This window comes from Pinus tabuliformis, chromosome Q (genome assembly GCF_031772625.1).
Source record: "Pinus tabuliformis cultivar Carrire ecotype Pingquan chromosome Q, CPIR1, whole genome shotgun sequence".
Classification (NCBI taxonomy): Eukaryota; Viridiplantae; Streptophyta; class Pinopsida; order Pinales; family Pinaceae; genus Pinus; species Pinus tabuliformis.
This window is the reverse complement of record NC_142296.1, coordinates 509,069,499-509,141,587: the sequence shown is the minus strand read 5'-3', so window position 1 is coordinate 509,141,587 and position 72,089 is coordinate 509,069,499. Positions and strand designations below refer to the sequence as shown.

General features: G+C 33.4%; 1 protein-coding gene across 1 annotated transcript; it reads right to left on the bottom strand.

Annotated features, from left to right (window-relative positions):
* Positions 1-36,738: 36,738 nt before the first annotated feature.
* On the bottom strand, positions 36,739-39,644 carry LOC149220399 (WAT1-related protein At5g07050-like). The gene is made up of 7 exons (XM_089382798.1): positions 39,368-39,644; positions 39,209-39,267; positions 39,006-39,122; positions 38,662-38,911; positions 38,360-38,521; positions 38,107-38,258; positions 36,739-37,590 (listed from the first exon to the last, which is right to left on the bottom strand). Exons 1-7 carry the CDS (start codon positions 39,587-39,589, stop codon positions 37,149-37,151), a joined length of 1,404 nt encoding a protein of 467 aa, XP_089238924.1. The 5' UTR covers positions 39,590-39,644; the 3' UTR covers positions 36,739-37,148.
* Between the last annotated feature and the right edge of the window lie 32,445 nt (positions 39,645-72,089).

Below are 72,089 nucleotides of genomic sequence, written 5' to 3'. Positions count from 1 at the left end.
AACTCCTCCTGGACCTTCTTGTTATATCAATAAAACTATTTGAGTTTCTCCTACATGCTTGTGTATCAATGATGTTTTGTTATATTTGCATGTTTAGCTTAAATCTGATCCTAAGCTATTTATGAATATAAATCCATGTATTTGTGTGGTTTTCTTCTTCTGTGATCTTGCAGGAACTTGGTGAAGCTGGGCAAGTAAGGGAGCAGGTAGCTGGAAGCTGTCAAAGAGGAGAGAGATTGGATCAAAGGACTAGCGCAAGACACAGGTTGGTTCATCCTATTCCTCTTCGTTTCTAAGGTACTATCAGACCTTAGTGGGATAGGAGCGTTCTGAGTAGACACTTTTCCCGTTAACACATATCCACTACCATGGGAGGATGTTAAAGGAGTTCTTTCTACATGTGATTGTGAACTTGGTTCAAAGAAACCCTTTGATTTTTTAGATTTATATGGGGCTTCCTCTTCTTCCCTTATGTATTTCGCTCTATCTTCTGCTGACACACCTGTACAAGTTTTGATTCCTATTTGTGTATCTCCAGCCCATGGCATTTTCCCACAAAGGTGCTTTCTGGCATGGGTGTATGAACCTCTGTAATTATTGTTGCAATGGGGATAATGAAACTTAGTGGTTCCACCCACTTTCCCTGCTTTAGGCCTATTAAAATATTTCCACAATGGGGTTTGGTCTTGTTTAGTTTTTTGAGCTGACTCATGTTCACTCTCCTCCATCTCCTCCTCACCAAGGTACTCCTCTCCGGGGTTTTCATAAAATCCACTATAACCCACTTCTTCATTTTCAACCCTCCTTTTTTTACTCTCCAACACCATAATAATCAAGAAAGGAACCAAGAAGAAGAAAATGCCAAGAAATATAACCATGATGTTTGAAATTTGAAGTTTTGAATCCGCAAAAAAATGGAATGGGAATGGGAAATAGAGAAAAAAAAATTATTTATTTAGGAATGAACATTAAAAAAAATAAAATCTAGAATAGAGTGTAGAGCCTACCTCTTTGGCTTCCAATCTCCCCTTGCAAGCTCTTCAATCTCCCCTTGCTCCTTGTTCTTTCTTGCTCTCTCACTCTCTTTCTCTCTTGCTCCTTGCTCCTTGCTCCTTTGTCTCTCTTGCTCTCACCTTGTTCCTTGCTCCTTGCTCCTTGCTCTCTCTTGCTCTCTCACTCCCTTACTCTCTTGCTCTCTCACTCTCTTGCTCTCTTGCTCTCTCACTCTCTTGCTCACTCTCTCACTCTCACTCTCTCAAATAATGAAATGAATATGAGGGAGAGGGTTTATTTATATTACCCCCCTCCCCTCCCTCCCTCCCTTTATTTTCCTCGTCGTCGTATTTTTTTTCCCTGCCTCGCTTCTTTTTTCCGCAGGCGTCACTCACCACCACCAGGAGAGATTTTTACAACTCAAGATCGGTTAGGAGTGATCACTCCCCGGCTGCTCCTGGGTTGGAAAAATCACTTCCCGAGCGACGGGAGCGACACTCCCTAGTTTGAATTGGAAAATGGCAGGGAGTGGAATTTCTTTTAGGGAGCGTGCTCCCGAAATCACTCCCTTTTCAAGAGCGTGCTCCCAACCTGCTCCTGAGTCACTCCTGCCCAGAGCGTGGATTGGGAGTGGGATCGAGGGGGGCGGGCTCCCCCCCTCCCCCACCACCCCCTGCAAAATGGTTTCCAACCAAGGCTTCAAGAACTAGTAACTCAACTCAAGTTGTTACATGACTTCCAAAGTGTTTGTCCAGCCAGGACTTACAAGACTAGTAACTTAACCCAAGATGTTACAGGGCTTCAAGAGAGTTTTCTAAACCACAGCTTCCAATACTAATAACTTAACTCAAGCTAAGGAAACATGAGAACCAACCAAAACAACGCAATGAAAGTAAACCCACAATCTCCATGGCTATCTAGGAAATGGCAAGGCTAGGCAATCCACTGTCAATATTAGCCATCCTCCATGCCAATGACAGATCAGAACCAAGAAACCACATGCGTGTGCCATGCTTGCCAAAACTAGTGAAGAAAATCATACATGCAACTCGATACCTGCAAGCAATCTGATGTAGTTGTTGATGTTGATGCCTTCTTGTGCTTTCCAGCCCTTCCTTTGCCTTCTTGCTCTAAGAATCCAAGTATGCCACACCCTCCAAGGTTGCTCTAAGAAAACTCTAAGTATCCAAGAGTATGAGAGAGACAGAGAATAAGCAGAAAACTCCCAAAACTAAACTAACGAAGGTTCTCACTGAAAATAAGAAGCTTGCCAACTAACCCTTAGAACCCTTTTTATTAATGAGGCCTCTATTTTCTTCATTCTCCATTATTTTCCTTCATTTTATTCCTCACATGCAACCTGTGACCTTTCACCTCCTTGTTCTCATATTTACCATTATTCTCATAATTAAATGTGCCAAAATAATTGTTTGCCTCTTTAATGCCTTAGCCATTTCCTTTGCTAATTTCCTTAACCATAAACAACCAAATGAAAACCCACTAGGATGTCTTGCCCACCATTCAGCTTGGAATATGTGTCCCATCATCCATGGTATTTATATATTTTTACATGGAATTTTCACAAGGGTTGTTACAGTCCATCATATGGACTTGACCACCACAACTTTATCTAAGCTAGAAAGAATTCTTCTACACTCTTCTACTCTTTCCTGAATATTTCCAAGCCATTTATTTATTAACTCAATAATACTAATATAATTACATCATGACACAAGTCCCATCATGGCTTCCCTCGCCATTAAATCCAATAATAGTTTAATGTCTAAAAATAGTAATTGTTTAAAAAGCAGAGTTATAGGGGTGTTACACGTTGAGAATATAGCTTAGGAAAGTTTGAGCCAGTCATTACTATCTTAAAGAAACATAAATATATATTGATTTCTAACCAATTTATGACACTTAGTTGTGCATATTTATGTATCCAAAGTAAAATTGAAATAACTTTACTAATATTCTTAAATTAAAGCATACATGAGTGTCAGATTGTGAGTTTCATCATAAGGGGTCTAGACCCAACAGAACTCTCTGGTAGGATTACAAAATATATATATATATATCTATAGATATAGTCATAAGTTATCGTTAACAAAAATTCTGATAGTCATAACTTATCGTTAACATAAATTCTAGTTTTTTCATATAGAGGCCTGCCACGATCATAGTAAATGGAGTTCCTATTAAGAGAAAATATAACAATGTAACTTGGAACCGATTTCAAAACCCTAACGGTCACCTACAAATGGGAAGAACCCTTTAAAAGTAAGAAAAACAAATTGTACAAGATCCCTCTCTTAGGGGTTTAGAAATCATCAGAAAACCTGGAGGACATCAAGTAAAACCACCATTAGGAGAAACAAAAATTATCCACCTAGAAAGAGGCTCTGAAGCAACATTGGTCCAAGGCCAACCCATGTACCCACACTCTATTGTTTCTATTGTGGATGAACTCCTTTTGAGATGGTGAGGGTTCGAGTGAGGAGCAAATAATTAAAAAAAAATATGAACTCTTCCAAACAATAAACCTTGGAAGGGTAATTACAACAACCTTTGGGAGAAGACAAATTATATTATAGAGAGGGGAAATTATACATATGAAGATCCCTTGGTAGTGGTTCACATTGCTTCCAAATCCTCCATGAGAAAAAAAAAAAAAAAACGATAATGAAAAGCTTAGATTAAGTATATAACGGAAAACCCATTTCATAATTGTGAAATAAATAAAAAAAGATCGAATGCATAATCACACCCAAAAAGAAAAGAAAAAAGGTGTTACCTTGTACTGGTTGTGTGTCATCTAGGTTTGCTCTTGCGACCAGAAAGAAGGGTTCCTTATCCAAAGTCTATACTAGTTCCACAATGGGAAAATAACCATTAGCTTAGGTGGAGTAGAACACCCTCAATTAATCCAATTGATAACTGAGAAAATATTTGAGTGGAGAATGAAAATACTTGGGCATTTGATTGATGGATTAAGGAGTTAAGTCAAGCCCTGGTAAGACTTCTGCCATGTATGGCTATGGTTTTCTCATATGTATCTATCAAACCCTACCTGTAGGAGCAAGCAACTCACACCTCACATGCAAAATGAAGAAAACCCTCATCAACCCCTAGAGTGGTTACGTAATGCCTAGATGAACGGTTGTAGTTTGTTGATCCTTTGCAAGTAATAGATGGAGGGTCAGATTGAGAACCATCACATCGATAAGAAAATTATTCCCTTGAAATTCCAAATGTTCACACCCCAAGGTTCCAGAGGCTTCACCAAGGTTTTCTGGGTAAATACATCAACATAAGGTTTTGAATAAAGTCCTTATAACCCTTAATTCATTAACCAAGACCAAAGGGTGTAGAACTACATATGGAATGCTTCTCCCACATGTATGGGCACCGTATGTATAACTCCAATTTAAAACAAACAAAATAACAATTCTTACTGGCAGTCGACAGAAGCACTTCAAGAGATATATGAGGTATGTAATACAATAACATTTGATGAGGAAATACATAAAATATGTCACTATTCAAAATTGAGTAAATGTTGCACACCTTACCTAGAGTATAATAGTTGTTTCTTTTTACACTTTGTTATGCTCTAATCTTGAGAAGAATATGGTTGACTTTTTTTAAAGGTAATTGTTACAGTAGTATAGTACATTACATGTGAACATAATTCTAGAATAAGCACACTTCTTGTTTGGAGCTCATAAGTCACAATAGATCTCGACATGCTAAAATTTAGAAACATACTTAAAGTGTTATGTATTTGTATTTTTATGTTTAAGGAAAAGTATGAGGAAACAAAAATGAAGTGTGAAATGTGAGACTAATATTGATATATGCTAGTAGATTCAAGTTGCCAAAAAAAAATCATGAAAATCATTATTAGATTACTTTTCAGGTAGAAACCTCATTTCACACCACTTTCTTTTTATATGCAGGGTCCCGGTCCTATGGTCAACCATTGAAAGTTTGATTTACTATATGCTCATTCTAGAGCATACTACAAATTTTATGATTCAACCCTTCTTACATGGTTTTGTTGGTTGATGGATATTTAGAGTATTCGTGCATATTTTAGTTTACATATAATTTTTACATACAAATACTTTGTATTCTCTATTTATAATTTAAATTCTTGCTCTTGTATTCTCAAATTATAGTTTGAATATACTCATGGACATGTCTCTTGCAAAGTGTCCAATTTACCATTAGTAAAGCATTCCTTCTTCTTCTTTTTAAACACATTTAATGTGATATAAAGTACTTTCTCTGCACCATACCTTGTATGGAAGAATGGTTATAGGGTTATTGTACCATTAAGTTGCCCAATGTCCCTTTTTGCATTATATTACTGGTCAATAAGGCTTATCCAAGCCTTTTTATCTGATTTATTTTTCTTGTATGAGATTATCTCCAAGGTTTCTTTCCCCTTCTTCCTACTTCTCCATAATAAAGTAATATTTTTCAAAATTTATATGTGATTTTGAATTTGAATTTTATACAATTATGACTATATACTAAGTTATTTATCCTTTATTTTGCAATTCCCCATATTTTGTTCGAAATTCCATCCCTGATTAGATAGAAATTTATTATGACTTGATTATTTTATTCATATTTATATATTTATTTTGTTATCAAAGAAACTACATATATTTCTAAGTATGCTTTAACATCAATTAATCCATGAATTCTGAACAGTTAGTTCCACAACCTTTATTGCATCCTCACTCTTTTAATACTGGGTTTTCTCTTCATCACCCAATATTTTAAGACTCATCTCCAAGCAAGGAGTGAAATATTGATCTTTATGCTTAACATTATGTACTTAATATATACTTGTTGTAAACATATACATGTCACTATTTACTTTGAATAAACATTATTAAGTAGGAATTTATAGGTTTACATTCCTATATAACCTTTTAACAATGTCCATACAATCCTTTGATGATAATTCTATACTATAAAAGGATATACATTTATGTTTTTCTTCTGGAAACAAATAGTTTATACAATTTCCCATGTAACACTTAATTCATGTTATCCATGAGTTTCATTCCACCTCTTCCTTGATCACCATAAACTAATTGATAACACCCTTTCTTTATACATATCTTGAGTTTAATGTCTAAGGGGTCATCTCCCTTAATTAATTTCTTGACTGTAAGGCATACCAATCTGGTAGGAAAAACTTAAAATAGTAGTAATAATTGGACAGGGCCTATATACTAGTTTATATTATTAGATTAGTCAAAAATAATTTCCCATCATATCCTTATCAAATAGAGAAACAATAATTTTATATATCCATTTCAAATTTAAAGCATTTCTAGCTTACATACCACTAGATATTTCAGGTTGTAAAGACAACTTTATACTATATTTATTTAAATGAAGTAATAAATCCCTTTTAGTTCTTCATTGAGTATTGTTCATTTTACCCTTCCTGATATTATATCTGTAATGGTTGTTTTTATCACTTATATTCTCATTGTTAGAGTTCAGATCTCATGCATTCAATATTCCATTTACTACCAATCAGTACTTATTTCCTTACACTTATAGCAAAAATCTTTATTCGATTACTCTTTTAACTATTATTACATACTTTATTTATTTTAGCCATCAACTCTAATTGGCCTAATGAGACTCTCTCTCTCTCTCTTATAGAAACTTTGTATATGGATGTAACCGTGTTGTTGCATTATTGGGGTCACACTATATTCATGTGGTTGAGTGTTCTTTACTATAGCTGATTTTATTGATATTGCACTAACGAAATCTATATGTATTATATATATGTTTTTGACAATATTTAGCACAAACATTCTCTTTCAATATGAAAATGTTTAAATACTTGTTTTGTATTTTCTTTATATAATTGTTAGATTTAAAAGCAGAGACTTTTCTCCTTTTGGCATAGTTATTACATGCACACACCTTCTACCCTTGTATCCCCGAATTCAACACAGCTAAACACCTACTAAAATCCCTATGGATGTTTATTTAATGGAAGAACATACTTTTGATCACCTACTCCTCGTTTATAACCATATTCTATCAATTTCATATATAATCAATTAGAACTATACCTTAGTATTTTTCTTCTTCAAATAATCGTGTTGTAGGAGATGAAAGTTTATCTCCTACCTACAGTTAGATCTGCTCTCCTTTATGAGGAGATCTAGTAGATATTTTATAATTAACTTTGTTAACTTTAGACTTAAGTTTGGCTCATAGGCCTTAAAGTTTTGTACATCATTATGAGAAAAGTAATTATAATTTTTAGAAAAAAATTGCTTTTGCAAAAATAATTCTTATTGTGGTTTGACCCTTAAGCCTCACCATAAACCTATAGCTTCGATACCATATGTAACATACCTCTCTTTCTATACCCAAATTTTTTTTCTTGGATGTTATATTAGCCAACATTCTTAAGAATTTCAATAAAGATAATGGCTTCCTATATAGTATTATGGACTTCTATCAATTTGTGTGTTCCATGTGCAACTACTTTGACTACAGTTCCCTTAGCGATGGACCTTATACTGTATTATTTTCTATACCAAAATATGGTCTTTCGTTTTCATCGTGCACACTTAATTTACGATCTCTAATCGTACTCGAATTAAGCTATCTAATTTCCATCGTTAACCCATGATTATATGGTCACGTATAATAATAATTGTATTAACCCGTTGCTAATGTTCATTGTACTAACATATGATAAGTATTACAATTACCTCAATGTTTGGCATACTTAATGATATTCTAAATAGTTAAAAATCTTATTCCTTACGAATTCTTCTGCATTACCAATATCAATCCTTACTATATAATGCATATGAAAACTATTATATTGCACATGACAGCATAGCATCCATTATCATACGAATAGGTAAAATTTTAACTCCCATGGAAATAATACAAATACGTAGCTTTCCAATCAATAGGAGACAAATTGAAATATGCATGTTTTTTACTCATGACAACATAAAACATCAAAAGAAGTTTCTTCATCAATAAATAGTTACCATGAGATAACGTCACTACGTTTATAGTCGTTGTAGTATTAATAGTGTCACTCTTATAAGGAATACAATTGTTGACCACTCTCTCTGGATATCTATGCTTTTGTCACCTTGCAATTCTCCACTCTTATTATTATTCTCCAAAGAATAATCACTAGGTTAAACAATGAGGCATAACCATAAGTTACATTAGGAATCGATGTTTTGGTTTGTTTGCATGACATTTATTTGTTGTAATTACCACTCTCCTACCTACGTTGTGCATTCATCATTCCTCCATGTGTGTTATGTGCATTTAGTTAATTTATCCGGCCATGCATATGCGTCATTTATAAAGGGTCATCCAATCGGGTCCCATGTGAACTCACATGTCCCATTAAACTGGTGCACTATCGAACGAAATTTTACGAGTTTAATCCAATGACATTACATCATTTAGAGTTTGAATAGACTGCAAAACCCATTTCCTATCTCAATTGAATCATTTGCGTTTTGGTCGTAGCGTCTAGAGTATTTCTCTTTCCAAAGAAAATTCTGAAACTAACTTACGATGTTTCATTTTTATTTTCCACATATGTCTTCCATTGTTAGGAGTTGGGTTCTCATTATTCATTGGTGATTCGGTCTTCTTTATTAATGCATAAAGTTAACTTATTGTATATAACTTGGAGTGTTCACGTCACCCTAAGAATCCCATTTGAGTTTTTGTAGTGTAGCTCTTAGCTCTAATGTTAGGTTTCTTTTGTGATTCACAAAGACCTAACAAATTTTGCATTGGTCGCTTATCTTTTATTTGGTTCGGAGACAATATTGTAGCAGGTTTATTTCTTATATCTTACTCTAGACGCTACGACCAAAACTATACGAGATCTGTTTCCAAGATTGGTGATATTCAGTGAGCACCTTTCCATCATCCCATGGTCATTCCCCCTTACCGTAGGTGGTGCTGAGACCCCATTCAGTCAAGACTACTATTTCATCTTCTCTTATTCATGGAATAACCACACATGTGGGATAAATGGATGCCATCATGCTCAAAACCTGTAATCAGAGGGTGCCAAAGGTGGGGAGCAAGCCAGCAACCAGCCAGCCAGCAAGCGAAGCAACAATGATTATGCCCCGAGGAACTGGCTAAGGCTATGGCCTCTGAGGAGCAATGGACAGGATAAGGTTTGGCATAATAAATACTTTTATTTCATCTCCTTCTTGTACTTCTTGCTCCCGAGCGAGATAGATCTATCATTACACTATCTATTACCAACAATGACATGAAAAAGGGGCATATGGTGCATCAATGGTAATCCAATACGGATTAGCCTCAAGCTGATGATTTTTCTATCTAGGGATGGCAGTGATATAGAAAGCATTAAAGAAATTATGGATGAGATCCCAGGCTTAATTTCTATAAGATCAATTAAAACAGAAAACTCACACAAATTTCATTAATTTCTTTACTCAATTACATCATGCTTATATAGGAATTCCTAACCACTCATAACTAACTCTGTTCAACTGCTCATAACTAATTCTGTTCAACTGCTCCATAACTAAATCTATTTCTGCATTATTCTCACATCCTCCCTTAATGGAGAAATGGATTTTCTACCATACCTAACTGACTTCTAGAACTTGTACTTTGAACATCTGTTGTATTCTCTAGAATTATCTAACTACTGCATTAACAGAGGGTAGTTGGAATTAATACCTTTCTACCACTCCCCCTTAATTCCAACTATATAACAAATATATACTATAGCACGATATACAAGAAACTATATTCTTAATCATGACGACTTAAACTTTAACTTGCCTGCTGGTCTAAGTCTCAGCTAGGCTTACAACAAAACATTTCATTTTTGCCTTCTTATTAAAAGGTCCATGCTTGTTCCTTTTCCATTGCTGATGCAGTTTCATCTTCACCTTTTTGGGTTTCCTTATGAAATTCCTTTGCTCCTTGCTTACATACTTAACGTCAACAACCTCTTTTGGATTGAGAGGCAATGCAAGATCTCGAACGAGGTAATTTAATTCATGTTCTCCCCACTTTCCATGAGGAACCAACGAAGGATTCACCAAAATGCAGTCATCTTTGAACATGAGCGGCCTTCGAAGAACATCCATGGTAGTATCCTCCAATGTAGGAGTCATCTTGAAATTAGATCCAATAAAACTTCTAACAACCGGGCAACTTTTAATCTCAGTGATTTCTTCAACAGGGTGATCCTCAACAACATGAGTGATTTCTTCAGGGACATGATCGTCAACAACATGAAACTCTTTGTCAATGGACTCAAAAACACTGCTAATCCCAAATGGGTTCATGAGAAAATGATCATTAAAAGGATCATTGTCAAAAAAATCTAAAATAATAGACATATCAGTTAGCTTTATCACACTTCAATCAGCTTTATCAGACTTCAAACAAAACGCCTTTTCTACTGCCTCTCTCTGCTCTCCTTGACCCTCCGGGCTCCTCCAATCAGATCCGCTGTCACAAACGGTGCTCACTAACAGCACTCTCTTGAACAAGACCCACTTACACGATTTTTGCAACAAAACAAAGAAAACCGGGTCGACTGAAAAAGAATATGACCACGGTAGTAGAAACAAAGTTCTCGACAGCGACGGTTCTCGACAGCTCCAGTGGGTTCTGGACACGACGGTCTCGCTTCTCGACGGAGGTCTGGTTATGGCCACACTGTAACACCAGCAACTCTTGCTTCTCAACAGACAGCACCAGCAACTCTTGCTCCTCAACAGGTCTCGACAGCACGTCAGCCACCAGCAACTCTTGCTTCTCGACAGCTTCTCGACAGTCTTCAAAATTCTGCGACAGTCTTCAAAATTCGAGCGAGCCAACGCCTCCTCTTCAAAATTCGGCGGCAGCGTTCCCCTCTTCAAAATTCTGTGGCAGTCTTCAAAATTCGAGCGAGCCAACGCCTCCTCTTCAAAATTCGGCGGCAGCGTTACCCTCTTCAAAATTCTGCGGCAGTCTTCCCCCTTCAAATTCGAGCGAGCTCCTCTAAATAAAAACTCAGCGGGCCAGCACCTCCTCGGCGAGGGTTTTCAACAACGGCTTTGGCTTCTCACGGCCCTTCAAACAGCAATTCAACAACGGCTTTGGCTTCTCACGGCCCTTCAAACAGCAAGACGGCTTCTCACCCGATGCACACACACGCACTCAAATTCACAGACTGTGACGCACCCACGGCTTATTCGACCTCATTCGACCACGGCTTATTCGACCTCATTCGACAATAATATGATTCGATCCACGTTTGCTGCTGACGGGGACTGCGTTCTCTCGGCCACAACAGAGTCTACGTTCGCTGCTGACGGGGACAGCGTTCTCCCGTCCACAACAAAGTTTCAATACGGGGACTGCGTTCTCTCAAGGACACGCAGATGCTATTCACGCCTCCTCCGACATATACAAAAACAATGCCACGGCGGTCTCACAAACTACAGCAGCTTCAGGGGGCTCGAAGGGGTTGTCGCCACAGTTCACAACAGAGGAAATCGGCTCAGTCCTCACGCGGCAATCCTTGTCCTCACGCGGCAATCGTCTCAGTCCTCACGCGGCAATCGTCTCAGTCCTCACGCGGCAATCGTCTGCACACTGCCCACTGCACCGGCTCTCAGGCACGTCTCCAAACTTCAAACCTCTTCAAACCTTCAAACACAGTCAAACAGTATACTGACTGCAACTGCAACTGCAAAGTTGCAAACCCAAAGTCGCAAACTGAAGACGCTCAAACAAATGCTCCAGTTTGGCTCTGATACCAAATTAAAACAGAAAACAGCGGTAGGTGGCTCCTTCACGCAACAAAAAACACGCCTCACGCATACAAACTCGGACTCACGCCTTCGCTTCAGGCCAGAAAGCGTAGGCTGGCTGTGGAGTAAACAGAACTTTCAACACTCACGGTGCCCGAATTTCACCTCACGGCTTCTCCTTCCAGCACACACAGTCTAACGGCAGATTCTGAACTCTGCGTCGTCCTTGGTCACTACGCCTCTCTCCTCTTCACGGGCGGTCTGAATTCTGCGTCGACTGCTTAAGAACGACACACTGCCCAATGGCACAGCCGCACAAAAACGCTCCAGTCAGGCTTTGTGACAAGCTCTGATACCAACTTAAAACAGAAAACTCACACAAATTTCATTAATTTCTTTACTCAATTACATCATGCTTATATAGGAATTCCTAACCACTCATAACTAACTCTGTTCAACTGCTCATAACTAATTCTGTTCAACTACTCATAACTAAACCTATTTCTGCATTATTCTCACATCCTCCCTTAATGGAGAAATGGATTTTCTACAATACAAATTAAAATAGAAAACTCACACAAATTTCATTAATTTCTTTACTCAATTACATCATGCTTATATAGGAATTCCTAACCACTCATAACTAACTCTGTTCAACTGCTCATAACTAATTCTTTTCAACTACTCATAACTAAATCTATTTCTGCATTATTCTCACATCCTCCCTTAATGGAGAAATGGATTTTCTACAATACCTAACTGACTTCTAGAACTTGTACTTTGAACATCTGCTGTATTCTCTAGAATTATCTAGCTACTGCATTAACAGAGGGTAGTTGGAATTAATACCCTTCTACCACTCCCCCTTAATTCCAACTATATAACAAATATATACTATAGCACGATATACAAGAAACTATATTCTTAATCATGACGACTTAAACTTTAACTTGCCTGCTGGTCTAAGTCTCAGCTAGGCTTACAACAAAACATTTCATTTTTGCCTTCTTATTAAAAGGTCCATGCTTGTTCCTTTTCCATTGCTGATGCAGTTTCATCTTCACCTTTTTGGGTTTCCTTATGAAATTCCTTTGCTCTTTGCTTACATACTTAACGTCAACAACCTCTTTTGGATTGAGAGGCAATGCAATATCTCGAACGAGGTAATTTAATTCATGTTCTCCCCACTTTCCATGAGGAACCAACGAAGGATTCACCAAAATGCAGTCATCTTTGAACATGAGCGGCCTTCGAAGAACATCCATGGTAGTATCCTCCAATGTAGGAGTCATCTTGAAATTAGATCCAATAAAACTTCTAACAACCGGGCAACTTTTAATCTCAGTGATTTCTTCAACAGGGTGATCCTCAACAACATGAGTGATTTCTTCAGGGACATGATCGTCAACAACATGAAACTCTTTGTCAATGGACTCAAAAACACTGCTAATCCCAAATGGGTTCATGAGAAAATGATCATTAAAAGGATCATTGTCAAAAAAATCTAAAATAATAGACATATCAGTTAGCTTTATCACACTTCAATCAGCTTTATCAGACTTCAAACAAAACGCCTTTTCTACTGCCTCTCTCTGCTCTCCTTGACCCTCCGGGCTCCTCCAATCAGATCCACTGTCACAAACGGTGCTCACTAACAGCACTCTCTTGAACAAGACCTACTTACACGATTTTTGCAACAAAACAAAGAAAACCGGGCCGACTGAAAAAGAATATGACCACGGTAGTAGAAACAAAGTTCTGGACAGCGACGGTTCTCGACAGCTCCAGTGGGTTCTGGACACGACGGTCTCGCTTCTCGACGGAGGTCTGGTTATGGCCACACTGTAACACCAGCAACTCTTGCTTCTCAACAGACAGCACCAGCAACTCTTGCTCCTCAACAGGTCTCGACAGCACGTCAGCCACCAGCAACTCTTGCTTCTCGACAGCTTCTCGACAGTCTTCAAAATTCTGCGGCAGTCTTCAAAATTCGAGCGAGCCAACGCCTCCTCTTCAAAATTCGGCAGCAGCGTTCCCCTCTTCAAAATTATGTGGCAGTCTTCAAAATTCGAGCGAGCTCCTCTAAATAAAAACTCAGCGGGCTAGCACCTCCTCGGCGAGGGTTTTCAACAACGGCTTTGGCTTCTCATGGCCCTTCAAACAGCAAGACGGCTTCTCACCCGATGCACTCACACGCACTCAAATTCACAGACTGTGACGCACCCACGGCTTATTCGACCTCATTCGACCACGGCTTATTCGACCTCATTCGACTCTAATATGATTCGATCCACGTTTGCTGCTGACGGGGACTGCGTTCTCTCGGCCACAACAGAGTCTACGTTCGCTGCTGACGGGGACAACGTTCTCCCGTCCACAACAGAGTTTCAATACGGGGACTGCGTTCTCTCAAGGACACGCAGATGCTATGCACGCCTCCTCCGACATATACAAAAACAATGCCACGGCGGTCTCACAAACTACAGCAGCTTCAGGGGGCTCGAAGGGGTTGTCGCCACAGTTCACAACAGAGGAAATCGACTCAGTCCTCATGCGGCAATCCTTGTCCTCACGTGGCAATCGTCTCAGTCCTCACGCGGCAATCGTCTGCACACTGCCCACTGCACCGGCTCTCAGGCACGTCTCCAAACTTCAAACCTCTTCAAACCTTCAAACACAGTCAAACAGTATACTGACTGCAACTGCAACTGCAAAGTTGCAAACCCAAAGTCGCAAACTGAAGACGCTCAAACAAATGCTCCAGTTTGGCTCTGATACCAAATTAAAACAGAAAACTCACACAAATTTCATTAATTTCTTTACTCAATTACATCATGCTTATATAGGAATTCCTAACCACTCATAACTAACTCTGTTCAACTGCTCATAACTAATTCTGTTCAACTACTCATAACTAAATCTATTTCTGCATTAAATTTCATTAATTTCTTTACTCAATTACATCATGCTTATATAGGAATTCCTAACCACTCATAACTAACTCTGTTCAACTGCTCATAACTAATTCTGTTCAACTACTCATAACTAAATCTATTTCTGCATTATTCTCACAAGATCTCATACGAGGATTCTTGGCCTGGTATCTATTGCGAACCTGTTGAACAACAAGCTCGGAATATCCAAAAGTTGTCAATATCTTAACTCCCATCTTTCGGGCAGTTTTCATTCCAAGGATGAGTGCTTCATATTCAACCACATTATTTGTGGTATAAAACTCAAGTTGAAAAGACAGTGGGACGGTTTCACCATGTGGAGATATTAATACAACATCGGCACCAGCTCCTTCTTTAGAATATGATCCATCGAAGAAAAGCTCCCATATGTCATCCTTCGTGATTGGTTGGGTAACTACGGACTGAGATGGCTCGGTTTTCTGAGGACAATCAAGATTGGCACTTAAGCTAAAACATCCAAAGTCTTATTCTTTGGCATATAAAGGATGGTTCTTCGCTCTCCTATCCTTACTAACTACATACTCAAGTTTGTTCTCTTGGTAATATCTCATTTTCTCACCACCAAAAATTGGGATAGTGGCGAAAGATGTAAGGTATTAATCATGAATGGCGCGGCTCATAGTTCAGACGACGCTAATCACTGTCCAGTAGTCAGCGAGTGTCAGTATCATCCGGCGCAGTTATTGTTCATCTGTAGCTGAAAATGTGTATAAATTGTGATGTTTAGTAATAAACGAAAAAAGCTTTTGAGTGTGAATTCTGTTCTCTGATATGGTATCAGAGCGAGAGTGTGAGGGCTTGCAAGCCTGTGAGTTGGCCCTGTGGAGCAGTGACCTTGTCCACTGATAGTTATGTGCATGTCAGCTGTATGCTGGGTTGAAGCTTGTGTTCTCGCATTGTTGTGTGACCGCTGATGTGTGACCACTGGTGAGTGAAGCTGTTGTGAAACTATGCTACTGCCAGTTTGAGCTGCTGTGTGAAAGACGCTGCCAGTTGCTGTGTGAAAGATGCTGATGAGTAAGGCTGTTGTAAGTTGGTGAGTGTGAAATAGTGTTGCTGTCAGTTGTAGTCGACGTAAAATTGAGCAGTTGCCCTCGTAACAGCCTTTTAAATTAAAGCGCGTTGTTTTATATGTTTTTTATTATTAAAATGGAACACTACATTTTGTGGGATTGATGTTATAGTGTAATGAGAGAAAGTGGGTTTATAAGGAAAAAAAATTAATAATGAGTGGGTTGTGCAGTGGTCTTTAGTATGAAGTGGTGAGGTGAGAAGATTTTTTAATGTGAAAAGGAGTGATAAGTTTCTTAATTAAGGTGGTAAAAAAAAAGTGTTTAATTAAGGCGGTAAAAAAAAGTGTTAAAAAAAGAAAAAAGGGTGATAAGGGTTAAAAAAAAAGGAAAACAAAGAAGGTTAATGGTAAAAATTTTATGGTGTGTGGGGTGAAAATATTTTTGGGATTATTTGGTATTTATTGAGATTGGCTGAAATTTTTGGGGATATCTAAAAATGTCAAATTTGTTGGTTGATACTTATTTGAATGAATCCACCAAACTTGATGGAGGAAATTATGTGAATTGAAAATTTAAGTTCATGACTATTTTAGAAGGTTATAATTTGTGGTCCATTATGAGTGGAGATTAGCCCAAACCCACTGTTGTAGCTTCTATTCCAGATTGGGAGAGAAGGGAGATGAAAGCAATGGTGTTGTTTCATATGTCTGTAAAGGACAACATTATTCCTCACACTAGAGATTGCGAGATATAAAAGGAAACATGGGATATGCTGAAGGGTTTGTATGAAACAACAACTACAAACCAGATCTTGTTTTTGAAGACTAAGCTTCTATCTCTAAAAATGGAAGCAAATGAAAATACAAGCAATTTCATATCTCGTGTCAAAGGTTCAAGATCACTACAAAATTATTGCCACAAGTACCAGAGTTGGAGGCTCGTATAAGTTGGATGTGACCACGAAAAGTCATCAAGCGTTGGCATCTAGAACAATATCAACCGTAGAGTTATGGCATCAAAGCCATGGACATCTAAATCACAAAGATTTAATGCTACTTCAAAAGAACACAATGGTTGAAGGTCTTCTTGCCTTGAAGAATGATCATGTTGAATGTGAAGCATGTGTACTTGGCAAGCAACATAGGGAGGAATTTCCTATACATAAATAAAAAAGGCAAAGGGAAATACTTGAATTAATTCATACTGATGTATGTGGACCTATGCAGACTAGATATATTGGTGGGGCATGGTATTTTCTTATTTTTTTGGATGATAGATCTAGGTATACATGGGTTTATTTCATAAGAAAGAAGAGTGATTTTTTTGAGTACTTTAAAGAGTTTAAGAGTATGTTGGAAAACAAACTGGCAATTGCATCAAAATTTTGAAATTTGATTGGGGGGAGAATATAAATCAAGAGAATTTAATCAATATTGTAAAAACAATGGGATTCTACAACAATTTACAATGCCACATACACCTCAACAAAATGGAGTTGCTCAGAGGAAAAACAAAACACTAGTTGAATGTGCCGTAGTATGCTTCAAGGTAAAAATATTTCTAATGGTTTTTGGGCTGAAGTCATTAATACCACTGTTTATTTGAAAAATGGGAGTCCAACCAAAATTTTAGAGTTTAAAACACATTTTGAAGCATTTTATGGGTACAAACCTAAAGTGAGTCATTAAAGATTTTTTGGTTGCAAGGCATTTGCTCATATTCCAAAAGATGAAAGAAGAAAACTTGATGCAAAGTCAATTAAGTGCATATTTATTGGTTATTGTGATGATCAAAAAGCATACAAGTTGTTTGATCCCAATACTCATAGACTGCTTGCAAGTAGGGATGTGGTGTTTCATGAGAATGAAAATGAAGGTGATAAAATGAATAATACTGGTGTATGGCATGATACTGATGATTATGTCAAATTAGATACAAGTGTTGAACAAGAACAGGAACAAGCATAGGAACAGGTACATGCTCAAGAGCAAGGAGCATCAAGCAGTCATGACACTCCAAGAAGAGTAGAGGAGACTCCACAAAGCAGAAAGCAAGATGAAAGCAGTAAAACTCCCTAAAGGTCATCACGTCTAAGTCAAGTACCTGTAAGGTATAAAGATTATGCATTAATGTCTCTTGTTATGAATGTTGTAGAACCTTCCAGCTATGAGGAAGCTAAAGAATATGAAGAATGGAGAAATGCAACGAATGAAGGGTATAATTCTATAATGAAGAATAAAACATGGGAATTAACAGAGTTGCCTAAAAGCAAAGTTCCCATAGGATGAAAATGGCTATATAAATCCAAGTTTAATGCTGATGGAAGTATTGATAAGCATAAAGCTAGATTGATTGCAAAAGGATATTCACGAAAGGAGGGAATTGATTAAGAAGATACTTTTGCACCTGTAGCTAGGTTGAACACAATTAGAATCATGATTGCATTAGCTACAAATATAATTGGAAAATGCATCAATTAGATGTCAAATCTGCATTTTTGAATGGTGAGTTAAAAAAAGAAGTTTATTTGGTTCAGCCTAAAGGGTTTGTAAAATAGGGACAAGAGCATCTGGTTTGCAGGTTAAAGAAAGATTTATTGATCCAGGTGGATATTGGTGGCCACCTGCCAGGTCCACCTGGACCCCCACCATGGTCTTTCTCAGCATTTTCAGTTTCCTTAATTGTAGCACAGTTTACTATTTTTAGCAGTTTATCGGGTCCTGAACTTCCGGAGCCGTTTTGAGGCCCTAAATGACGTTTTTTTGGAATTCTGGGGCGACCGAGCCCCATGTTGCCTCCCAAAGTGGTAGTACTCGGATAGATCTTTCTAACGAGCTATCGTACGCGTCAAACGGAGATCGTATGCCAAAGTTACGACCCCGGGAAATTGATGTACCAATTTACCCAAACGGGGCCCACAATTTGGCGTTTCATCTTCTAGGGTTAGGTTTCGGTATGTGAAGGGTTTTCCATTGTTTCTCAACAATAAATAGGCCTTCGAGCATCATTGTAATACAGTTCAGAACAGTTCAGAGGCATGTAGCCATCACATCTCTTCTCAGAGATAAGCTACCATCGCCCTAGCTAGTTTATTGCCATTTCTGTTTGTAAGCATATGTCAGTATTTTCCATTAATGAAATGAAGTATTATTTCCGCTGCATCTTTGTGTATATGGTTATCTCTGTAATTTGTTGTGTTCCTGTTTAAATCTGGATCATTTATATGGTTTGAAACAAGAACCAAGATCTTGGTATGTGAAAATTGATTCTTTCTCTTATGAGAAAGGTTTTATGAGAAGTAAAAATGATCTTAACTTGTACATCAAAGAAGATGAAGGTGGGAATGTTGGTTTAATATCTATATATGTTGATAATCTTATCATAACGGGAAATGCATGCAAGTTGATTGAAGAAAATAAAATTCAGTTGTCACATGTATTTGAGATGAAGCATCTTGGTGAATTGCATTATTGTTTAGGTCTTGAGGTTTGGAGGGAATTTGGTAAGACACTAAGCACACAAAGAAAATATACAAGGGAAATCCTTAAAAGGTTCAATATGATTGAATGCAAGGCAACATCCACTCCTTTAGAAAATAATGTCAAATTGTGCAGTGATGATGGAACCAAAGAGGTGAATGGAACTTTGTATCGTCAACTCATGGGAAGTCTGAACTATCTCACCACTACGAGGCCAGATATAGCATATTCTATCAGCATACTTAGTCAGTTCATGGCTAAGCCTTGTGAAAGCCACTGGAAAGAAGCAAAGAAAGTATTTCAATATCTAAAAGGAAAACTTAATTCTGGTATTATTTATACTAATGAATTTGATGTTGAGATGGTGGGTTATTCTGATTCTGACTGGGCTAGAAATCTAGATGACAGGAAAGATACTACTGGATACTGTTCAATATTAGTTCAAGACCAATATCATGGAGCATTAAGAAACAACCAATTGTTTCCTTGTCATCCAATGAAGCTGAGTATAAATCATTATGCAGTGCTACCTATGAAGAAATACGGTTTATAAGGATACTTGAAGATGTTGGAGAAACACAACAAGCACCTACAGTAATTAGATGTGACAATCAAAGCACTATCAAATTGTCAAACAATCCTACATATCATGCAAGGACAAAACATATTGACACACAACATCATTTTGTAAGAGAAAAATTGTAATCAAAAGAAATTGACTTATCATAATCTAATACAAATGAAAATTTGGCTGACATATTCACCAAGCCTCTTGGAAAGGCTAAATTTGAAATGTGTAGAAGTAAGTTATGCATTGTAGAAAATCCAAATTATGTTGTAAGCCTAGTTGAGACTTAGACCAGCAAGCAAGTTAACATGTAGATCATGAGTAAGGGCAGGTGTCAGGTATTAATCACGAACAGTGCCACTCAATGTTCAGACGGTGTCGATCACTGTTCAATGGTTAGTGTAGTCAGCGAGTGTCAGTATCATCCGGCACAGTTATTGTTCATTTGTAGCTGGAAATGTGTATAAATTGCGATGTTTAGTAATGAATGAAAAAAGCCTTTGAGTGTGGATTATGTTCTCTGATAAAGGACATGTCCATTTGCAATGTGCCTCCCACTTTACTAGCCCAAGACCTAGACAACATCATGTCTTATTTATATCTATAAGTACGCTCTTCACAGGGAGTTGGGCTAATGTAACCACCATGCCTTTCATGAGACCTAGCTAGACATCTAACCCTCTTAGAATCGATAGAAAGATGAGTGCAAACAAGTTCATGCTGCTTGTATTGGCTAACCCACATTTCAACTTCATGGGCATAAAGGATTGGACATATAAATCTGAGAAAAATATGCAGGCTTCATAGCACAAGACTTCACCACCCAAGCTGCATTATATACTCATCATCAATTTCTGGCAATGTGACATTAAATGAGACTTGCAATGACCACCCCCTCCTGGCTAGAAATGTTGACCGCCTTCCTACCAATGATACTGGAAATGTGGCTATCACCTTTTGTTGATGGATCGGCTTATAATAAGCACATCTTTATTGTCGACCAACTATTAATGAGACTAGGTATCGTCAGTGACTACATTCTTTTGTCGACCTCCTAGAAATTACTAGTGGCTCTTAACAATGACCTTAAGACAAGTAGTGCGGCTTTCTCTGTCTACTTCCCCTTTTGATAGATGGTTGTTGTTCTCCACTACCCCTCTAAAAGGACGTGGGCAATCAATCTCTAGCATTACCCACTACCAACACTATCTTACTAACACTATGTGTAAGGTGCATGATCCCCAAATAGGTGTGAAATATGATGATGCATCATCGTAGCATCCATTTGATCCAGGCAGGAACGTGTGCTCCGTATAGTAAGTGCGTATAGTAAAATTCCATTTTTCGGTATAAGCAAGTTACGAGGGTATGGCCTTTCTATTCTCTCTAGTATATATTGAATGGTTCAGGACCAGATAGACAGGTGCTAAGTGAAATGATCACTGACACCCATTTTTTGTAATTAAGTTCTCGGTTTGACAAAGCCACGCATTCAAACTCCTTATCATTTAGCTATATATATATATATATTTCATATTTCATTATATGCGACCATCATTTTCCATAACTTCTTATATTAATAAAATCAAAGTATGGTTTTCCTTATTACCATTTTTAATTAGTGATGATACTATTTCAGTATAGGTTCCATATACTACATGGTTTATTTTCACATTCTTTGCTATTGAGTTACTCTTTTTTCTCCTCGTTGATTTACTATTCGAAGGTTCTCAACAAAGTTGTCTTATTAATTATGGTACAATATATAATGAAGGATTCTTCTATATATTGTTCATTATTCAATTTGAAATACTTATTTAAATATGTTAGGGTATAGTAGCCATCCTAAGTACTTCTTTTAGGATAGTATGACCATTAAACGTAGAAACTGGTCTTATAAATTATCCCAAATTATTATTCAACATTATACAAGTCCTTAAAAAGGACAAGAGAAGTACCAACATTTGAAGTACTAAAAATAGAATATACAATTCCCTCTTTAACTAGCTTTGCCAATAGAATGAATCCTTTATAAATTTAAAAGAACACATTAAATATTCCATATTTCATTATTCTACGAGGTAATTAATTTTCACTACACAACCACTTTATTTATAGTTCTTCACTAAGATTGGCGAACGTTTTTGAATGGTTTAGTACAAGTTACAAACATTCATTTTAAAATTTGTTGTATGAGTATTGTACTTTTCAAATCTGCATGTATTTATGTAAAAGTATAGTATGATAGCCATACAGGCTTACCTTCCCAACTAAGTTATTTTTTTATTATATATAACTTCCAATAATATACTAGAAGGGTTAAATCCTCTAGTCTATACATATATAACTTCTTAGTTTTATTCATCAATATCTATTGTAAAAACAACTATATAATCTAACATACAATACCATCATCGGTCTAACTATGATCAAAGACTTTAGTAGCTCTTATTTCTATGCATGCATACATTCACTCAAATGACTCTTTTATTCCACAATCATATATTCATTTTTCAAAAAACATTTACTATTATAAAACTATAGATATACCACTTACCGCAACAACATACCTCAACAAATTTGTTACTTAGACAATAATTAATCATACATGTAAACAGTACCATGTACAACTAATTCTATGTGTTCAACATTATATTTTTCATTATCACTATACCAAATTTCGACTATTCCAACATTAATTATAAAATATAAAAAGAAAAATGTATAATCATAATTCAATGCTTAGGATATTCAATAATCCAGCACGTTCCATCCAACCATGAACAGTCTCCATACTTCCCCTCAAGCTAATACTTTCTTTCCTTTAGGAATAAACAACCTCTTTGATTACTAAGTGGTTTCTCTTACAGGTTCTTCCTAGATTATTTTTAGCAGTGTCTTATTTTAAGTTTTTCCCACCTTTTTCCTAGGTCTTTTTTTTTTTAGTTTTTGAAAAAAAATATTTTCCTTTTGTTTAAAGCACATCTTTCTCTCCCATTGTGATTTATTCCTCTTTTCACTCCACTTTTCATTTCTCTCTAGCTAATTGATTAACATAATCTTTATCTCTCATTATGTTAATATATTTAACAACTTTGTCCTAGGGATTTTTAGGATACTTTTAGGGAAGGTCCACCATGTGGACTTTAACCACTTAACTACTTTTCATAAAGAAGTATATAATACTCTAGTGTTCCTTCCATAATATTCTTGAGCAGTATCATTTGTTAATTTAATAAAATAAAACATAATTATATCATCAAATATTTTCCATCCCAGCTTCCATAGTCATTAAGTCCAACAATAATTTAAATTCCTAAAAATAATCATCACTAAAAAAGAAAGACCTAGGGGTATTACACAAAATGACATATAAAGAAGCCAGTGTTAAGAAGAATATATCGAGTTTTACATATCAAGCTCAAGGATATTGATTAAAACCATAGATAAATTTCTTGAGGTGGAAAATAAGTTTGGAGTCACTCTAAAAACATTTAGGAGGTCATTACATGTAGATTTATTCTTATAGATAACCATGAAAGAAGGTGGATTTAATATCCATCTAATGCACCTCCCATACAAGTGAGGACCCAAGGATTAGAACAAAATGGATGGAGTTCATTTTAGAAATAGGGTTAAATGTTTTTTGTAGTCAATTCCTTCATGTTGAAAGAATCATTTAGAAACTGACTGGGCCTTATTTCTTTCAAAACTTCCATCTAATGCATACTTAGTTCTATACACCCATTTACATCTATCCAGTTTGCTTCCTTTTGGAAGAGGTCAAAGCTTCCAAGTGTCATTTGTCATCAAGGAATGATATTCTTTAGGCATTGTTGTTTCCGAATATAGATGGAATAAATATTCTAGAAATATTTTTGGATTATGATTCTCTAAAATTTCAACTAAGATTTTAGGCTCACCAAAACTATGAATGAATATGACATTGATATATAGGATCATTGCCAAGGTCACTATCTACTTATGGTGTTGAATGAATCCATCAGGGAAGTGTTAGTGCTAGTGTAGGTTCATATTTGATGGACTCATCTTAAGTAACGTGAGTATGTGGAGGTGAATTTTCATCCTCATTCTCATCATTTGAAGAATAAATCATAATAGTAGCATAAGATTGCATAAAATTCAAATGTGATTCATAGGCCAAAAAGGGCATAACGACTTAATTAGGCTCATGGGACAAGAGACTTTCATCAAATTTAAAATTTCTTTTAATGATTATTTCATTGGAGTGAGCTTGAAGAAGTACCTAACCCTTTACATATTTAGATTATCCAACAAAAAGACACTTCTCACTTTTAGGTATAAGTTTTCCTTTTCTTTATCAAGAATATGATCCCATGCTACACTACCAAAAATACAAAAGTTACTTACATCTACATTAATGTTAGTACATGCTTCATTTGATGTTATATTTTTTAGAGCCTTTGTGGGAGTTCCATTTATTATTTAATTTGCAAAACTGATTTCTTCTACCAAATAATGACTTAATTTCTTATATTGAATCATATAATTAGGTGTTTCCTTTAATGTATTATTCTTTATTTCAATAATACAATTTTGTTTTGGTGTGTGGAACAATATGTTAAATTTTAATTCCATTTGTAATGTAGTAAGTTGTCTATATGTTGTTGAAATATTCACTTCAGTCATTTGTTTTTAGTATTTGTAGTTCATGTCTATATTTTTTTTTCTACAAGATCTTTGTAGGCTTAGAAATAGTAAAAGGCTTCAACCTTAATTTTTAAGAAGTAAACCCTAGTGCATTCGAAGAAATCATTAATGAAGTATTTCGACATAGAGAAGGAAGGAAAAGAAAGTGGGCCACACATTACACTGCAAAAAATATGCAAAGGGGTTGAGGCATGTTTGTAAAAAGTATCCTTATGATGTTTTTTGAGGGAAAATATGGAACAAACTCCATCTATGCAACAAATGAGAGGAAACTAATAACCATATTTTGATTAAATGTTTGTTGAGATGAGTGATAATTTGAATGACCAAATCACTCATGCTAAATTTAATCAAGTGATGATTGTGAGCAATAAAAATTAAGGGAAAAACTGATTACACAAAGTTTCCAAAATTCTACAACTTGGTATTATCATCAACTATTATAGTGGAAAGGAAAAGATTATAATATTTTAAATCTTTAATTACAACTTCGTGAAGTGAAAATTTCTATTATTTTTCCTTCATCTCAATGAGTGATCTGATAAAATAACAAATGGTTGTCAAAAATACTTGGAACACATAATATGTCATCAAAATGACCATTATCTACTTGAATTGTTTCAAACCCTACAACACTAAGAGATATATCATCACCGCCAATTATTTTTTTGGTATTACAATCATTAAGAATAGGAAATGAGTTTACCCTTAGCAATATGATCAGATGCTTCAAAAATCAATAAGGCACTCATTAGAAGAAGACATAGAATTTTCTTGAAGGAGAAACCAGAAGCAGAAAGAACATGTCCATGAGAAAATGTGTTATAATAAGATTCTAGATTGAGGTTATGAATATTCATTGTTGCATCCTTGTCCTCCAACATTTTGAAACATGTAAACTCTATATCATCATCTTGCCCACAATATTTGCAATGTTTTCCACTCTTTTTACTCTTTGATTTTCTTCCTTTATCACCATTACGAGTTGAAGTTGTATAAGAAAGCTTGGTACCCTTTTTTTTCTTATTTTTGTAATGATGTTGAATATTTAAATGTTTGTTTTATCTTTATGTTGGGTCACTATGGCCTTGTTAGATGTACCTCTAATGTTGATCACTCCAATATGCAAAATATTGTCCTGTTCTCTAATCAGTGAGTTAAAAAAATATTCAAGAGAATGTTTTCAATGTGTAAACCCTAAATAATTTCTAATGGCACAAAATTTACATACAACAATAAAATATGTAGAACCAATCCAGGATATAATAATATATATGTTACATTCATCTTATAGTTCAACTTGACAATCTCTAAGTAAATGTCTAAGTATTTTGAACTTAGATATATAAGCTTCAATGGAAGAGAAACTATTAACAATTAATGTCATGATCTTATTTTTAAGATGATGAGATCTAATCACAATAGGTTGACCACAAATTATTTTCAACTTTTCTCAGACTTCATCATTGTTAAAAAATCACGATAAATGAACATTGCAATTAATCCACATGATTTATCATTAATATTATTTCATTTTTATCTCTTATCGGTGTCAATGGGGGCTTTTAATTTTCTTAAGGTAATCAGATACACTTATTTTCTTCTTAGTTCATCCTCCATATAGGGTATCGATGAGAATTAGTTGCTAATATTAAGGAAAAAATCACTTGGAGTGGAAATATTAAACTATGCAAATAAGATGCCTTTAAAAGTTAAAATTGACTATCTAGATGGAAAAATCTTTTAAAAAATAGGTTTTTAAGAGAAAAAAGCATTGAAAATGGACTTTGAATGTGAAATTTATGCCATTTTTTAAAAAATTCATTGATGGTAACACAAATCCACGTGGTAGGTAGAAGTTGTTCCATGTTGTGCTAGATGTTTTCAAAAAAAAAAAAAATCCTTCATTGACGTTGCCTATAAGTTCAAATTTACAAATAAGATAATTTGTGAAGTGACCCACTTTTATAAAAGCAACTTTGAACCACTTTTAGAATGAATTTTCTTTATAAATGAGAGTTACATGTAAAAAACAAATTATGAGCATGAAGGCTTCCATAGTCTATAATCATAATGGGAAATGCTTTTTGGAGATCTTCATTGTGTATGTGGTGCGAGCATTGTCCAACATTTTAGGTAGACACTCCACCCATATTTGGGACTGAGTGAAGCATGATGGTTATAAAAGAGTGAAAACAGGTTAAAATAGATGAGACGAAAAACAAGATGAACAGAAGATTAATTGATGAAGTTAATCTAGATTAACTATAATTGACCAATTACTCTAACTAAATTTGACCATTTAATCTAATGTGCAACTTGCTTCACCTCTCATCTATTTAAACCTAGTTGTAATCATTTCTAATCATCATGCTTCAATTGGTCCCTAAGGGTAGGTGGGGTATCCACCTAAAATGTAGGACAATCCTCGTGCCACATACACAGTGAAGATATCCAAAAATAATTTTACGCACACACACACATAGACATATATGAAAGTTATTATATAGTGACCTGCTTTTATTATATAAGTGATATCCACTTTACAATAAAGTTATGAAATACCTTAAGTTTGCATAAACACTTTCAAAATAAAACTTGAAAAGAGAGGTTTGAACTCGAGACCTATTACTAATTTAATTAATTTTATCCTAAGTGAATTAGTGCAAAAATAATGGGAAGGAGGATTGAGGCTCCATTTGGAACTCAAGCTAGAAGTGAACGATTACCAAAAATAAATTTTCATCCAGAAACAAACAAGAAATTGAAAAAAAAAATATAAAACTCAATGGTGATGGGGTTAGATAACAATTATCTTACCTAGAAAAAAGTATTTTTCTCCCTATTTCTAATTTTTTTGATATTGCAAAAAGTGCATGTGAAAGAGAAAACATGATGAATAAAGCACTTACCGGGTTGATTATGATTTTTTGATATCGAACAAAGCATATAGAAAAGAGCATACATAGATAATAAAAGTATTGAATTTGGAATATAAATATGAAATTTAAAAATGAACCTTATATTAAAATAAATTAATAAATAATGTATTTAGACTTTATACCTACATATCTGATGAAGAAGGATCTATCCTTTGAAACAAGACACAATTTTGAAAGAAACAAAATGTTTTCTTAACTAAAATCAATGATATAGATTTAATGGAACAATTCTTTTAGGTTAGGTATGTATGCAAATAGAAGATCTCATAAATGCAACAACATAGGCTTAAGATCTCAATCAATAATGGGAGGAGCTCTTAAAATGAGCTATAATACCATGTTTTGGAAAATGATGTATTCCATTTAACATGAACGCCTTTAGTAACTACTCACACAACTAGATCGAAGAAAAAAATATTAGTATTTTAATGGGGTTTAAATCCTCTAATAGGGAAACAATCTGCAACCCTAGCCAATATGGTCACTTATGGCAATTTTATTAATGAAAAAGATTTTTTTTTTTGCATGAGAGTGTTCTCACAACTCACATTAGCCATGACCCTCTATGCTCTTTAAATAGATATCATGGACCAATCGGGTTTTAATTTGTGGATCCATAGTCATTAGTATCAATAAGAAGATGATTCGTTAAATCACTCTATGTCTGGAACATATCATGACTATCATATTAAAATGAAACTAATTCATACTAAAGAAACATGATAAGAAACACACTTTTACCTAATATACAGTGCTTAAAAAATTTGAAATTAACTAACTCATAGGTGTCTAAATATCCTAACAAGGGTTAAAAATCCAAAAAGGACAAATGAAAGGTTTCCTATAATAATTGGCATTAAATTTTACATTACAAGGAAGGAACCCAAGTATTGCATTATTCAAAAAGGAAAACACTATTGTTGACCTATTGATATATGGAGGCATAGTCATTTCTTGATTTCATCTTCATTGATTGAGATAAAGGTCCTTAAACATAGAGTCTTGATTACTCTTGCATTGTTATCTAGTTATTTTGTGCACATTTGACTAGATAACAAGCCATCTCACCAATCCCAATAACTGTTGAAAAGTAGTTTTCACTTAGAATTGCATTAAGAATAAAACCCCTATATCCATTTAGACTACATAGGCCTCTTTAATCCATTAGAATAGAGACTAAAAGTAAATTTGGTATAAGACCTATGTTGGTGAACCAAGTGGGATATAAGTCCCTCGTTTATAGATCATATGGTATAAGAGGAATTGAATTCCTAATTATTTTATAACTACTATGATTGTTAACATAAAGTATACTCATCATAAATAAATAGAAGATATTAAGTTTGGAAGACTTGTTGTTCATCAATGTTTAACATTGAGAAGATAACAAGCACTTGAAGGATAAGATTCACACTTTTCACTATAGAATGCAAGAGATGGAAAAGAAACATGAGATCTTTATAAGGATATTAGAATTGTTAAAGAAAAAATTAATGAATGCCATGACTCACATACTATAGTTATGGTATATTGGGACATGACCAAAGTTTATCTTGTAAAACTATGTGATAAAGTGACTCAAGTGGGTATATGAAAAGAAGACAGGCTCATTAAATTGGTGACTTAGTTACATGACGATTTTTTTAGATAAATAGGATTGCATTAGAAAAGATACAAGATATTATTTAAGAAATCAAGGAAGTGAACCCGACTTCCATTAGCAATGTAGAAGCAAGAAACATGATTAGGACAACTCTGGTAAAATCATTTTCATTAGACATTCCTTAAGAGAATTTTGATGTGTTTAAAAATCATGCCAAAGGAATTAATTCTAAATTATTAAGCAGGATGGGATATGATCGACAAGGGATAGGAAAGTGAAGACAAACAATCCTAATCCATATTGTATCTCACTAAAGGGTTATGTATGAAGGCCTAGGCTCTGATGGTGGAAAAGAAAAGCCTGCAACAAAAAAGACTATTTAAAAGAAGGTGAAAGAATTGGTAGAGTTAGAATTCTCATTTGAAGAAACAATGGTATTGAATTAATAGGAAATCGCACTCCAACTTGACCGTTCCTATAGTATATTATAAAAGGGAAATAATGAGGAATGCATAGACACTTAACCTACACCAACTCTTAGAAGATGTAGAAAACATATCATTTGGGGCAAGAAGAAAAAGGATAAAATGTATGCATTGGGTTGGACATTCATCAATTGTCCCTACATATAAAGGATAGTCATTAGGGGAATTTTGAGATAAAAAATGAGACTCAAATACAAAAATATACTAACATAATCAATTTTTAAAAAGCCAATAAGAATTATGGTGATGATGTCATCCCCAAGGGTAAATAGTTTTTGTATGAAAAGTAGAAAACTATATTTTTCAATTATATTTCAAGCTTGTCTCATTATATGTTTACACCAACGTAAAGTGTGGACACCCATTGGATATGGAACTATAATTTTCTTACAATGAGTGTCCACTCTGCATGCTTTTTGAGCGTAATGATTGCATTGAAAAAACTTGAATAGAAAAGAATAAAATAATATAGTTTTCATGTATTTTTAAGATTTTCGGTGTGGGTCTATCTAAAAGTATACAAGGAAAATACTTTTTGGATGCTCAATTATGTAAGATTTAATTTTGCATCCAATAACTGCCTTCATTTGATATTTGAGTAAACATATAAGGAGATAATCCAAAAATACAATAAGAATAATATTTTTCTTTCTTTCCTTTAAAAATTCATAAATCTTATTTTATTGTTTTAACTATTATTTTATTATTTTCTTTGAAGGCCCATTTTAGACCACAAAATTCCCCTAATGCATGGAATTTCTAGTTGGTGTTACTTATAGGCATGTTCAATTTGAGGGAAGAAGAATATCTTGAGGCATGATTCCAAGAGAAGCAAGCCACGAGCTAGATTATTTTTAGATAGCTTTACGCATAGATTCAAAACCACACATCTAAGTCCATAGGGTCTTGGATAGTCAGTAATCGAGTGCTTTGTTAAGGCACTCCTTGATGTGAATTCATTAGTTCAATTCCCTGCCCCAATTACGGTGATATATTGGACATGTTGAAGATGTAGTCCTACCAATCTTACAAAAAAAAAACCACACATCTAAGAGAAGGGTATGGAAATTCAAGCTAAATGAGATGAAGAGATTCCTACCTTATAAATCCAAGGATAAATAGGTTTCAAAAAATGTGTTGAAACATAAGGGTTAAATCTCTCCAACAAAGAAATTAGTTGTTCAGTAGAAGCAAAATATAGCAGAGAAGGATCTGAAGAATAGGATGATGTTTCCATAATTGAAAATTGGTTAAAGAATGACTCACCCTGTGGTGAACCATCTTACTTATGAATAAAAAGTTAGAGTAAACAAATTATATATAATTCATTACATTACCATTTCATTGGAATTGCTATAGAGGTGAAGTCCTATACAACCACATGCAACAAGAAAAGAAATGTTCCCATGCTAAGAAGTAATTATTTCCAATACATGAGGTGAAATCATACCTCATTTCATGGGGTTAATTCATAATGGCATAACTTCTAGGATATCATACAACAAGAAAAAAAACCAAAATTTAACTTGGCCTTCATTAGCCACTAATATAATCCATATATAAGCCTTAGAATCTAACGAACATGCATGTTGAAGATGGGAGTCGACTTTTAGTGAAGAGTTTGAATCTAAAGATTACTTAGAGATGAGAGTTAATGCAAATAATTTTGCAATGTGAGAACAAGTGAAAAATATGAATACCAAAATATAAAGTTATATCCATGTTCTACACAAGTAGACATAAGGAACACTCATCGACATAAGGAACACTCATCCAGATTGGGTTTCTTTAAGATTTTAAAGATAAAAGAGCCTCTCAATTGAGAGGTGTGATCACGAATGGATGCAAAAATGTGAATGATTATAAGACATTATACTTAAGTTTAATTCAAAAATTAATTAGAGTTAGATAAAGCATAAAGGTCAATGCAAATATCATAAGTAAAATGAGAGAAAAAACGAGAAGGAATCATTAAATAAAGGAAAAAATGAAAATAGAAGATAAAGTTGAGTCATGCTAAATGACAGGACAAAGATTCTTGGACTTCCCATTAGCACCAAATTTTCCTCCATATTATGGTAAATCCACCCTCAAAGTTCTTTTTCTTTTAGTTATCCAAGAACGAGTATGCACAGATAGTCATTAGTTGAATCATAACAAATAATTTTAAAATAAGAACCAAGCAATTATTCAAAAACGTTTTTTTTCGCAATTCGGGTTTATAGCGTAAACATGGTGTCCATTATATGTTAAATGGTCTAAATATTTTTCTATATAATGTTAAACTATGTAAGTGATAGATTTGACATAATTTAATACACATAAAATGTAACATATAGCTATCTTAGTGGATTTGAGATGCATTCCCCATTAGGATTGGATTGATTTTACTCAGTTTTGCTCCTATTAGTTTAGTTTTGGTGCATTCCAACAACTTTTTATTACCAACAATCCATTTCTTTCCCAATTGGAAATCTATGGTTGCTTTTAATTAACTATTGAACTTATCTAGTTTATGAGTTACTAATTCAATCGAGTAAACATTGTCACTATTGAAGCCACATCCAACTCATGTCTAATATATATAGTTGTAGATAGTGGATTGGAGGAGAAATGAGGGTCACATGATGCCAATTATCTCCCTAGAGGGTCGTACATTTTCATTCGTTATTTCCCGTGATAGTACATTATTACTTACGTAAAATTTGAGGCTACACATCTAGGTTAAATAAGATGTACGCATTTCATTTCAAAAAGCACATGCGAAGAGGTGATTGTGCAAGTTATTATATATGTTGGGCCATGAGATGGTGGTGGTTTGTGCCATCAAAGAAATTCTCTAAAGTAAACCATAAACTATGATCTTAGTTCCTCTAACCTACAAACAATACGACATTTTATCGTTCTTTTCATTTGGCATATCATTCATTCCATTTATATGTATTGTGTGGTTTAAATTATTCCCACCTTTTTATGTATCCATATAATATATGTGTTAAGTAATGTTGATGTTGGTGGTTTCATGCAACAACAGTTAACAAAAAAATACTACCCTAATAACAACTACTAGATTACAAACAAAAATGATGCATTATATTAAACGCATGAATTAGATTTATTAATCCATTTTCTATTTCCATTTATATGAAATAATAATACATATTTTCATAAAAGGGATTTGAGAAGTTAATTATGGATAAATAATTTAAAAAAAATGTTTTTGTTAATTTATTGAAAATAACTGAGGACAAATAGTTCTTTGGCCTCATGGATTAATTATGTGAACATTGGTTATAACATGGGAAACCCACACTAGGAAGTTATATTTCGACAATATTAGCATTTTTTGCAATGTGATAACTTTTTGTGTGATAATAGTTGATCCCATATATCCATTATGAAAAGGATTTTAAGTGAATGGGAGTTAGACCATAAGCACATGAAACATGGCAAGGATATTTGAATTATATGATAATCAATGTTGAAATCTTCATTAATAACATTATATACCCAGTGGTATGTTCATTGCTATTCAACAATTACAATGACCAAACGAGAGAGAGAGGAATCACTTGTATTTAAATCTTGAATTGAGCTTGAAATATTTACATACATTTTTAAAAAAAGAGATCTTGGTTTGGGTGTCATTTAAGGATTCCATAGAAAACATTGGAAGTGTTGGAGTTACACAATCACTTGTATTTAAATATTGAATTGAAATTAAAATATTTGCATACAATTTCAAAAAATGAGACCTTGGGTTGGGTGCTATTTAAGGATTCTATAAAAAAACGTTAGAAATGTTTGGGTTACTCATTTATAAGAGTAAAAGGGAAAATTTTCTTCAATGTTTTGTATTGAATTTTGAATTACAAGAAATGAACAAAAATAATGAGTCATTCTCAAAATAAATCATTAATGTTAGCCTATTAATGGATGGAGGTAGAGCATTTTCTTGAATCCTTGTTTCTTTTTATTAAGGCAGAGTTGCTTAAAGTAAAATTCTGTATCTAATTGTTATGTGTAGGCTACACTAGAGAACAAGCCATGCCAACAATCCTAACTATTGTTGAAGAGAAATTTTCACTTAGAATTGCATGAAGAATAAAGGCCATGTAGCTTCTTGGAATAAATATATCTCTTTAATCCTTTTGAGCATACACCAAAAGTTAATTCAACACAACATCCATTTTGGTGAAGCAACCTAACAATAACACCCCTACTTACAAATCTAGTGAATGAGATATAAGTCCCCCATTTTTAATATCATCTGGTAATAGATTAGTTGAATCCTTGACCATGATGAAATTAGTAAATCTATGAAAAGAAAGTAGACTGAACCTGGTTAAAGTGAAGACAAAAAGGTCCATATGTTTCACTAGAGAATGGAAGAGATCGACAAGATCCTTAAAAAGTTTATAAGGCTATTTCTATATATAAAGTACAAATTTCTTGAATCGTAAGACTCTTATTTTAGTTATGGTAGATTGAGTTAAGAGTAGAGTTTAACTTTTATAATTATGACATAAGATCGCATAGATGGTAATTGGGAGCAGGAGAGGTGCATTCAGATAATGGCTAGGGTAAAGTACTAATTATAAAAGTGTGGATGAATTAGTAAAGCTACAATTATTTTTAATGAGATAAGGATGAAAAGTCATCTTCGATTGCAACTATATAAGTCCACAACATGAATAATACAACTATGGTAACCTCACATTCCTTAAAACATTAGCAAGTGAATTTTAGTGAATTTGGAAAGCATATCATATGCATTACTTCAAAATTGTTGAGGTATAAGGTCTATGATGTACAAGAGCTAGGAAAGAGAAAAAATGCATCCTCAATGCTATTGTAGCTTAAAATAGGGTTGATCATGAAGGCTTAGTCCTTTTATGGTGAAGAAAGGTCATGAACAACAAGATTTCATTGATCAAGATGGTGAACAACAAGATCTCATTGATCAAGATGGAGGACATGGGAAATATTTCTTACTCACCAGAGGAAACAAATGCAATGAAGGAAGAAATATCACCCACCTGCATCATTCTTGTGGTAGATTTCATATGGGAAGTTATGATGAAAGTGTAGAGGATAATCTTGCATCCACACATTGAAGAGGTAGTATGCAAATTAGATGGATAAATGAGAACAAGGACAAGTAGTATGCATGATGTAGGACATTCATCATATGTCATTGTTGTAAGAGGAAACAACATAACATTGCAAAATAGAAGTATTCAAATGTGTGTTCATTTTATGATAAGAAAAGCAATCTTAAGGCTTGTTGTTGGAAGAAGAAAGTCACGTTCCACAAGGTAGATTATTTTTAGAGGAGAAATTAAAAGAAGGCTTCCCCAAATCAACAAAAAATTCAAAGGAACAAGGATAAAAGGATTGTGTTGAGCAATTTTTATAGGAATTCCAAGGACATTAACCATCCTTACAAGTTAATTGGCCATGGGAAAGAAAATTGTTGGTGGCTTCACTAAAACTTCTCCCTAGGAATCACTCTAAGTGAAGGGTGTGGATAGTTAATCCTAAAGGATATGAATAGCTTCATGCTTTATTATCCCAAGGAGGAAAAACTATCCATAAATACCTTAACCTTAGTAATTAATCAAGAAGTTCTTTCATTAAGGGCGTGGAGAGTGAATCCTAAAGGATATGAATAGCTTCATGCCTTAGTATCCCAAGTGGGAGAAGCTATCCATAGATACCTTAACCTTAGTAACTAATCAAGAAGTTCTTCAATGAAAGAAGGAAAAAGTAGAGCATGATGTCAAGCATGGGGCGATGTTAGTTTCATTGTAATCTAGTACAATAATGATTAACAATTTGATTAACCATATTACTAATGAGCAAGCAATTGGATCGACTAGTGGGAAAAAATGTGGATAATTCATGGCATTGCCGTTAAGTTGACATTGTTGTAGAGACGAAACGTTGTGCAAGCATGTGCAAAATCAAAGAATTATTTTCAGGATGGGAAGAAATTTCTCATAGAAAAAGAGGGTAGAACACAACTCCTTCAATCATGCACGATAGTCTAGCTATTAGGATCTCAAGGTATGGAACATAGTTTGAATTCAATTTGAATTTCTATCAAGATGGACCATCTCTAAGTATAAGAATGTAACAGTCCTATGCATCAAATATGGAAGTGAATTGTAATTTCATAGTTTTGATCTAATGATTTCTTAGAGTTGATAGTTATTGAGTATTGTTGTGCATTGCATGACAACAAAGCCAACAACTAAAATTAGAGCCATGGTAAGAACTAGAGTTAATAATCAAAATTTCAAGCCAAAAATAATGTAGAATAATGCATAGTTTTCCAGGGTTACTATCCTCTATTTCACCAACAACATTCAATCATACATTTTACATATATGTGCCCTCTTTTAAAGCAATCCATTCCCTTCTAACACTCTTTGACAAAAATAAATAAAATAATGTTAGTTCTATTTATACAAATGATTGATTGGTAGTGATATTTTTTGGATATTCTCTTCTTGGTCCCTTTAGTAGGGGAATTATTATTAAGTGGAGGGGTTGAGTAAGCAATGTTTATGATTTCTAGAAATTGAAAGCCTACGAAAACATTGAAAGGGAGCTGTTGAGTGATGTTGTGTTAGGGACAATTGTAATTGTGTTGAATAAAAAGATGAATGTTATCAAAAGTATCAGAATGTTTATGGTTGTGCATGAGAAATAAGTGAATAGATGTTTGCTAATTATTTATAATCTATAATGAAATGATTTTAAAATTGAAAGATAAAATCATTTTGAAAATGGAGATTTTAAATAACTGAGTTGATTTATAGGCAAGAAAGAAATTAAAACCAAATTTAATATTTAAAACAAATAGAAAATAATATAATATATTAATTAAATATAAATAAACAATAAAATAAAAAATATTTTGAAATTTATAAAACTTATTTAGAAAAAATATTGTATTAGAAAATATTTATTTATACCTACATAATATTTAAAAGAGTGTTATTTATATATTAATTAAACTTTTTATTTTTATATATTTATATTTCCATTGGAAAAAAAACATATATGCTTAATAAAACAACAAGTGTAAGCGGAACAAATTTATACTTAGTTATTATAAATATATTATCTACTTTTATATATATATAGGTTATATATAGGTTATATATCTATTAGCACATACAATAAAGAAATTCCCAATACATATAAAACTTTCAACACTGGATACGCTCAAGGATAAGCTAAGAGAAACTTTTTCAAACAATATCTTGCCCTCAGAATGAAGGTTATCAGCGTAGGTAATGAACCGACCATGAAAAAATCAGTTGTTGTGGCGGCACGTTGTTTAACCTATTAGAAAGTCCGTTCAGGGGAAGAATTGGGTTTCTGGTTGGTCAATTTGCTAGGGGATACATAATAATTACCTAAATAAGAATATTAGGGCACAGAAAAAACAGATGACACCAGTTTGACGTTATCCTAATGCGCGTAGAGGGTAGTAGTGCCAGTAATTTTATAATCAATTCTTCCGCTTCGAACTTAGGTCTCCCTGAAACCTGCTCAGCCCTTGCTTGCAGACAATCGTAACCTCTCCTTGGAAGGTTCTCCAGCACACGCGATTCGATCATCCCCCGGAGTCTCTCCGTCAAATCCGGGGCAATTAATGGTTAAGTGATTCACGACACTCGCTTGTTCCACTGGAGTATTCATCAATGCCCTCATACAGAATATTTCTTTGGATTCTCTCACAGATTTTTTCACTTTAGGAGTTGCTAATTCCTTTCCCTGACGGTGATCACCGTCATTCTGTTGCTGCTGCTGCGTGTTAATTATCAACTCTTTGCCATTGGATAGTGGATACAGACAGTGGCCTATTAAGTCCTGGCCGTGGCAGCTCTCATCCGAATCCTTCTTTGGTATCTTCACAACCTTTTCCATCTCCTTTGCTTTACCCCATACAACCGCATATAGACCTCCAATAATCAGAATCGAACCCATCACGCTGCATGCAACAACGTAAACAATTTGTTATGCCCATAAATTTTTCATAGCTTCCCAACACACCAACTTTAATATTCTATAATCATCAGCCATTTAAATTGAATAGTTGATATACTTAAACAATTTGTTATCCGTATAGATAATTCATAGTTTCCCACCAACAGCTTCAATATTTTATAACTATCACAGCTATATAAATTGAATAGTTGATCTAAAATTTTTGATAGACATAATTCAGGATAAACATCAAAAATAACTTATTTTACATCACACATATTATAAAATATTACTAAATTATAAATTTATTATTAACCATAAGTTAATACCAAAACTTATCATTATCATATGACATGTATTAATATAACATTTTTTAATTAATTTAATAACATAATCTATACTATCTTTTTAATAATTACTGATATTTAAACTAAAATTATAAAAAACTCATTCTGCTTAATAATTATGGATAGTTAATAGTTAGTTAAATTAAACTTGCAAATAATTATATGCTTCCAACCTTCCCAAATGAAGCTTCTCGCCCAGGATAATGGAGCTCATGACTGCCACGACTATAAGCAGCAATGGACTAAACATTGTCACAAATAGAGGCCCTTTTCGGCTTATGCACCATGACATTACACAAAACGCTATTCCTGAAGTCACAACTCCCTGCACAAACTGAAAACTAATTAATACACCGCATTACTATAAATAAAAATAATAAATTCACATTCCTAAAGAATGCCACCATGTACGACAAAGAAACGTACCGAATAGACTGCAGTCAGAAGCTTGATATCCCACCCTATAACCCACACAGATGGATGACCTCGTTCAAAAATTAGGGCTAAAATTGCCGATTGTATGGTGGCCAGAAAACACATTAGGGCTGTGCTGGAATACTTCGCTGAATATCTTTTAGTCATTTTAGCCTGTAACCAACGTGGAAAAAACCCTAAAAAACCCTTTTGTAAAAAACCCTGAAAACCCTTTTGTTGAAATTACGGCTAGAGCCTCCAACACCTAGATAGATATATAGTTTTATATAACACTACAACATATAGAAACTTACCTGTATAATATAATAAAATGACCAACTAATGCAATTGGCGACGAGAAACATTGCGCCCTTAGTGAAATCCTCAGACTGGGCTTGATCATTTTTTGTTCCTGCGTTACCTTGTTTTAAATGGAATGGTGACGGCCATAATGTTATAGCTATTCCTTTGTAAAGTGTCATGAGCATGGCCCCGCCCAAGCAGATTATGGTTCCAAGTACCTTTGCCTGACCTGCCAGGCTTCTTATCCCAACTCTTTCCAATCTGTAAAAAAATTCCAGAAAATTTTCTTCAGAGAATGAAAATAGTGACAGAAACTAATTGATGGGGAATACTGTGAATATCTTCATGGGATTACCCAAAAGGAACAGCCATGACAAAGGTCAAAGAAGGAATCATGTTGCTGAGTGCACATGCAAATGTGGCTGAGGTATAACCCAGAGCTGCATAGTAGAAGTTTTGGTTCAACGCGGCCCTGTACATAAATAGACCACATAATAAATCCTAAAAGCAATGGGCTCTTTACAGAACAACTCACAGATTATATTTACGAATTATTACCCAAACAAAGCGCTGAAAAAAATCTCACAGAATACTCGAAATGTGAGGATTGGCCTCGTCTTCCTGCAGCAAAAGAAAAAACGCAAATAAAACAAACAAGCCGCTTAGAATCTTAGAAGTCAAGTTCAATATGCATATTCGTCCTGTAAAATTTAACACTTGCCTTTCCAAAATAAGTGCAAAAGGCACTAACACCATCGTGGCGACAACATGTCTGTAAACTACCAAAACAAAGTGAGACATTCCTTGATTAAGAGCAATTTTTGACATTATATTCATCCCAGCAAACCCAATCTGAAGAGATATCATAGCCAAAACTGGCTTTGATTTCTCATAGAATGAGGGCAAACCCTTGCAGCAGCTGATGTTTGCTTCCGCCATGGATTGCTGTGTAAATTACACCCTTATGGAAATTTCCAGGTGCAAAACGTTACAATTTATGAACATTAAAATGAAGTGCGCTATAAAGTAGGGCATACGACGAATAAGTTCCTAAAGAAACTTTTGGAGATAAGTCCTGAAAGAAACCTTCGTTATTAGGAAGAAAAGCAAATAAATAATCAATTTTCGAATTAGAATCAGAATGTGATGCAGTAGAATTCTGCTACTGATATTCTATGTTTAGTTGGAACAATGCGAACAGATACATGCCACCCATTTAGATTTCCTTCCGACTATGGTGAAAGTGAAAGCCAGTTGTTAGTGATAGCAGAACATCATAAGTCGGGAGGAGATCAAACACCCTTTCGGTCACACTTTAGCATTATTGCAATTTCACAGTCAAGGGGAAAATCGGTTATGTTTTGTATATACCATATTTCTTATAGTTTTGTTTACTTTATATCATGTTCTATATGGATATATATTCTGCTAGAGTTGAGCATTACATAACCTTCTGCATACTATAATTAAGATTGCAAATTACATGAGAGGTGACATAGTGTCAGTCATTATTTTAGATTATTCTCCAAAAAGCTCATAGTGACATAAACAAATTAGCTTCCGGCATGCATTAGTAACGATGTCAACTACAAATCTATGTTATTCCATATAGATATATATTCCACTAAAGTTTAGCATGTCCTAACATTCTCCATAATATGATTAAGATTGGGAATGACATGAGACATGGGAAAGTGTCAGGAATTGTTTTCGCTTATTCTCCATAAAAGCTCATAGTGACATAAAGAAATTTGCTTCCGGCATTGATTAGCAGCAATGCCAACTTAAAATATCTGGTTCAAATCGAGAGAACTTATTTTATTGCGAGGTGATTATAAAAAAATATAATTATTTTTACAAAGTCCTCTCTTAATATTTATAACGACGAAATAAACTTTATACGTATCGTGCGGTCATGCTGCATTTCCATGTCTTAATTTGCGGTCATTCTGGGCACATATTCGCCAATTTTGACAGTCATTCTTCATTGCATTTTCTTAACGTGAAAGGCACATATTCGCCCTCTGATTTTGAACACTTCATAATTCGGAAAATTTGTGTTGAAGGAGTTTACGCGTGAGGTTGATAAAGTATGAAGTATTAATTTGTGGATGAAAATTTTAATTCTTTAAAAATGTATTTTATGTTTGTCCATTTAATAAAAATCAATTCGAATAATATGATATTACGATATTGATAAGACTTTACGTTTTTTATTTTGAAATGGGGTGGTTTTAAAGGTTGTAAATCTAATTCATTTGTGATGAGATTCTTTTAGTAAAGATAAGTTTGGTTTGTATAATTTGTAAAATTTAAATGTTTTAATAATTTGGAGAGTATTTTAAATAACAAAAAATTCATAATTTTACACAAAATTGTATCATGTAAACCATAAAAGAATTATATAGAATTATTTTAAAACTATTTTATATGTTAAAAATTAAATTAGTGTTGGTTTATATATAATGTTAAAATTAAATGTTATTCAAAGGTTTTGATAATATTATTATTCTATAGGAAAGAAATATTATCATAATCTATTTGCATATATTATCATAATTTATTTGCATTTGAATTGTTATTAATTTATTTCGACATATACAATTATTTATATATATATATATATAAACTTTAATTCTATGATATATATATATATATATATATATATATATATATATATATATATATATATAAACTTTAATTCTATGAGAGGCACATTTTATGGGACATGTATAATTTCTTTTGTGCTGAATTTAGAGTCCACAAGTATGACTTTTAAGTACAAATAAATTATTAACTGAAAATAAAAATGAATTTTGGTTATAAAAAATATAACCAAACAAAAATAAATAGAGTTAGTTTGTTAAAATTAGTTTTAATTAGAAAACATTATAAACTATGAGTAATTTTATTTTTTGCAAATGTCTTGTCCAAAATTGTGCTCCATTTTACTATGGAGAGAGGTTGTAGTGATCGACATGCACATAAACATTTAAATGTCAGGTCAATATATAAGACATGTAGTGTGGATAAAATAAAACATTAAATTTAAAATAAATCTCTCTCTCTCTCTCTCTCTCTCTCTCTCTCTATATATATATATATATATATATATATATATATATCTATCACTCATAAAATATACATATCACATTAAAATAATAATGATTTATATTGTCCATGGGGCTTTGGATTCACGGCGAATGGGTGTATTGTTAAGGCACTCCTTGCGATAGGTCATTGGTTCAAATCCCCCATGGGTGCTTAGGTAGCATTATATAGAAAAAAAAATAATAATGATTCATATTGGTAATTATTATATTTTAGATCATATAATCAATAAACAAATAAAAACTTAATAAAATAAACTAATAAATATAAATAAAAATTATATATATATATATATATATATATATATATATATCTATATATGAATAATGTTATTAATAACTTGTATAAAGCTTGATTTTAGAGTTTTGTGAATCACATCATGACTAATTTATCAAAACCTGTATAAATTTATAATAATTTTGGATCTACCAAATTTCAAGATGAATCAAATCTCTACGTGCAATTTTTTTCTCAAATTTGCATCTTGATATATTTGATCCCTCTTGGAGGTTGATTGATTTGAAGGTAAAATGGGTATATGCTAATTGATATTACACCCCAATGTGAAGCAGATGTAATTTCTAAAGGCAAAATATTAAGCACCATGTACTAAGCCAATGATTGGTTTACTCCCTTTACATCTTGTCCATTAAATGAGAATAAAGTGATATATGATAGATAAGATGCAAACTCAATGAGCCAGTGTTTCACTTACTAGAAAGTGCTTAACATTTGTCTTCATTACATGCTTAAAATACATTCCCAATACAGTGAATGTGTGATATTTAAAAAAAAATATTAGTAACAAAAAAATATTTCCCCCCTCAAAAAAATAAATTAGTTTATATCCCTATTAATTATCATAATTGTATATCAACTTTTTTTATATCATCCTTATAAAAAGATAAAGCGATATAAAAAATAAGCCTTATATTTTCAATCACTAGTGCTTGAAAGTGAAAAATATATATTATTTTAAATATGTAAATAATTTAATTTTTAATATAAATTTCACATTTAAATAATAATAATAATAATAATGAAATTCAATATAAATAATAAAGTGAATAATTTAATGTTTAACTAATATTTAAATGACAAATATATATATATATATATATAAAACAATCTAAAGTAATATATATAAAACAATTTAAACTAAACTATTTGAAATTTAAGCTAAACTATTTGAATGTGAATGTTGACCAAGATATTTCAACGAGAATTATATATATATATATATATATATATATATATATATATATATATATATTAAAAAAAATTATATAATTTAATTATTATTTTTTTTTACCTTTTTCAAATATATAGTAAATATTTGTTGAAGCAATAAGTTTAGATTTATGATGTAGTCTAAATAATACAAGTTTCTAATGATATTTTCAAATTGATTAGTTTATTTATGCATTAAAAATACAATTTAAATAATGGAAAGTTATAATCTCACAAAAAATCATCAAAACTTTTTATTGGTTTGTTGATCAAAATGAAAGAAGTGTCAAATTAAAATGAGGTAGAGAGAAAACCTCTATAAGTCCATCTGAACTCACTATATATGAAGCTTGAGGGGTCAAATTTTTTGATTTAGAAATATTTTAATGTTAATTAATAATTAATATCAATAATTGTGATCATTATTATAATTTTATTGTTGATTAATATTATTATTTTTTATTAATTTATATATGCTAATTCATTTTTGTTATTTAATAAAATAAAATTAAAATAGGTAAAAAACCATCAATAATATCTATATGGTCATAAAAGAGATTTAATTAAATTTAGAAATTTAAATTATTTGAAATTATTTATCTCTATTATCTTCTTATAAAAGGTTATTCTTATCTTTTATAAATTATTATTTTGTTTTGATAATGCATATGTTTATGAAAGTTAGTATATATTTATATTCAAACTTATTATCTTCTTATAACAGGTTATTTTTGTTTTTGATAATGCATATGTTTATGAAAGTTAGTATATATTTATATTCAAACTTATTCCATAGGGAATATGTTGCATGCAACACTTGTTTGAATTATTATTTATGTGAGTGTTTATTAGATTATCATTATCTTTTGATCCTTAAATAAGATCTATATTGCTTTTTATTTGGTTAAGAGGTTTTATTTTTAAGATATAAGGAGGTAGATTGATGATTCTAAATTGAAATGCATTTGGTAAGAAAATTAATCATTTCACTAGGTTATTTCAAAAAACATTATTTTTCTTAAATCAATGTAAATCTATCTTAATCCTAGATTTATCAAATATCTAAAGGAATTTAATATTTTAAGGTGCAAACCTCTTTTAGAGAAAAGAAAATTTGAGGAAATGTTTGCACCTTAATACATTTAATCTGGCTTGATAGATCTAGGGTAAAGATGATTTTTTGTTGTTATAATTTGAGTAGTCTCAATATTTAAGAGGATGTGATTTTTCCTTAAAATCCATATATTCCATCCAACTTATGTACACTGTAAGTTAATATAAATATGTAAATTTCCATAAATTTTAAGTTAAAATAAAAATACTTTATTTACGGTATGTATTGAAATATTTTATTTATAACCAATAAGCTCTCTCTTTGTATAGATATATACAAAATTAATATCAAAATGTAATTGTTAATATAGATATTCAAGTATGTTATTCAATTCTTACATTAAAATATCTCAAACACATCTAAAAATGAAGATATAAAATGTTATATAAAATTATGTTACTACATCTCATTATTTTATTTATGACTAATATTAAAAACAAAGACATTGAGATGAGTATTATTGATGTCTTATTATATATATATATATAAAATAATTATATTAGATATTTTTTTTATATAGTAAACATTTTATTTTTATTTTAATAGGAACATGTGAGAATATTACATTGAATATGTAATAAATTACCCATCTCCCTCATACTCCAGGATGATTCAATCCACATTTGATTGTAGTAATCACAATAGCTATCTTCACTATTAATTAATAAATAAATTATATTAAAATTTAGCAATTTAAATGGCTAACCATATAAATTAAATGGCTAGTAAAATTTGATAGGAATGGATCTATTATAAACATCAAAACACTTAAGTCATTGCTAAAATTAAAAAAAAATCATTAAAATTAACTATATTATTACCTTATTTGACATTATTATTATTAATAAAAAAATTAATATATAAGTTACATATATATTTTAAAAACATGTAACAAGATTTGTAATCATGGATATTCATCTCACTTTACCATGGACATTCTTAATCTCTAAATAGGCTTTGTTACAACACCATGGACCAATAACACATGCTCAAAAAATCATAACTCATTTCATACAACATTTTTTAATTCATTAATCTAACTATTAAAAAACAATGAAGTTAAATCTCAATCTTTGACTTGTGAATAATGTTAAGAATTTTCCATAACATTTCTTGAAGGTTTGCTTCAAATCCCCCATGGGTGCTTAGGTAGTATTAAAAAAAAGAAAAATTCCTCGAGGTTAAATCCCTACGATCTACCTAGTAATTATTGATAATGAAATTAGAATTATGGAAACCATGTTCCAAAATGGACATGCCTATCTTCTTTAAATGATTTTAATTTAATGGAATATCATTATCTTCCCATCACACTTGATACTAAGAATTTTACAAAATAATAATAATAAGGATTACAGTAATAAAATGAATACGTCCATATAATTTAAATGTGAATATGCATCAATACATAATAAACATCAAAACACTTACTTCATGATACATATCACATTGCTAAAATAAAAGATAAAAAATAAACATAAAAATAAACTATATTATTATTATTATAATAAAACATATTAATGCCCATCCAGCTTTGTATCGAAGATGAATGGGTGTTTTGTTAAGTCACTCCATACTAAAAGGTCATCAATTCAAATATTCTTATAGATGTTTACGCTACTAGTTTTTTTTATAAAAATTATTAATAAGTTAAATATATATGCATTTGAATAAAACATAGAGCAAGATTCTTAACCATGGAGATTTACCCTCACTTTACCATTTACATACTTAATCTGTAAATATATAGCACCCGATGATTTATATATACTACTAAGAATATTTCAAAATTTTATGAAGATAAATACCCACCATCTACTTAACAATTATTAGTCAAGGCTAATACATGATTCTAGCAATAGATTTTCATGTTGATCACTATTAGTTTAGCAATGACCATTACAATTTCTAATGTTTAATTTTATAACAATTATTAATCCCTACCAAAACATGATTCTACCAAAACATGACTCTAGGAATTAATTTTTATGTTGACCACTATTAGTTTAACAGTAACCAATACAAATTCTACTATTTAACTTTATACATAATTAAAAATAATTATTTTATTTAAAAATAATAATATTTTTTCATCATTTCGTTGACTAAAAATTTATGTCTCTTATTTAATTTCATGAGATGTTTCCCATATTGCCCATAAAATTGGTTCACCCTGCGACCTCTCCGATTTTCACAAGAATCCTGATTAAGCAAATTTAACTTTATACATAATTAAAAATAATTATTTTATTTAAAAATAATAATATTTTTTCATCATTTCGTTGACTAAAAATTTATGTCTCTTATTTAATTTCATGAGATGTTTCCCATATTGCCCATAAAATTGGTTCACCCTGCGACCTCTCCGATTTTCACAAGAATCCTGATTAAGCAAATTAATATTTCCATTACCCAATTCTACGTAAGCTTGATCATATGGATTCATATGTGGGGTTAAATCGAAGCGGTTGCTAATAGCAATGCATGAATTGGGTCTCAATCAATATAATATGGATTCATATATGGGTTAAATCGAAGCAGTTGCTAATAGCAATGCATGAATTGGTTGTCAATCAAAATAAAACCGGAGAAATATCTCTGCCCCTCTCCACCCAATGGTAGATTAGAATTTGTTTTTGCTTTTATTTTGAATATCTTTAACATTTTTGGAAAAAAAAAAAAAAAATTCTTAGGATGTACTATTGTTTATTCATCTTAGAACCTTCTATAAGTTTGGTACAGTTTTAGTTACACTTAAAATTCATGATTTCTATTTCTACTAACACCCATAATTACTCTGTAAGACGTTTTTCTGAGAAGAAATTCCTTAGGGTTTTAGCTGTCTTCATTATGTTCAGTCTGATTTGATGTTAGGCTATTGAAATGTTTTCCACTTTTAAATTTAAATCTGATCCTAACTACTTTGTAATAACTACTTTTTCTTCCTTATTTTCAGTCTGCTTCGATGTTAGGCTATTGAAATGTTTTCCACTTTTAAATTTAAATCTGATCCTAACGACTTTGTAATAACTACTTTTTCTTCCTTATTTGTTTAAAATTCTTTTCTACTCTTATTATCGTGATCTACCTTTAATCTTATATAACTACTTTGTAATAACTACTTTTTCTTCTTAATACTAACTACTTTTTCTTCTCTATTTTTTTAAGATTCTTTTCGGCTCGTATTATTGGATCTCCCTTCAATTTTGTAAATCCAAAGTAAAAAATAAAAGCCACTCAAAGCCACTCATTATAAATTTTTATGAGAGAAACCGATGCCCAGAAAGCCACTAGCAAAAGAGATTTGTGTTATTTTGGAGTTGTTTTGCAGATAGCTATTAGCCACGTTGCTTGCAAGTTTTTCATAAAAATAATTGTAAGGACAAATGTGTGCTCGGACCATATTTCCAGCAAGCTGGCCCTGGAAGTTACCATTCCATCAAGTTACTAAAGGTCCAATTGATTTAATGTGCATTCTTTCTAAAAATTAATAGAATATAAGGGTTTTATCCATAGCTTAATAACCATTTAACATATTTTCATTCCAAATGTTGTAATATTTATTTACTCATGGAATATTTGCATAGTAAAATCTTGGGTTTACAAAGCAATAATCTATGTTTATTTACTCATGGAATATTTGCACAGTGAAATCTTGGGTTTACAAAGCAATGATCTATGTTTGGATAAAACTCCAAATGCTGTAATATTTATTTACTCATAGAAATTTTAGATTGTAAGTGTGAATGAAACTCCAAATGTCATAATATTTATTTACTCATAGAAATTTTAGAGTGAAAGCTTGAATGAAAGAAAGGTGATGAGTAGCAAAATAAGTAGCATGAAAACAATCTAATACAACACATTTTTTTTACTTGAATGTTTAACAAATATAATATTAACAATCTCAATTATCCTAATTATAATAAACTAAAAAGTGTCTTATAATGTGTATGTTGTATGTATTTGTAAGGGTCTATAACACCTTCACTCTATAATTCCTTTTATAATAAATGCTTTCAAATTCTATAGATATAACCTTTAAGATTTATTTTACCTTATCAATTTGAAGTCTAAATTGAAACTTGACCCAATCATTATTGATTTTTCTTGGAAATACATGTTTTACTTTTTCCATCTATTAAAATTAACCCTAGCATAAAACTAACTATGCATGTTGATGCAGAAGCATCACGAGTTAGCGAGCAATGTGATTGTATGTTCACATGTTGTGGCTAACATGAGATGAATTTCATTGACCTGAGTGGTCAAAATCAATTTTAGTAGGGAGTGTCGGATCTCTTGAATTTATCTTGGCTTTAATTATTGTAATATTAGATCACTTTATTATTTTTAGAATAGGAGATAAGTTGTTAGTATAGGTGTGTATCAAAGCTTGAGAATAGGGATTTAATGGTTGAGTTGATAAAAATAGAGATTGAGTTGTCAATGCAGTTAGAATATGATTTTATTCATAAAAGAGGAAATAATGTAATGACAGAGAGATTAGATGATCAAGAATAGAGTGAGTAATCGAGAGTTTGAGTGAGAGATAGGGTTTGAGATTGAAACAAAGGTTAGAAAAACTATTGTAATTGAGTCAAGAGGGCCAAGACTCTGTAATTTCCATTTTCTTGAATAATTGATTGAAGTGTGGTGTGGACGCTCTCTTCTAGTGCATAAATTCATTTGTAGTTGTGTATCGGCTTTTTGGACCCTAATCAGGTATTTTTCTCTATTTAAACACTTTATTTATAAATCATGGTCGAATTAGTACTGAGAGTTAATATTGAGCTTAAGCACTAAACATTTCCTCAAGCGTATTTCTTAAAGTATGAATTAAGCATGTGGGTTGTATTTGATAAGTGGGAAGTGGTATCTCGCATGCCCAGAAGGTCGTAAATGGTAATTGGAAAATTCACGCGATCAACCTTAGCGGTCGACACATAGCACGAGAAAACCACTTTTCTCATGCGCTCTCTATCTGGTATCATTCATGCAAGAATCCGCGCGAGATTGTGTGACAGCCATTCGATTGGACGAGTCACATCGACAGTGGAGATCTTCTGGGTTAGTTGGTGAGAGGATGACACGATATCCATTGGATCATAAGAAGTGAGATCAACGAAGCGGATAGAAGCACTTGATGAAAGGAGAAGTCAACGAGGCACTGATAGTGATTGATTAGATAAGTAGGACCCTCAAGCTTCCACGTACAGAATATGTTTGTGCACAACTAATTGGCTCTAAAGATAACTAGTAGTCAAATTACAGAATACCACCTCATTTTCATCAACCTCATGCGTCATTTTGGTATCAGAGTACAGAGATTAATTTTTGCTATAGTAAACATGCCACCAAGAAGAGAAGGATGCATAGGTCGGGGGAGACCTGTAGAAAATGCAGTTCTATCGGATGACATCCGAAATCTGCATACAAGGATGGAGACAATGGAAACTTCTCAGAGGAGAGCACCTGATGAAGGAGATGTGGGTGCTGCAGAAGAATCTTCTAAGGAAGAAGAAGAGGATGAAAGTGAAGCTACCAAAGTTCTCAAGATATTGGCCAAATCAAGTGGAAGACCAAAGGTGTAAATAACTTTGTCTAACGGGAATCTCAATGTAGAAGAGTTGATGGACTGGATCAGTTCATTTGACAAGTATTTTGACCATGAGGAAGTTGATGATAAAAAGAAGGTGAAATCTACAGTTACCAGATTGAAGGGTCATGCAGCTATCTCCTGAGATGAATTACAAACATCCAAAGAGAGAAAGGGAAAGCCCAAGATCAAAAAATGGGATAAAATGGTAAGTAGATTGAAAGCCAAATTTATGCCAAAAGATTATGAGTTAAATCTTTTCATACAGTTACAAAATTTGAGGCAAAAAGGAATGATTATCAAGGAATACACATAAGAGTTTTATAAGTTGAGCATTAGAGTAGGACATGCAGAGGATGATGTAGAAAAGGTAGCCAGATACATAAATGGGTTGAGATATGACATAGAAGATGAAATCATCTTGTTGAGTCTGAAAACAATTGAAGATGCTTATCAAGTAGCTTTGAAGGCAGAAGAGAAGATGTTGAGGAAGCAAAATTAGAGGAATAGAGGAAAAAGTTCAGCAAGAGGTAGAGGAACTACCAAATCAATATTTCATCACCCTTAGGGTGAAGCAGGAGGTTCAAGTAGTAGACCACCATAAAGAAGAGAATTTAGTAGAGGAATATTTTCACCCAGAGGAAGAGGTCGAGGAAGAGAAATTTCGTGTTACACATGTGGAGAATGGGGACATGGATCATGGGACTATCCTCATAATAAAGTAACAAATCAAAGGAATGTGAATGTGGTTGAGGCAAGGGAATAAAAACCTCAAATTGCAAACAAGGAAGAATAACCTAAAGTAGGAGATTCCTTTTTGTTGAAAAGGGTATTGCTTAAGGCAGAGAAAGAGATAGGAGAACCATCTTAGAGAAAGAGTTTATTCAGAACTACATGCAAGTCCAAAGGAAAATGTTGTAAAGTGATAAGTCATAGTGGTAGCACTTATAACCTTGTTTCTACAAAAATGGTAGACAAATTAGGACTAGTGAAAATAGTACACCCTAATCCTTACAAAGTATCATGGCTAGAAAAAGGACATTAGCTTATTGTGACAGAACAATGCAAGGTAGAGATATAGATTAGTACTTATAAGGATGTGGTATTATGTGATGTAATGCCAATGGATGTATGCCATGTGTTGTTGGGAAGACCTTGGCAGTTTGACCAGAAAGTTATTCATAATGGGAGAATAAATACTTACACTCTAGAGAAGGATGGAAATAAACACACATTGCTGCCATTGAAGGATGAAACAGGCAAAGAAGCACCTAGAAACAGTGTTATGCTGGTGAGTGGGAAAGAATTGTTGCAAGAAGTCAAGAAGGATGAACAGATGAATTTTGTTGTCATAAGGAGACGTAAGGTAATTTTAACTTCTACAAACTTAGATGATTTATCTAAAGAAGTCAAAATTATATTGAATGCTTTTGTTGATATTATTGTGGATGAGTTGCCAAATGCCTTACCACCCATTAAGAGTTAGTCATCATATTGATCTAATACCTAGAGCAAGTTTTCCAAACAAAGCATCGTACAGGTTAACTCCTCAAGAAAATGCAGAAGTTGGAAGACAAGTATAAGAAATTATGGATAAGGGATTAAGCATAGAGAGTCTTAGTCCATGCGTTGTACCAACAATACTTAGTCCAAAGAAAGGTGGTGACTGGTGTATGTGTACAGATTCTAGAGCCATAAACAAGATTACTATCAGGTATAAATTTCCTTTACCACGCATGGATGATTTGATGGATTGTTTAAGTGGGTCAAAGTATTTTTCAAAAAAGATCCGAAGAGTGGATATCATCAAATAAGGATTAGAGAAGGAGATGAATGGAAGACTACATTTAATACAAATAGTGGGTTGTCTGAGTGGTTAGTGATGCCTTTTGGACTCACTAATGCACCTAACACATTCATGAGATTAATGAATGAAGTCTTGAAGGAATATGCAGGCAAGTTTTTCATTTTTTATCTTGATGATATTCTATTTTTCAGTAGAAGCAAAGAAGAATACTTGGAGCATCTTAAGTTCATTTTAAGGACTCTGCAGAAAGAGGAATTGCTAATAAATCTGAAGAAATGTATTTTCATGAAAGAAGAATTAATCTATTTGGGATTTGTAGTTTCTAAAGAAGGTTTGAAAATGGATCCAGAGAAAGTCCAGCCAATTTGGATCTGGCCTACTCCAAGAAACATATTTGAGGTAAGAGGCTTTCATGATCTTGCAAGTTTTTATAGAAAATTTATCAGAACTTTTAGTCAGATTTGTGCACCAATTATTCAAACAATCAAAGAGACTAATCAACGATTCAAGTGGACAGAAGCATCAAACCGAAATTTTAAGTTGTTGAAGAAGAAAATTACAGAGGAACCAGTTTTATCTTTCCCTCATTTTGGGAAAGTTTTCCAAGTTGAAACTAATGCTAGTGGAGTTGAAATTAGAGCAGTTTTGAGTTAGGAACAGAGACCAATAGCCTACTTTAGTGAGAAACTAAATGAAGCTAAGAAGAATTATTCTTCTTATGATAAAAAAATTTATGCTATTATTCAAGCTTTAAAAAAATGGAGACATTATTTTCTACCAAAGGAGTTTGTATTGTATTCTGACAATCATGCATTAAAGTTCATAAACAACTAGCCAAAATTGAACCACAAACATGCCAAGAGGGTAGAGTTTTTACAGAGTTTTACTTTTGTGATAAAACACACGAGTGGTAAGTTGAACAAAGTTGTTGATTCTTTGAGCAGGGTAAATTTCATTGTACAAGAATTAAGAGTTGGTGTTGTAGGATTTGAAGAAATGGTTGATATGTATAAAGATGATGTAGAATTCAAAGATATTTATGCAGTTTTACAAAATCCAATAGTTCATAACAGAAGTTAGTGGTTAGATTGTCTTATCCAGGGAGGTTTATTGTTCAAAGGTAACAAATTGTTCATTCCCAAATGTTTTATGAGGGAAAACATAATCAAGGAGAAACATAGTGGAGGATTATCTCATCACTTTGGACAAGACAAAACCCTTGCTCAGGTAAATGCTTTTTACTATTGGCCAAAGATGCAAACTGATGTTAAGAAATTTGTTGAAAGGTGCAGAATATGTCAGCATGCTAAAGGGAGAAGCCAAAATACAAGATTGTACCAACCATTGCCAATACCAGACCGACCATGGGATGCAATTAGTATGGACTTTGTTTTGGGGTTACCTAGAACTCAAAGAGGGAATGATTCCATTTATGTTGTGGTAGATATATTTTCCAAAATGGCACATTTCATTGCATGTAAAAAGACTAGTGATACAACACATATTGCTAATCTGTTTATTCAGAGGTGGAAAGGCTACATGGATTTCCTGTAAGTATTTGTCTGATAGGGATACAAAGATTGTTGGGCATTTCTCGAGAACTCTTTGGAAGAAACTAGGCGTCAACCTTAGTTTCAGTTCAGCATATCATCCTCAAACAGATGGACAGACCGAAGTGATAAACAGAAGCTTGGGAAACATATTGAGAAGTTTAGTGTATGACAATCCTAGGTAGTGGGATTTAGCACTTTCTCAAGTTGAGTTTTCTTATAATTACACTCCAAACCGAAGTACTTAGATGAGTCCATTTCATATTGTTTTTGGAATGAATCCAAGGCATGCGTATGAACTCAAAAATTTGGGTAAATAGGAGACAAGAAGTGCAAAATATGAAGAGTTTGCAGAGCGCATGCAAAGACTACAAGAAGATGTCAAAGACATATTGAAGGAAAGAAGTGGAAAATACAAACAAAGAGCTGAAATGAAGAGGAGAGAAAAAGAATTCCAAGTGGGAGATCTAGTGATGGTATACTTGAGAAAAGAAATATTTCCTATTGGGACTTACAATAAACTAAAGACGAAAAAGATAGGACCATGTAGAATTATGAGGAAGTTTCAATTAATGCTTATGAAATTGAATCCCTAGACGGGATTGGAATATCACCTATCTTCAATATTGTAGATTTGTGTCCATACAAGGAGACAGAGTAAGAGCTACAAAAGGAACCTGCAGGAGATGAAGTTCAAACTTTAAATTGGGAAGAACAAATTCCGAAGACAGTCAAGAAAGAGGTGGAAGCTATTTTGAAGAAAAGAGTATCCAAAAGAACTAGAGGACAGGTTTATTTTCAATATCTAGTCAAATGGAAGGGACAGCCAGTGGAGGATGCTAGCTGGATAACAACAGAAGAAATATAGAAGTATGGAGTAAATCCTGAATGTTTGATGAAAGATTCTTTTCTTCCCCGAGAGTGCATCTGGACTTAGCAAGAAATGTGATTGTATGTTCACATTTTGTGGGTAACATGAGATGAATTTCATTGACCTAAGTGGTCAAAATCAGTTTTATTAGAGAGGTTTGAATCTCTCGAATTTATCTTGGCTTTAATTATTGTAATAATTAGATCACTGTATTATTTTTAGAATAGGAGATAAGTTGTTATTATAGGTGTGTATCAGAGCTTGAGAATAGGGATTTAATGGTTGAGTTGATAAAAATAGAGATTGAGTTGTTAATGCCATCAAAATAGGATTTGATTCCTAAAAGAGGAAAGAATGTAATGACACAGAGATTAGATGATCGAGAATAGAGTGAGTTAGCGAGATTTTGAGTGAGAGATAAGGTTTGATATTGAAACAGAGGTTAGACAAACTATTGTAATCGAACCAAGAGGGCCAGGACTCTGTAATTTCCATTTTGTTGAATAATTGATTGAAGTGTGGTGTGGACACACTGTTCTAGTGTAGAAATTCATTTGTAGCTGTGTATCAGCGTTTTGGACCCTAATCGGGTATTTTTCTCTCTTTAAACACTTTATTTATAAATCACAGTCAAATTAGTATTAAGAGTTAATATTGAGTTTAAGCGCTAAACCTTTCCTTAAGCATCTTTCTTAAAGTATGAATTAAGCACGTGGGTTGTATTTGATAAGTAGGAATCGGTATCTCATGCTCAAAAGGTCATCAATGGTATTTCAAAAATTCGCGTGATCAACCTTAGCGGTTGACACGCAGCACGAGAAAACCACTTTTCTCATGCCCTTTCGATCTGATATCATTCGTGGAAGAATCTGTGTGAGATTGTGTGATAGTCGTTCGATTGGACAGGTCGCATCGATGGTGGAGATCGTCCGGGTTAGTTGGTGAGTGGACGACGCATAATCAGTTAGATCTGGAGAGGTGAGATCAACGAAACGAATAGAAGCGCTTGATAAAATGAGAATTCAACGAGGGACCGACATTGATTGGTCAGATAAGCGGGACCCTCAGGGGGAAAATCCACGTACTGAATCTGTTTGTGCGCAGCTAATTGGTTATAAGGCTAATGAGTAGTCAAATTATAGACTACCACCTCATTTTCATCAACCTCGTGTGTCACATGCTCATGAACATCTTGTGAGCATCATTATTGATAGACACATATAATAAGATAACACACTTCATATGATATGGTGTTATCATAGTTTCTAAAATTTTAACTCAAAATGATTTATTTTAATCAATACATACTTTTTTAAAATTGTTTTAATGTAAAATGTGTATAATAATGATGTGGTAGTTGTATTAGTTCCAAGATTCATGGCTTCGTATCGTATGGAAAGTGTTTCTTCATGAACCGGATTTGGCTCAGGATTACCCATTCAAAATATCCCAGGGTTCCCTGGATTTGGAAGCTATCACTTTGTAGGTTTCCATACCAAGGCTCAATTCGATCAAGTCCGTAGCGTCTACCAATTCCGCCATATCCCCTTCTCGAAGAACAAGATCATACCTTGATCTAATCCTATTATGTAATATCCATCAGCATTATTCATTGGATATTTGCTCAATATTTGGTGGGAGAAATATCCTCCCCTACTCCCCTACTCCCCTTCGTTTAGCAAACTAGTATATGGAATGGTTACCCTTGCACTGCAAGCTTGTGAACAGGGGAGCCTACCCCCCCACAATTCCTCTCCTTCAGACGGTAACAATACGGAAACGGTTCATGGTGATATTTCCCTCCCGGCATGGATAACATCCATCCAACACGCTAAGAAGTGACCGAGGGACGGATAGAAATACTGCACCGGGAAGAAGGTACCGCAACCACTAGGGAGGGCACACCCAACATTGCCAACTCACCTGTTTTAAAAGTATTTCTTATACGTTGGCAATTTACTCAACACCTAAACGTTTTAGGTTTTTTTGAACTTTATAGATTTATAAAATGTATATGGATCATATCATCGATCCTTTGATAGAATAGAAGTGTTAGGTTTATTGAACATTATAGATTTATAAAATGTATATGGATCATAACATAGATCCTTTGATAGCATAAGTTGGCATTTGCACTTCCATTCATATATCTAAATTTTTTAATTCTTCATTTAAATCTTCACGAATAGATAGAGATCCCAATTATAAAAGCTTACCCAATGGAAACAATATTATGATTTTTCTTTTACTCAAATTGGGCTACATTTACATCACATAACATATCAAATCACTCTTCATCTATGTTTTTTTTTCATATGCTACTTGGGGCATTTTCTTTGCAACATTTAATGCAATTGCTAGATTAAGTTCATCTTAGAATCCTCTATAGGTTTGGCACAATTTTACTTTGCAACATTTGGTGTAATTGCTAGTTTAAGTTGATCTTAAAACCCTCTATAGATTTAGCACAATTTTAGTTACAAGTAAAATTCATGATTTTTATTCCTACTAACCCTCATAAATTATTATAATTCAATTACTATAAAAATAAGATTATTTTGATGATTTGATTAATATCTATATATATTTATTTATAAGATTTATTATATATATTTATTTATAAGATTTGTTATTCACATGACATGCATTTTGTGTTGAGCTTTTTTTCACATATAAAATTTCATATATTAAATGTTTATATATTTCAATCTATAATTATGGATTTTCAAAATCACTCAAACCATTGAAATATAAACTAGTAAAATAGACCATATATCATATTGTTTTAATGTAGATTTGCTTAATCATTCTATATTATTTTAATGTAAATTTCCGTAGTTACTCATATTGTGTAAACGTGTTTATAGAAAAAAAAAATAGCATATTTTAACTCACTTAAGCATTTCAGCTCCAAAAATTTATATACAAAACTATATTATAAAAAAATTTTTTAATCAAGCCATAATTCCATTTAAGAGTAATTGTGATCTCAACCAGCCAGAGCACCAAAAGAAGAGGCAACATTATTATTTCAATCAAGAAAATATTGAGGAAATATTTAAGCACCCAGTCTGCTCCTCCGTTAACAATGGTAAACTATATTTAATGTTGCGTTAGCATTAAATTCTCTTATACGTTTCCATTTCGCCTTCTTATTGGTCACTTTGTTTAATTTGTATCTTCGTCGATGTGTGGTTTCTAACTTTATTTGGAAACCTGTAATTGGTATGGTCACTTTTCAAGTACAAGTAAGGAGAACGTATTTTTCCAAATCATTATTATTTAAGTATGGTTGGATTTATTAAAGATGAACGAAATTCTAGTAAAACTTGATAATAGAAAATTGTTTTATTTCTTTTTATAGAGTTATTTTTTATTATTTTTTTTTATTAAATTGTGTAATTTGTAAAATTAAGTGTTTTGAAATTTTTTATGGTATTGAATTTATTTATATATTAAAAAATGTATTTTAAAGAATAAGAAATCACATGTTACTTAAAATTTCTAATACCTATAAATATATATCGAGTTAATGAAATAATATAAATTAAATGGATAGATATTAATAGATATCAAAACACTTATCTCATTATACATCTATTATTACCAAGATTAATAAAATATTTAATATATATAGTAAATTTATATATATATATATATATATATATATATATATATATATATATATAATAAGTTTTTTAATTATGGAGGTTTATAATTTGTAAATAAATTTTGTTATAATACCATAATTTATTGATACTACATGCCATAAAAATCTTAATCATATGAATATGAAAAAAATAAAATCTAAATCTTTGATTTGTCACTATTATTTAGTCTTTTTATAAAAAATAAAAAATAAATCTTATAATTAAAAAAATATTTTAAAATAAACACATACAATCGCCAAAAAAACATTTAATATTAAAAACAACTTCTAATATCAAATGAAATAAAAAATCATTTTATTCTCACTCATATTTATCACTTATAAAATATCATTGATATGTGAATTTAATAGTTATTAAAACTTATTAATTCTTACAAATTTCTATCTATATGTGCCTAGTTGATATGATTCGATTCGAACTATCACCAGTGATCTTAGACTAAATTTATTAAAAGATGTGATTCGATTCGGACTATCACCAATGGTATTAGACTAAATTTATTAATTACTTTTAAGTACCTAAAGAAACTGGTTGAAAAATTGCGTTGGAATAGCTTTAAAACCGGTTATTTGTGGAAAATGTTTATGTTTTTCTTCATCATTGAAAATAAATGTATCTCTTTTTACGAACTCATCAACCAAGTTCCAGACGCATTATGTATTGTTTATAATTAATATGATTTGTACTATCACCATTGACGTTACACTAAGTAATTGACTCTCAAGTAAGTGAACAAATAGGTTGAAAAAATGTGCTGGAATAGCTTGGAAAAGCTGTTCTTTATGGAAAATGCGATCCCAATACATATACATATAAATGTATCTTACCTTTTACAAACTTCAACAACCAAATTTCAGATGTATTGCGTACATTTTAATTTAGGTTGAGTTTCAGAAGTATTGTTCTATGTTATAATTTATCTTAGCTTCATACTCACAAAAATTCCATAGAATCATCCTCATGCAAAGAGAGGGAGACTGCTACACCACATAATTTGCTATTGAAACAACATTTACAATCCGTTGAGAATGCAACTGTATGTGAAATTATTTGTGACATCAGTTTCAGCGACATGAGGAATAAAGTAGATAGAAACGATGGATGCTTGTGTCTTTTTACAAAGTGAAGATTTATAGATGTAATATTTTAACAGCTGCCAAGGCTGAAGAAATGAAAACAAAGAAGAATTTGATACTTTTGTTTATATAGAGACGTATCTAAATAATTAAGTTAAAATTTTAGAAATCTTATTTTAAAATAGATATGGTCACTAACATAATTATATAAAAAAGAAAAAACATATTTTTAACAACATAGTTTAATTAATAAACATTTTGGATTTTTTAGGGGTATTTTTTCCAGTCAAATTTGTCAAAAATCAAGTAAAGATTTTTATAATTGTAACTTTGAGTTATTTAATCTACAAAAATAGGGTATCTCAATTTTTCTATTTACTAAATTCATTTATGTGATCAAACATGGGTTTAAACAATAAAATATCACAATCTCACCCAAAATTGTATCTTCATATTTTGATAAAAAAAATGGTCAAAACTTCTATTAGTTACATTGTTACATTGTTAGCTTTTAAAAAATTACAAAAGTGTTGGACTAGAACTTTATATCTTATAATATTTATCATTTATACATTCAAAATGGTTATTCTAACTTTTCAATGTTTTGATCATTTTTACAAGTATATTTTCCAATCAAATTTTCTAAAAATTCAACACAAATTTGTTAGAATCACAAATTTGAGTTGTGTACTCTACACAATCCAAGTACCTCATACTTTTAGGATTTTGAATCTATTTATGTATTTTAAAAACCATATAGAAAATTGTATCACCGATTCCACGTAGCAAAGGCAAAGCATAAAATATTTATACAATGCTTATTCAAAATCAAAGTAATAGACATGTTCAAATCCACAAAATGGTAGAGTATGTACATCTATATAAGCTTTAATAAGCTAATAGTTGTATAAAAAATATTCATTATTTCATAAATAAATGAATATTTTTAAGAGGTGGAAAAACCTATCATAACTCAGTTATCATACCAACAGATAAACAAATGAATATTATACATCATTTTGATATTTTATTTGATCTTAATCGTAAAATTAAATTATTATTATTGTTCCCCGATCGGGGGTGTGTACTAGATCTTTGGTGCAATCACCTCAATTAAATGACAAGCACCTCAAAGGACAAAGCCGCCACCTTCCACATGCATGGCAAGGTTGGCACGGTCGCCTCATGCAGGAGGGGAGGTAATATCAATGCGGGTGCCAGTAGGGGGAGTCATTCAAGGCGTAGACATCTGGTTGATTGCATGCAGCAGTTTGGAGGCGAGTCGTTAGCCTTGTCTCAAAGAAAGATCGGCACTAGTGTACCCTCATCCTTCCTTAGTGTTGGTTATTTGGTATGTAGTTTGTTTCCTCTCCCTTTTATCCATGAAGATCATCTTCTGGATAAATGACTTGGGTCGGCTTGATCTGGAGTCATGGGGATTAAAGGTTCTGGATCATGTTTTGATATACATGCATCGTTTTTGGGGTTAAATTTTGGGAATTGAACTCGGAATGCCCATGTATCTATTTTGTTCGACATCTCGCTATCTCGAATGGGACTAATTGTAGTTTTCTACCTCTCCCTTTTCTCCATCAAGAGAGTCTTCTCGATAAAATACTTGGGTCATTTAGGTTTGAATTTGTGGTGATCAGATGGCATGCATCTTGTCTTGATAATGTGTGTGTTGGTTCGAGGGTTAAATTATGGTAATTAGACTCAGCATGCTCCTCTGTCTGTCATGTTTGGTCTCCTTGTGCTAATAGAACCCATGGATATGTATGAGTACAGGGTTGAGCTCACTGGGTTCTCGACTAGTATATTAAATTCTAGGGCATATGGCTATCGAAATTCTGATTTAAGTCAAGACGGTTTGGTGCAAAGTAAACAGGTGTGGGGGGGATATGCTCCCATCGAGACTCCACAGCAGTTATGTGGGAGAAAAGCCTTGGGTCATATCCATGAAAGTCAGTCTGTGTTTAGTCTACCCTTAAATCCGATTGGTCTTGGTGTAAGGGGATGGAACTCCTACCTATGTCAGAGAACATTGTTAAAATTTGTTGTGAAGCAAGGAAGGCCTATAAGACCCATGTTTTGGTTTTACGGGTGTGTGTTGGTCTCTGGACAGGTAAACAGGTTGGTAACAGAAACTGCAAGTTGGGTTGTTATGGGTTAATATCACCTGTGAGTACTTAGTGTCACATTTCTTCAAGCTATAAAATGATAACCATGGCTCGTGTGGTGGCTCAAACCTGAAGCCCTACCCCGCGGGATCATGGTAGGAAAAAAAAAGGTAAACAGGAAGATGGCCAATCCAGTGCACCTATAGGCAAGCCGAGAGGCTGAAAGCCTTTTTTGAGGATCATCAATGAAGTTGTGGATGCTTACCATGAAGGCACAACAGAGGAAATTTGGCAATTGATTGAGGAATGGGAGGCAGATCTAAACCACGAGGCAGGATCAATGGAAGTTCTTGTTGAGGATTGGCGGATCTTGATGCCCGATCCTAGGCATACAAGAGGCTAAATAACCCACTTTAAACACACCCTATTTCTTTACTGGTCTATGAAAAGGATTCTGGGCAAGGCCTTGGAACAAATAGCTCTGAACAACAATAAGGTATCCCATGGCTATATTTTTTATGTGACAACAATAAGGTCTTACACGGCCATATTTGGGATAAATGTAATTGTATGATTAAACTAATAAAATTGGGATGAAAAATAGAAAGATGAAATTGAATTTATTATTAACAATCAATTTTAATTAAATAGAATTTTATATCATTGATGTCACCTTAAATTAGTCATTAGAATTTGAGAGAATTCTCATACTTATGTTTGAGATCAATATAGTTTTAATTTTAATTAAAATAGTGAAAATTAAATTAAAAAATAATAATAATAAATAAATAAATAAATAAAACCCATCATTACTACTATTATGTTAAATTTATAGTAAATAATAAAATTGTTTTCAAAAGAAGATTTTTTTATCTTAAATTTATTATTAAAAGATAGAATAAACTTTCATGATCTTAAAATTATTGTTAAAAAAATGAAATAAAATTAGCTAAAAAAAAAGATTTAGCTGTGTCATATTCCATATTTAAGCTTATGGTGTCAGATGATACTTTAAACCCCCTTTAAACCCACGCAAATCTCTTTAAACTAAAAGTAAAATATAATAATTATTTATTTAAAAATTATATTATTTTTTAATATAAAATTAATAATTAGCTATAATCTTTTAACTTTTAATGTTTATCTTATTTGTGAAATTAATTGTATCAAATAAATGGTATGTAAGACGAAAACATCATTGAATTATACCTTAGTATATGAATAAATATAGATTTAATCTTTGACCTCTAAATTTTAAATGACCATACTTATTTCAATATATTTCATAATATAGTACAGTGCAACTAACTATGGATATGAAGCATATCACGCTTCATTAACCAAAAACAAGCTTAATCATTTATAGCAATGATCATGTATTTGAGCAACGATCATATTAGGACTTTGATGTCACCCAGTTATATATTCACATGATTAAGATTATTCTTGTTCCCATGAACTATTTTTTAAAATAAAATTAATGTGATTTGTAAAAGAAAAAGACTATTTATAATTCAAATCACATCCCTAAATAAAAACATCAAATAAAATAAAATACCACCATGATTCAATTCACATGACTAAATAAAGACATAAAATAAAATAAGGTAGGGGCTAAACTTGGCCCATGAGGTAAATTTTCATGCCTTTTCCTAAAAAAATAGCTTTCCTAAATTCCATTATTTCTATTAGTGACTAGCCTAACCCAATTTGTATAGGATAACATTGTTCATCCTGAAAGTCACAAAAATTTCATAAAACTATATAAAATAATATTTTATTTATTTTAAATATCGCGAAGCATTTTGTAGTTCCCATATAAAAGGGTAGTAAGATTTATCGAAATTATTATACTTTAAAATGATTTTCCATCCTTAAAATTCTTCCTAACCATCATGATCTATATAGAATGAGCTCAATCTTTAAATAACATGGTAGAAAACTAACCAATAACATCATAAATTGTGTCAAAACTGTTATGAAACCAGCTCACAAAAAGATAGAAAAGATAGATGAACGCCTTAGAAATAAGTCTCTTCGAGGGGGCAACCTCCTTTAAATTACACAAATGAACAATTCTTGGATGATACAAATGAAAGACCTCCTTTCTATACATAGGAGTCTAAGGGGTCATAATACAATGAGAGCCAACATAACAATAATAATGTAAGAGCACAATAATAACGATAGTGGGATTCTATGGGGCACAATAATAACAACATGGGGACTACATGGGCACAACAATCTAATAAGGGGGTTGTACTAATAAAAATAAAGGGTTACACTAGTAGTATAGGGACCTAACATGCCCCTCTCCTTCAAAATGTGTTGTACTCAAAGCTTGAGTAATTCTTGATGCTTCTATATAAATTCTTGTCCTCCCATGTGGAATCTTCAGTGGGTAAGTTCTTCCACTTGATCAGATAGTCTGAAATTGATCTATTTCGTAGCTATCGATTTCTCGGTTCTATGACTACTTCATGTTCCAATATGATTTCTCCTTCTTTGTCAAGTTCTCACAATATTGTTTGAACTGGGATCTTCTGCAACTTTTGAATAAGTTCCTACTCCTTTGGGCATATGGATATCTATAAGGCCTGATGTTTGGATGAATACTTCTTGGAATCAAATGAATAGCATAATCATGATCACGAATAAGTGGGAGGCCTTTGGGAGTCTCAAATACCTTGGAATGATTGTCCAAAACATTTTGGAGATATGGAGAAATACATTATTTTGATGTGGGATCCTCTAGTGAACATAATTGTGCAATTACACCTTGTTGTTCTTTATTTAGAAGCTTTTCCATACTATTAGAGCTTATTATCTTTCCCGATTTCCCTTCGATAACCCTTATTTCAACTTCCTTTCCTTCCCAAAAAAAATTCAAGAAAATTTATTGAAAATTAAAAGCTATAGTACCCAAAGATTGTAGCCATTGGAATCCTAGTAAAACATAAGCACCACCCATTAGAATGGAAAGAATTGGGCTATTCAATACATATTCTCCCATGGATAGTTTGATATTATGGCACTTTTCAGAGAAATTTATGGTTCCTCCACTTGCAACCATCACTTGACACTCTGGTGCTGGATATAGGAAGCAATTCAATTCCTTGGTTACCTTACAATGAATAAAATTATGGGTGCTACCCAAATCAATCAACACTATTACCTTTTTCTTCTTGATATGTTCTTCTATCTTGATAGTCTAAGGAGTGGTAATTTCTTCCAATGCATTACAAGATATGGTCGGATTCATTTCTTGATGCTCGATGTGATATTTCACTTCTTGAACATTTTTCTTCTTGATATGTCCTTTGATATTGATAGTTTGAGGAGTGGTAATTCTGGTCAATGCATTACAAGATATGGTCAGATTCATTTCTTCTTTCTCGATGTGATCTTTCACTTCTTGAACCTTTTTCTTCTTGATATGTCCTTCTATCTTGAGATTTTGAGGAGTGGTAATTATTTCCAATGCTTTACAAGATATGGTCAGATTCATTTCTTCTTTCTTTGGAGTGGGTTCCTGGTCTATATCCTCTTCTTTTGATGTTTCTTCATCCTTTTCTTTCTCCTCTTCATAATCTATGTAAAATAATTTCTTCTCAACACACTTATGACCTTTAGTGTATTTGCTATCATAATTGTAACAAATCCCTTTTTCTCTTTTTTCTTCCAATTGTTGTGATGTCAACCTTGTAGGTTGTGGAAGGCTAGGAGAAACAACACTTCCATATTTATAGTTCTGAGAGGTAGACTTCCTTGTTTCTATCATTTTTCTTTCCAATTTTCTTGCCAATGTGAATGCCTTCTTCGATGAATTAGGTTCCTAAAGACAAAGCTCATGTTGAATGTTATCCTTTAAATTCCCTATGGAGACATCAATCCTATGCTTCTTTGGAATATCATTTTCCCTTATATTCAATTTTTGAAAGTCCTCAATGTTCTCTGCCATTGAACACTTTTGTTTGAGATTTATCAATTGGCTAACCAAGGTCTTTCTCTTTGTATCCTCATAGTGTGCTATCATTTCCTTCCGTAAAAATCAACCACGTAACAAGTGGTTTATGAGAACAAAGCCCTTTATACCATAATGTTGACACCTAATCTTCATAATTGGGTGAATTTATGTAAATAATTAAATTAGGAATGTGAACAGTCATCAAGAGATGAACTGAATAGTCACTCCCTATTGTATATAACAAAGACCTACCTAATGGAATAATACATGAATCAATTTTTGTTTGGTGGAGTTACTCCCTGGCCTAACATGGTATCAGGGCCAGCTCTTTTTAGCCTTTGTGTCCCTTTTAACTCCCTGTCTGCTCTCCATATAGCTAAGCAGGTTCTCCATAAAATTAGCTGCTCCTGACATGGTAGTTGCCCCACTGTCCATACTGCCCCACTGTCTGACTATTCATAAACATTTCAAAAAAAGAGCGTTATTGCACCTGCCGCCTCCATTGCATGAATTGCTTCACCGCTCTCCACCAGAACCTATTCTGATTACTCGCTATTCTGGTTTCAAGTCTTGGTTTCAAGCCCTGGTTTCATTTGCATTCGTTTGCCTTCGTTTATATATGATTTTTAACGCTGCCTGAGATTTTTAACACTGCCTGAAATTTTAGGAACCCCCGCAAACTCCATTCCACCATGTCCATGATGATATAAATCTCAGAAACAGTTCCAGGGCTCTGAATGGCGCAATAGCCACAAACGTGGTCATTTCGAGTGCTCTTCTCCTTGCAAGCCCAAAGTCACATAATTTTGTTTTCGTGGTGTTGAAATCGAACAGATTTTTAACACTGGCCTGTATTTGTCAGTAACCATTGGATGGTGAGCGGACATGAGCCGAGATTTTTTAACGCTGGCCTGAATGCAAGCATTTTGAGCTGAGATTTTTTTAACGCTGGCCTGAACGCAAGCATTTTTGAGCCGAGATTTTTTAACGTTGGCCTTAATTCAGGCGTTTTGAGCTGAGATTTTTTTAACGCTGGCCTGAACGCAAGAGTTTTTGAGCTGAGATTTTTTAACGTTGGCTTGATTGTAATCATTTTCTTGTGCTATAATTCTCCTCACACCTTATGTAAAAGCCGATCCCGCCATCTGTAGAACAGTGAAGAAGTTTGCGAGCACAAGATACCTCGTTTCTGTGGTCATTGTGATTTCAGTTTATTTGGTTGCCAGCGCTGCCACCCCTGGGGCTCTGGGATACTGCCAGATTCAACCTTGTTATACAGGGTTTTATAACCTGTTTCTTGCCACTAGCTAGCAAATTTAGTTTGCTTAAATGTTCCCCAACAAGCGTTTTGTCTCTTCACTTGTTTGAATCTAAACGCTGCTGCTTTGAAGAACGCTCTCTGCTCCATATAAATGCTGTTGCCTTGCTTTGAAGAACGTTGGTCATGGTATATACATTTGAACGATGACAACAAATTTGTAGCAGAATATTTGGTGGAGGTAGAACGTCCATGATGCGTTGAGCCCTTTTAAAAGAGGCCATATGGTATGAAGAATTGGCTTTGTATACTGCGTATGCATTGAATGTTTTTGGTAGCCGTGTACGTTTTGAAAGTCATTTTCTCTCTATGTATTGAAGTTGTGATGGCAGTGATTCAATGGGTACATGAAAACCTTATGTTAGAAGTTTTAGTGGACGATAATACCCTTTGAGAATGCCCTTTTGAGTACATTTTTACTGTATATTGGCAGAAGTATTTTTTTTCTATCAGCAAAAGTTTTTTTACAGAATGCATTCAATCATATCCATGGTAGGAATAGTTCTCACTGGCAAGGAGAACTATCCTGAATGGTCCCGGATGATAAAACACACCCTCATCTTCAATGAGTTGTGGAAAGGAGTGTGTGTCGGAAAGGGAGACAATGACCCAGTACAGCCTACCTCAGACAAAGAGCTCGTTATTTGGGAAAACAAGAACAACAAAGCCTATGCATTAATCGCAGCATCTGTAAATGAAGAGGTGAGTCGCCATATTTCGTCATATTCAACTGCCTTTGAAGCCTTACAAAAGTTGAATGAACTCTATGACTCACATTCTACACTTGAAGTTTTTCAACTCATGATTAAACTCTTCACTCTTGAACTGCAAAATAATGATCCTCTTGCTCTTGCATCTAAAGTAAAGTCTATAATGCATGATACCAATGCCACTAAGGTTGAGCTGGATATCCCTCTTATTGTTTTTCTCAAGGCACTTTATCCTACTTACTGTAATTATCTTGAGTCTTTGCAGCAAATGGAAATCTCAAAGATATAACCTTTGACTCTCTTGTGAAAACGTTTGCTGAAAGAGAGAAAGCTTTTGGAAAGAAGACAACCCCTAAATGTTCTGAAGAGACTGTGTGCCTTGCTCATAAAGAAAAGCATCCTGCTCAAGATTCTACGAGAGGAAGAGGTGGACGAAGAGGAAGAGGAAGATATTTCAGAGGCAGGGGGGGAGACATTCTCAAGGAGAAAAGACAGATTGGCACTGCATTCGCTGCAAAATAAATGGATCACATGATTCCTCTACATGCAAGCTACCATGGGACAAAATTGAGCAGAAGAGAAATCAACAGAAAGGTAAAACTGATGATACAGACAAAGGTAAAGCACCTTAATCCGCTCACTATGTTGAGGCACAATGTAACATTGGAGTAAAAGAAGATTTGTTTAATGCTTCACTTGCTTCATGGAAAAATGATTGGTTGCTTGATTAAGGAGCAACCTGTCACATGACTCATAGAAAAGATTTTTTTGAAGATTTCACTGACAATGTTGATGGAGCAATATACTTTGTAGATCAATCAACAATCAAGCCATCAGGGCTTCGCACAATCAGGCTTAAACTGCCTGGTCTTTCAGACTTTCTTCTAGATCATGTTCTATATCTCCCACAGCTCAAGAGAAACTTGCTGTCCTTGGTCCACATCCGCCAGCAAGGTCACTCCATTCATATGTTTGATGGAAAGCTTGAGGTAAGAAAGGAATCTAACCACTCACTTGTCATGAGGGTAATAGAAGAAGAAAGGCTTCTCAAACTGCACGGAACATCTGCTCATGCACAACACTTCTCATACACTTGTCATCATGAAGAAGGTATACTCCCATCAAGTTTATTATGGCATGCTAGATTTGGACATTTGAGCTATGACAGTCTCCGCTTATTGAAGAAAAATGGTGTTGCTGGTTTGCCTACAATTCCTAGGAAACTTAAGCAATGTGATGCTTGCATTCTAGGAAAGCATAGCAAACAGTCTTTTCATGATTCACATTCAAGAGCACATAGGAAGCTTGAACTCATTCATTCAGATTTATGTGGTCCAATGCCTGTTCCTTCTGCAAATGGAAATATATATATCATGACATTTATTAATGACTACACCAGAATGTGTTGGGTTTATTTATTGAAGAACAAATCTGATGCTTTTGAAACATTCAAGAATTTTCATAAATGGATTGAAAATGATGCACAATCTAATATTGGGTCTATTCACACTGATAATGGAAAAGAATACACATCAAATTAATTTGAAAACTATCTTCGCCAACATGGGATCAAACATCAAACAACTGTGCCTTATAATCCCCAACAGAATGGTGTAGCTGAAAGAATGAATAGAACAATCTTGAATATGGTACGATCCATGCTTTTCTTCAAAAATGTAAAGATAATGTTTTGGGCTGATGTTGTTCTATGTGCTGCATATATAAAGAATAGATGTCCATCTAATGCTATAAGAAACAAGACTCCTTATGAATTCTGGTATGGACATGTTCCTTCGGTAAAACATCTCAGGGTCTTTGGTTCCACCTGTTATGGTTTGATACCAAAGATACATAGAAACAAACTTGGTGCTAGAAGTTGTAAGTGTATCTTCCTGGGGTATTCAAACACCTCCAAATCATACCGCCTCTATGATGAAGTAAGTAAAAAGTTTGTTATATCTAGAGATGTAATTTTTCTTGAATCATCCAAAACTGGCAATGTTGTTGAGCGGCAACTTGATCGCTTGGATAGGTTCGCAAAAACAAAATCATTTCAAGAATTTGATAATCAGATTCCACACCTTGAAGGGGGGATTCCTATACTAGATCAACATGTGGAATCTTCTTCTGAAGAACACTCTCCCCTGCATGAATCTCCAACAACGGATGATGCTTTAAGTGATGTAATCGATAGAATTGGGAGACTCAATCTTGAATCAGTCCCAACTCAATCAACAGAGTAGCCTGGACCATCTCAGAAAGGTCCCCAAAGTGGCTGACGAAGACACTTGAAAGTGTTCATCCTGATGAAATTGGAAAAACAGGAACCAGAAATTCAAACCAACAAAATTAGGTGATGTAGATGACTCTAATTCACCTGTTGATATGGATGTTTCTTATGATTGTGAATTGAACTTGTCTACAGATTTTGAACCAACTTCCTTCAAAGAAGCTACTTCTCATGATGAATGGAAAGAAGCGATGCAAAAGGAGTATGATGCCCTCATAAAGAATAGCACTTGGAAGTTGGTTAATCCTCCATTTGGAACCAAACCAATTGCCTGCAAGTGGCTCTACAAGAACAAGTATAAAGCTGATGGCTCACTTGACAAGAACAAAGCTAGGCTTGTGGCAAAAGGTTTTGCACAGAAGGGGTTGATTATGAGGAGACTTTTTCCCCCACAGCAAAATGGGCCACCATCCGGACACTCTTTGCACTAGCAGCTCAGAACAGTTGGAAAGTCCATCAAATGGATGTAAAAACTGCTTTCTTGAATGGAGATCTAAAAGAGAATGTTTTTATGTCCCAGCCTGAAGGATTTGCTGTGAAAGGACATGAACATAAAGTATGCAAACTTGTGAAGTCCTTGTATGGGTTCAAACAAGCACCATGAGCCTGGTATGAAAAACTAACTGAGCATCTTCTGAAACTCAATTTCAATCATTTTGATCTTGATGATGCAACTTTATTTGTCAAGAAAGTTGGCAAAACAGTTGTATATCTTGTGGTATATGTAGATGATATTTTAATGACATGGAACAATGAAGGCTACATTGCATCCATAAAGAAGGAATTGGGAAAAAGTTTTGAAATGACTGATTTGGGCTATGTTCATTACTATCTTGGCATTGAAGTAACCCAACATCCAAAGTCCATATTTCTTTCTCAAAAGATATACATTGGAGATTTGTTGAACAGGTTTGGCATGACAGATTGCAATCCTCTTACTACTCCAATGGAACAAAACTTGAAGCTCACATCTATTGAAGGAAAGGAATTTGAGGATGCAACAAAGTATAGACAGCTTGTAGGAAGTCTCAACTACCTAACTACCACCAGACCATACATTTCATTTGCTGTTGGAATCCTCTCCAGGTTTATGCAAAAGCCTTGTGAGGGACATTGGTCTGATGCAAAAAGAGTTCTAAAGTACTTGAAGGGAACTGAAGACTTTGGAATCAACTACACACAGGTGGATGACTTCAGGTCGATTAGATACTCTGATTCAGACTTCGATGGAGACAAAGAAACTGGGGTATCTACTTCAGGATATGCTATGAGTCTTGGATTAGGAGCTGTCTCCTGGAGATCATGCAAACAATCAGTTCCAGCAGATTCCACAACAGAAGCAGAATATGTGGCAACAGCTGAAGCAACAAAATAAATTGTGTGGCTCAGCAAAATTCTTGAAGATTTGTAGGTACAACAAGTACAATCAACTCCACTCATGATTGACAACACCTCTGCAATAAAGTTTGCCAAGAACCCAAATTTCCATGATCGAACAAAGCACATCAATACTAAATATCATCTGATTCGACATCATGTTGAGGCCAAAATAATCCATCTCTCTCATTGTTCCACAAATGAGAAAATTGCAGACATCTTAACCAAAGCGCTTGGAAGGGAAAAGCTTGAACGATTCAAAATGATGCTTGGACTCACCAACATCCCTTCAGATTAAGGGGGGAATGTTAACACCTAATCTTCATGATTGTGTGAATTTATGTAAATAATTAAATTGGGAATGTGAACAGTCATCGGGAGATGAACTGAATAGTCACTCCCTATTGTATATAACAAAGACCTACCTAATGGAATAATACACGAATCAGTTTTTGTTTTGTGGAGTTACTCCCTGAACTAACACATAAAAATTGATATAGTTCTAAATTTGAAGATGCAATAAGTACATTTTGTAATAATGGTACACCATGCAGATCAAAATATCTCTCCATCTGTAGTATCCAATTTACCAGATCCTTGCCATCAAACTTATTCATCTCGCTTTTTATTGATTTTAGGAGCTTGATCTTGAAATGACTGTAACTCTATAATTTTATATCTTTAAGTTCTAAAATTTCAGTTTGTAATATCCCTATGTGTCCTATTTCTAACTCCGCCAGTCTGATCACAATTGGATTCTTGAAGAAATATTTATTCCCAATCTCTTGCGATGACCTAATTATAGACTAGTTCAGTAGAGTGAAATTGTGTGACATGCCACATGTTATTGTTCAACCTTAGGTTCTTAAAATTATACCCAAAAAAAATACAGTCCGTCCTCTTTCTGTAAATTCTTACAAAATTCCAATCTGATTCTCAGAGAGAACGTTATGACGATTTTCCCAAGGTCACCTATTTAGGATGTAATTTAGAAGCCTGCAAAAACCCTAACTTCCTCAAATCATATATCCGAAAATATAGAGAGACAAGATTTGAAATTTAGACCTAAAGTTCAAACCGATGGCTTCTCAGGTGGGTTTTTGTTTTAGCTTCTGAAACTTCATAATGAAAACGTTATAGCGAAAATCCCACAATGACCTGTTTTAGATGAAATTCTGGACTTTGGAAAAACCTTAACTTCCTCAGATCATATCTCCAAAAATATAGTGATACAATATCTAAAATTTGGACCCGTGGTTCATAAATATTTCTCCTTAAATGGGTTTTTTGTTGAGCTTCTAAAACATCTCATAAACACAGTTATAGCGAAAATTCCACGATGACCTGTTTGGAGCAGAGAAACCCTAGAATCCAAAGCTCTGATACCAAATGTTATGAAACTAGCTCACAAAAAGATAGAAAAGATAGATGAATGCCTTAGAAATAAGCCTCTTCGAGGGGGCAACCTCCTTTAAATTACACAAATGAACAATTCTTGGATGATACAAATGACAAGACCTCATTTCTATATATAGGAGTCTAAGGGGTCATAATATAATCAAAGCCAACATAACAATAATAACGTAAGGGCACAATAATAACAATAGTGGGCTTCTATGGGGCACAAT

Bases quoted from the DNA above. Each gene is read 5' to 3' on its own strand.
- LOC149220399 (XM_089382798.1), bottom strand. From the start codon at position 39,589: ATGGCGGAAGCAAACATCAGCTGCTGCAAGGGTTTGCCCTCATTCTAT. The intron at 38,522-38,661 runs GTAAGTTTCTAT...CGTTGGTTACAG, and splicing joins CATTTTATTATATTATACAG to GCTAAAATGACTAAAAGATA. The intron at 38,259-38,359 runs GTACGTTTCTTT...CAGTTTGTGCAG, and splicing joins TTCTGACTGCAGTCTATTCG to GGAGTTGTGACTTCAGGAAT.